The sequence below is a fragment of the Silene latifolia genome, chromosome 9 (assembly GCF_048544455.1).
Source record: "Silene latifolia isolate original U9 population chromosome 9, ASM4854445v1, whole genome shotgun sequence".
In the NCBI taxonomy this organism is placed as follows: Eukaryota; Viridiplantae; Streptophyta; class Magnoliopsida; order Caryophyllales; family Caryophyllaceae; genus Silene; species Silene latifolia.
In genome coordinates this window covers 7,217,257-7,273,908 of record NC_133534.1, presented here as the reverse complement: position 1 = coordinate 7,273,908, position 56,652 = coordinate 7,217,257, and the positions used below count along the sequence as shown (strand labels likewise).

The window sequence follows — 56,652 nt, the reverse complement described above, 5'->3', positions numbered from 1 at the left end:
GGTCAAACCGAGTCCTAGAAGGAGACTACTCACTAATCATGTTGCTAAGAGCAATAGAAACAATAAAGATTGAGTCTTTAAGCATAAACATGGTGGGAGAATAAATTATACTACTAATCATGCAATTAATCAACAAAATTATGAGGAAAGACAAATTAATCTAAGATGGAAAGAGATTAATGCAAAAAGACACAAACTTTAACATAAGCAACTCAAAGATTCAATCTTTGAGAGCAACAACAATGGAAAACAAAGAAAAGATGAACAAGAGAGAAAATAATAACAATCCAACAACAAAGGTAGGAATTCTAACATAAACAATTAAGATAAAACTTGAAAGAAAAGCAAATGTAAACAAATGAAATTATGAAGAGAAATTATACCCACTCAATAGCAAAGAAAAGAACTTGGATTGAAATATGGAAGGATTCTTCAATTCTCCAAATACAACCCAAAATTACTAATTGTAAACTAATGAAAAGAGAAGAACTTGAATGAACAAAAGAAGAATTAAACTAATAATTAAAGAAAGATAACAACTTTTTATTGAATGAAAATAAGAGAGGAATTATGAAGGTTTTACAATATTGAGAGAGAATAGCAATGGAGGGACTAATTTCTAAGGTCTAAGGTAAAGTAATGTGTGGTGTAGTCTCCTAATATACTACTCCTCCTAATTACTACTAATAATTATAATTCTAATAATAATATGTTAATAATAGTTATAATAATAATACTAACTTTACAAAAACACACGACTCAATGGGAAAAGGGGATTTGCTTTTACTGAGAGAACCAAAAGCAAATCAGGCCAAAAGTGAAACAATGAAAAACGCGAAAGTGGGTCCGGGAGCCGATGACCACCACCGGTCAAGTGACCGTCTGGGAATCCCCTGGAAACTTCAAGTGAATTTAATGGTTCTCCCAGCCGGTGGGGGTGTCGGCGGTCGGTGACCCGGGCCGGGATGAATTTTTTGATGCGATTTGAGTTGTGAGCGGTTGACCGCCACCGGTGACAAGGCCGACTGGGAGTTCTCTGGAAAATGGAGTCAATTCTTTGCGTATTCCCAGCCGGTTGGGTAGGCGGCAGCCGGTGACCCGACTCAGAGAACGATTGCTTCTATTCCAATTAACTCGGTTTCAATACCGAGTTCATGCTTGATGATGGCGGGCCGCTTTGGAGCATGGTGGTTGTCGACAATGGCGATGTTGGTGCTCGTGTATTGTTGCTGCTGGTGTCATTGATGTTGGTGGCGGCAAAAATGGTGGTGGTGGTGACGGGAGCGGGACATAGTGAGTGGTGCGGAGAACAGCGGCTATGGTGGTTGATTTGTGGAGGTGATGGTGAGAACACGAGCATGAGACTGGTGATGAACATAAACGATGCATGTGACGGGTTCCGAACCCAAAGTTGCTGGCTCGAGAGGCCATGGTGGTGGTCTAATTGAGGTTGTTGATCGGAGATAATGAGGGCAATTATGGTGGATGATGGGTTTGGGTCAGAGGTGAGGGTGAAGAAGGTCCGTTAATGGTGGACTAATGTTGAGCAAAGGTGAAATGGTGATGATGGTGGATGGTTATGTTGATGATGTGAATGAATGGTGATGATGCATGTTACGGAATATATTGTATTATATGGTAGTCGTAGTAAATGAGTTGGATATCTTGTTTTATGGTAAATATGTTATATGGGTCGATACGGTTTCCTAAACCGATTAGGGTTGTATGAGTATATAATGTATCGTTATGCAGTCAATACAAGGAACACAATAATTCCAAACCCTATCTTTTGTCAAGTATCCTCTTAACTTGGTATCAGAAGACTATCAAGTGTGTCGGCGGTAGAGTTTTTTTCGTTCACAAGTATGACGAAAGACGGAGATACGTCCAAATCAGACAAGAAAACCTCCATTAGTCCTTACTTCCTAGGGCCAGGCGATAAACTCGGTGATAAAGTCGTACAAGTCATGTTGAATGGTGATAATTACGACGAGTGGTCTGTGAAGTTGCGTGGTGCCCTACGTGCCAGGAAGAAGACGGGATTCATTGATGGTACTATCAAGAAGCCCAGTGATACGTCGGAGGAGTGTGAAGATTGGTACATGGTAAACGCAATGATCGTCAATTGGATTTTCAATGTTATCGAACCCGGGTTGGGTTCAACGATAACGTATGTCGATGATGCAAGAGTTTTGTGGGAAGATATTGAACAACGGTTCAGTGAGAGTAATGGACCGAAGCTTCACCGTGTCAAAGGCTCCATCAAGTCGTGTAGGCAGAATGAGAAGGAGCCCGTGTCCGAGTACTATGGTCGCTTGAAGAAATTGTGGGATGAACTCGATAAATACGATCGAAATCCCACATGTGAATGTCGTGGTTGCAAGTGCAACATTAACGGCCAATTGGATAAGAAGCGTGATGAAGGCAAGGTGCACGATTTTCTTATGGGACTCGATCCTCAGTACAATACTGTCCGTTCCAATTTGTTGATGCAGGAACCTCTTCCGTCCCTCAACCGCGCCTATGCTGCTATTGTTCAAGAAGAAGGGGTGCATGGAGTCAACACTGGCAGCAGCTCTGGTTCCCGTGGTGATAGCAGGTCCGAGCCTATTGGCTTTGTCGCGAAAACAGCCAACAATGTCGGCTTTAATTCACGGTCGATGGACTCGGATAATGATGGTCGTCCTCGCTGTGAGAAGTGCAACAGGTGGGGGCATCTCAAAGAGAAGTGTTTTGATATAATTGGGTATCCTAAGGGATGGAAGGAGCGAACCAGGCAGAGCTATGGTGGTGGACGCGGTGGAGGTCGAGGTCGCGGTTATGGTGTTGGTCGTGGTGGAGCAAATCATGCACACGGAAGTGATGAGACGACGGAGAATAAAGAGCAGTTCGTTAGTGTGCCTAAGGAGCAGTGGGATGCATACGTAAATAATGCCAAAGCTAATAATGCGAGTGCCTCGAGTTCTCGGATGTCTGGTAAGAATGATAATGATGTACTTTGGCTATTAGATTCGGGTGCTACCCATCATATGACAGGTAGTAGGCATTTATTGAAGGATGTATGTAAAATTAAGCCATGTCCAGTGACTTTACCAAATGGAAAATCGTCACAGGCCGTCGAAGAAGGCAAAGTCGAATTAGGCGGCAAAATTGTTTTGAATAATGTGCTCTTTGTTCCCGAGTTTGAGTGTAATCTTATTTCGGTTTATCAGTTAAGCAACGATCTTGACTGTACTGTTCAGTTTACTAATTCATCTTGTGTTATACAGGACCGCGCATCGAAGACGAAGATTGGTATGCTTGAGCAATGCGGCCGTTGTATACGCCGTGGTTCAACAAAGACGTGCGTATGGGTCACAAAAGCGGGGTGATGAGGTTGGTATGTGGCATCGTAGATTGGGTCATCCTTCCAAGAAAATAGTGCAGTATTTACCGTTTATTAGTCATAAGAATAATAGTCATGATAGTAAGCTGTGTGAAATTTGTTATCGTGCCAAACAAACGCGTGAGAAATTTGTTGTTAGTAATAATAAAGCTACTGGTAATTTTGAGTTGATTCATTGTGATTTGTGGGGTGATTATCGTACGCCCTCTTCTTGTGGTAGTCGTTACTTTCTGACAATAGTGGATGATTTTTCTCGTGCCGTATGGGTATATCTTATTAAAGCAAAGAGTGAAGTGTCACAGTTGTTGAAAAATTTTGTTGCCATGGTGAGACGTCAATTTAACACTGATGTTAAAATTATTCGTACGGATAATGGAACAGAATTTACTTGTTTAAAGTCATTCTTTGCTGAACAAGGGATAATGCATCAAACCACTTGTGTCGGAACTTCACAACAAAACGGGAGGGTAGAGAGAAAACATCGTCATATTTTGAATGTTGCTCGCGCCCTTCGTTTTGAGTCGGGTTTACCTGTCAGTTTTTGGGGTGAATGCGCGTTAACTGCAGGATATTTAATAAATCGCACCCCGTCTGTTTTGTTAAATGGAAAGACGCCATTTGAAATATTGTTTGGCAAACCGCCAATTTATGATAATATCCGTGTGTTTGGATGTCTCTGTTTTGTGAAGCATTCTCGTCGTGACGGTGATAAATTTGCTTCCCGTAGTCATCGTTGTGTATTTGTAGGGTATCCTTTTGGTAAAAAGGGATGGGAAGTCTATGATATGGAATCTAAAGAATTTTTTGTGTCACGAGATGTAGTTTTTGATGAGACGGAATTTCCGTTTCGTGCCTCTGATTCCTTGATGTCTCGAAATATTGGAAAGAATGACGAGGTGTATGATGATGTGGTGTATGATGAGGAAATATTGTTGGGTGATGGACCGGCTGTTAGTAGGCCCTCGGGTGACGAGTCAGTGACTTCAGGGGGGGTGCCTGGAGGTGACGTGATTGAGACCACGCAGGAACCCGAGCATGGTAGTGGTGATGCGGGTCCGAGTGATGGTGGTGCGGACGAAGTTGAGGGTGAATTGGGTCGGGGCAAGCGGCCTCATGTTCCATGGTCAAAATATGATGAGAGTGAGTATGTTACAGGTGCAGCACGTGTTGTTGAACCCGTTGAAGGTCATGATCGTCTGTCTTGCTCGAATGTCTCATCTTCGTTAGGTATGCCTTATCCTTTAGCACATTATGTGAAGTATGATCAGTTTTCAGTTTTGCATCGTTGTTTTCTGACTAACCTTGATGATAATGTCGAGCCTAAGTCTTTTCGTGAAGCAGTGAGGAGTGAAAAGTGGCGTCAGGCCATGCAGGCCGAGGTGGATGCTCTGGTTCGGAACGGCACGTGGGAGATTGTTGACTCTCCTTCTGGTAAGAAAGTAATTGGTAATAAATGGGTGTATAAGGTGAAGCTACGTGCTGATGGTTCCGTTGAGAGATATAAGGCGCGTTTGGTTATCCTTGGTAACAAACAGAAGTCGGGATTGATTATTATGAAACTTTTGCTCCTCTTTGCTAAGATGGTGACGATTCGTGTTTTTTAGCCCTTGCAAACTGCTGGTCGTTGGGAGCTGCATCAGATGGATGTGCACAACGCTTTTTTACACGGGGATTTGGAGGAGGAAGTATACATGCGTCTCCCTCTTGGATACTCGACCGACACACCAGGTAAAGTGTGTAAGTTAAAGAAATCTTTGTATGGGCTGCGTCAGGCTCCGCGCTGTTGGTTTGCTAAGTTATCCGCTGCTCTTGTCGCGTTTGGTTTTGTGCAATGTCTATCCGATTACTCATTATTTTGCTATGCCAAAGGTAATGCTGTTGTCTACATTCTGGTGTATGTTGATGATTTGGTTCTTGGTGGTAATGATAATTCTCTTGTTGTCCGGGTAAAAGAATATTTGAATACGTGTTTTCATATGAAGGATCTTGGAGCTCTGAAATATTTCTTGGGTATTGAGGTTGCCCGGAATTCGACTGGTATTTTTGTGTGTCAACGAAAATACGCTCTTGATATTTTATCCGAGACGGGTATTATTGGTGGAAAGCCAGAAAACGTTCCAATGGAACAGAATCATCGGTTGGCATTGGCTAATGATGAGTTGCTGACTGAGCCGGAGAAGTATCGTCGTTTGGTTGGTCGTCTTATTTATCTTACTATCACCCGGCCAGAGCTGTCTTACCCTGTTCATATTTTGTCTACTTTTATGCAGCAGCCGCGCTTGTCTCACTGGCATGCTGCTTTGCGAGTCGTTCGTTATTTGAAGAAGTGTCCTGGTCAGGGTCTTTTGTTTCGCACCAACAATAATTTGGAGTTGTCTATTTATTGTGATGCGGATTATGCGAGTTGTCCTCTTTCTCGTCGTTCTTTAACAGCTTATTTTGCGTTTCTGGGTGGCTGTCCGATTTCTTGGAAGACGAAGAAACGACCCTCGATGGCGTGTTCATCTGCTGAGGCTGAGTATCGTGCGATGGCAGCTGCTACTTGTGAGGTTAAGTGGCTGCGTGGTTTATTTCGTTTTCTCCGTATTCCAGTTGCTCGGCCAGCTGTATTGTTTTGTGATAGTCAGTCAGCGTTGTCTATTGCTCGTAATCCAGTGTTTCACGAGCGTACGAAGCATATTGAAGTGGATTGTCATCTTGTACGCGACGCCATTAATGATGGTGTTATTTGCCCCTCGTATGTTCATACGTCTGAACAGGTTGCTGATATTCTCACGAAAGCTCTTGGTGGTCGTCAGTTTGAGTTTTTATTGTCCAAGTCCGGCGTGTTTGATCCCCACGCTCCGACTTGAGGGGGGGTGTTACGGAATATATTGTATTATATGGTAGTCGTAGTAAATGAGTTGGATATCTTGTTTTATGGTAAATATGTTATATGGGTCGATACGGTTTCCTAAACCGATTAGGGTTGTATGAGTATATAATGTATCGTTATGCAGTCAATACAAGGAACACAATAATTCCAAACCCTATCTTTTGTCAAGTATCCTCTTAACTATGCATGGTGGACTACGAAGAATGCTGCTTACGGGTAAAGTTTGTTTGTGAATTGAATTTTCAATGTGAAGAGGCTGACCGTTGACTTCTTGGCAAATTGTCACTTGGCAATGCTCTTTTATTTTGTTACATTTAACCCATATTATTCACTAGCTCGACCCAATTTGTTCCTTAATTTCCGTCTCAAATTACTCTTAACTCGAATCTCCACTTTATTATTCCACCTCTCCTACAAAATATAAACAATAAAATAATATTAATACTAATATTATAAAAACTCGAGTAATTACTAAATATAACTAATACGACTCATCATTATAAACTAGTAAAATAATGGCAATACGAATATTATAATAAAAATACGATTAATTATTAAACCTGACTAGGACGGCTAATTATTATTAATTAGTAAATAAATGAGCTATTTAACCAATTATGCATACAAAATCGAGTCGAAATATGGGGTAAAATGACACTAAAATTATACTTATCAAATCTCCCCACACTTAAACCTTACCCGTCCTCGAGTAAGCTCATTTAAACTAAACTAAGACCCTTAATATAAAAGTACTATCTAAACTACTAATATCCGATGAAAGACAATTAACGGGCCTTCTCCGTCCCTTCAACTCACACCAAAACACAATGAGGTATGCATTCCGATGCAAGACAAGTGGGGGCTTGCGTCCGTCCCTTCTCCGTCCCTTCTCCGTCCTCGATTGCTTCTATATGACGGATACTTTAATCAAAGATAAACAAGTAATTGGTACAAAGGGATAAAATTTCACCTTTTGACATTTACCCAGCAAAAATAACCCTAAAAACCAATCCTTAATAAACAGTAAAAACATTTCAGTCGATAATTTACCGACCAATTGAAAAATAATACTTCAATAATGAAGACAGATGGAGTAATTTCTAAATGGTCTACTTAATACCGAGTATCATTCCTTGTAGTGAATTCGTATGCACAAATATGTTTGGATTGGAGAATCTAGTTAACCAACATTTTAGAAAAGAATTATATTATATGCGCTTTAATTTGTTGCTTTATACGAGTATATAAGAAAATCCTAGTTAACTAATTCCTTGCTTTACATACCTTCTATGTCCACAACAATTCACTAATACTCTACACTTTACTTTTTAATTCCACCCTAAAATAATACCACAAAAATTTTGGAGAGACGGTCTCTCAATAACGTTATTAAAAGACTTCTCACATGATGGGGGTAAGAGACCACTAAATTTCCTTTTTTCCTATTATGTCTCTGATACAAACTTGGAGGGCTTTGATGAGGTTGTGCTAGGCGAGATGGAGAAAGAGCCAAGTCAGGCCATAGCTCGTGCTCAAGTTGCGAAACAGGGAAGTTGGATTGGTGAAGTGGTTAGTCCAATTGTTTGCTTGGTCAGTTGGTGCAATTAGGCTTTTCTAAACATAGGATTCCCAGATTTATTATTTCAGTTTTGCATAATAATGTAGAGCAATTAAGGTGGTGATTTGGTCATAATTCCGTCTTAATTAGCTGGTTTAATTTCCGTCTTAATTAGGTTGTTTAATTCCTATTTTAAGAGCAAATCAATTGCTTGTAACTGTTGTAATGGAGGCTATTTATAGTCGACATTAGCTAGTATTTTTCATTCATCAATCAATCAAATTTCAATCACAAACTTTTGTTTTCTCTAATTGTCGAGCACAATTAACGTGACTTAGCTAGAACGCGATCCTGGCTTTGTTTCTTTGAGTTACGAGTCAATAGGTCTTGTCTCGAACTTACGATTGCTAAGTTATAGGTCTAGCTTACAGTCAAACTATCCGGTTACAATTATTTCCGCTGCTACTCGTATCATAAGTGGTATCAGAGCTTCGGCTCTTGATTTCCTAAAATTAAGACGATCTTGGGATTCTTATTTCCTATAATCGTTCTTTCCAAAATTCACAAAAAAAAAAAAAAAAGAGACTTGTATAACGTTACACTTACTGTTCTGATGGCAGACTTTGATGATGACACGCTTCTCAACCAGGTTCGTGAGATGCTCCGCAATCAACCTACTGGAAGCCGATTTCGCCCAAAACAGGACGAATTCAAAGTTTCAGAGTTGCCGGAGTTCAATGGAGGCACGAATCCAGAGGAGTACCTGGAGTGGGAAAGAAAGATCGAGCGGATGTTCGACTTCAAAGACGTCAGTGACGAGAAGAGGTGCAAATACGCCATTTTGAGGTTGGGACGAGGGGCTTCTTTATGGTTCGAGGGGCTGAAACAAAAGCGGGTTCGCGCTGGAAAAGAAAAGATCGCTTCCTGGGAATCATTGAAACGCAAGCTCCGCAAGAGGTATGTACCATTGACCCATAAGTTAACAACTTATAGGAAAATAGCAGAATTTAAACAAGGGAAATTAAGTGTGGGGGAATATATTGATGAATTTGAGGGTTTGTCTTTAATGGGGGAATTAGAAGAAATAGAGGAACTAAAGATGTCGAGGTTTTTGCGTGGGTTAAATTCTAATATTGCTACTATTGTCGAGCTTTATCCGTATTCTGATTTCGATGGATTGTGTGGCCTTTGTCTAAAACTCGAAACTCAGCTTAAGTCAAAATATGGAGGAGGGTCTGGGTCGTCTGAACCGAAACCCAAGTCTTGGGCAAAACCCGAGTCATCTTACAAATCAAATTTTCCAAATAATGATGCCAGTCCCCTTGTAAACCCAACAGCAGGGAGTTCGTCTGCAACTCCTAAATCGAAAAACACACCCAAAGAAATTAGCCTGTCCAAAGTAAGGTGTTTTAAATGTCAGGGTTTCGGACATTACCAAAGTGCGTGCCCTAATAAACGAATAGTGACCTTGAGGGAGGCCGTGGAATACCGAGATGAGTTGTTGGAGGAGGAGGAGCGTATTGGGGATGTGTTTAATTTGGGGGAAAATGAGGAGGAGGAAGGCAGTGGTGATGTCGAGTCTTATACAGCCCCTAAATACGATTGTTCGCTAGTCCTTCGGACCCTAGCTGTACATTCCACGCCAATTGAGTCGGAACAGCGGGATCAAATTTTTCACACTAAGTGTCAAGTGAAGGATAAGTGGTGTAGTTTGATCATAGATGGTGGTAGTTGTACTAATGCCGCGTCTACTGAGATGGTTAGCAAATTGGGTTTAGTTACGACGCCGCATCCTAGACCATATGCGCTACATTGGCTTGATGACGGAAACAAGGTTAGTGTGACAAAGCAAACTCGGGTGGCTCTGACAATGGGATCTTACAGAGATGAAATTTTATGTGACGTTGTTCCCATGGACGCGTGTCATATTTTATTAGGTCGGCCTTGGCAATTTGATCGTAATGTGATACATTATGGCCGGAGTAATGAGTACGAAGTAGTCGATGGGGGCAGGAAACTTTTACTGAAACCAATGGCTCCGTCAGAAATTCGGTCCATGAATGTCAAGCGTGGTAAATCCACGAAACTTTCCATGTTTGCTGGTGAAAAGGAGGTTGATAATGCTATTATTAATGGCACTTGTGTTTATTGGATGGTTGCTAGGGAGGCAAAAGAAGGAGTTGTTTCTAACTTGCAGGTGGCCGAATTATTGGAAGAATACAAGGATGTTTTTCCCGACGATTTACCACCGGGATTGCCACCTATTCGCGGAATAGAACATCAAATTGATCTCATTCCCGGGGCTCCTTTGCCAAACAAGGCTGCATATCGCTGCAATCCAATTGAAACAAAAGAATTACAGCGACAAATAGAAGAACTGATGGATCGTGGGTATGTTCGTGAAAGTATGAGCCCATGTGCGGTTCCTACTTTATTAGTCCCAAAGAAAGACGGTACTTGGAGAATGTGTATCGATAGTAGGGCGGTCAATAATATCACCATCAAATATCGGTTCCCTATTCCGCGGCTAGACGACATGTTGGACGAATTACATGGTTCGGTGGTATTTTCTAAAATTGATTTGAGAAGTGGATACCATCAGATTCGCATGAGGGAAGGGGATGAATGGAAGACCGCGTTTAAAACTAAACACGGTTTGTATGAATGGACGGTTATGCCATTTGGACTGACCAATGCTCCTAGCACCTTTATGCGGCTTATGAACGAGGTACTCAAACCTTTCTTGGGTCGTTTTGTTGTTGTATATCTTGATGACATTTTGATTTATAGCCGTAATATTGATGAGCATTTCAAGCATCTTCGAAGTGTATTTGATGTCCTTCGTGAGCAAAAACTATATGGCAAGAAAGAAAAATGTTCGTTCCTAGTGGAGCAGGTCACCTTTCTCGGGTATGTAGTGTCCAAAGACGGAGTTTCGGTTGACGAAGCGAAAATAGAAGCAATTAAATCATGGCCCATTCCTAAAATCATTACGAGGTACGTGCCTTTCAAGGATTAGCTTCTTTTTATCGTCGATTTATTCGTAATTTTAGTACTATTACGAGTCCTATTACCGAGTGTTTGAAGAAGGGTCCGTTCGTATGGACCGAAGCTGCCCAACGGGCATTTGGATTGGTTATTAGTAAGCTTTGTGAAGCACCGGTTTTAGCTCTTCCCGATTTCTCTCAACCCTTCGAGGTAGAGTGCGATGCAAGCGGGGTTGGTATAGGGGCTGTACTCGTTCAAGGTCAGCGTCCTATAGCTTTCTTTTCTGAAAAATTGGGTGGTGCTAGACTCAATTATTCTACTTACGATAAGGAATTTTATGCAATCGTAAGGGCTCTTGATCATTGGAGTCATTACCTTCGTCCTAGTCATTTTATTTTGCATTCCGATCATGAGTCATTAAGATATATTAATGGCCAGTCGAAGCTCAATCCGAGGCACGCAAAATGGGTAGAATTTCTCCAATCCTTTAATTTTTCTTCAAAATATAAGGAGGGGAAAAGCAATGTTGTGGCAGACGCTTTGTCGCGTCGTTATGCATTATTATCAGCTCTTGAGGTACGTTTACTTGGCTTTGAGACTCTCAAAGATTATTATGATAATGATTTGGAGTTTGGAGAGGTGTTTGCTATGTGCAAAACCTGTAAGACAGGGGTCAAGGGTGAATTCATGCTGCAGGATGGGTTTTTGTTCAAGGGTAACCGGCTTTGTGTTCCTAAACATTCCGTTCGTGAATTATTGATTCGTGAAGCACATGGTGGCGGTCTTGCCATTTTTGGTGTCTCAAAAACAGAGAGGTATTAAAGGAGCATTTCTTTTGGTCTCGGTTGCGCGTGATGTTCGAATTTGGTTCGTAAATGTGTGACTTGTCATTTGTCGAAAAGTTCATTCAAGCCCGGGGAATATACGCCTCTACCCGTTCCTAATAGGCCTTGGGAAGATGTGTCAATGGATTTTATTGTGGCTTTGCCTCGTACTCAAAGGGGTAAGGATGCGATAATGGTAGTGGTGGATCGTTTTTCTAAGATGGCTCATTTCGTGCCTTGTCACAAAACCGACGATGCAAGCAACGTGGCTGATTTGTATTATCGTGAAGTGGTTCGTTTGCATGGAATTCCAAAGACTATTGTGTCCGATCGTGACTCCAAGTTCTTGAGTTATTTTTGGAACACTTTGTGGAGGAAGGTGGGTACTAAGTTATTGTTTAGTACGTCTCATCATCCTCAAACCGATGGTCAAACGGAGGTGACGAATCGTACCTTGGGTACGCTGCTACGAGGGCTTGTCAACAAGACCCAAAAAGATTGGGATTTAAAACTCGCTCATGCCGAATTTGCTTATAATCGGTCTCCGACTTATGCTACTAGTCACTCGCCTTTTGAGGTCGTTTATGGGCTGAATCCATACTTGCCTTTGGATCTTATTCCTTTGCCAAAAGACGAGTTGGTTCACAAGGATGCCGATGCTAAGCTCAAGTCGATGATGAAATTACATGAAGAAGTTCGGGCTAGAATCCAAGCTATTAACGAGGTGTATAAGAAGAAGTCCAATAAAAATCGTCAAGCTCGGGTGTTTAGTGAGGGCGATTTAGTTTGGGTTCATTTGAGGAAGGAGCGATTCCCGAGTAAGCGCAAGAACAAGTTGATGCCTCGTGCGGAGGGACCATACAAGATAGTTGCTAAGGTTAATGATAATGCTTACAAAGTCGAGCTTCCAGGCGGCTATGGTGTTCACGCCACTTTCAACATTGGTGATCTTACTCCGTATCTTGATGATGATGGTCTCTCGGAATTGAGGTCAATTCCGTTTCAAGGGGGAGGGAATGATACAAACTTGGAGGGCTTTGATGAGGTTGTGCTAGGCGAGATGGAGAAAGAGCCAAGTCAGGCCATAGCTCGTGCTCAAGTTGCGAAACAGGGAAGTTGGATTGGTGAAGTGGTTAGTCCAATTGTTTGCTTGGTCAGTTGGTGCAATTAGGCTTTTCTAAACATAGGATTCCCAGATTTATTATTTCAGTTTCGCATAATAATGTAGAGCAATTAAGGTGGTGATTTGGTCATAATTCCGTCTTAATTAGCTGGTTTAATTTCCGTCTTAATTAAGTTGTTTAATTCCTATTTTAAGAGCAAATCAATTGCTTGTAACTGTTGTAATGGAGGCTATTTATAGTCGACATTAGCTAGTATTTTTCATTCATCAATCAATCAAATTTCAATCACAAACTTTTGTTTTCTCTAATTGTCGAGCACAATTAACGTGACTTAGCTAGAACGCGATCCTGGCTTTGTTTCTTTGAGTTACGAGTCAATAGGTCTTGTCTCGAACTTACGATTGCTAAGTTATAGGTCTAGCTTACAGTCAAACTATCCGGTTACAATTATTTCCGCTGCTACTCGTATCAGTCTCTCACTAAATTAGTGAGAGACGGTCTCTCGTGAAACGTACTGAATATAATACTCTTTCCATTTGGTTGAATTTCATGTGTTTGCCTTTTTTCACAAGATTTAAAAAAAGTGTTAAAAAGTACTATAAAATAATGGAAACTTAGCTAAAATTGGGGGTTGAAAAGTGATTGTACATTTATACTAATTAAATTATGAAAAATACTTGCGTTCACCCCTCCCTACACACAAAAGAGGGGCACTAAAATGGGAATAAAATATTATAAAATCCTTCATTGTAGTATAATTTTCATGGAGCGCTTTTAGTATAGAGTAATTCGAACTTACGTTATTATGTTCCGTATTACTTGAATGATTTGAAGAATAAGAATAAACCTTCAAATCATCACTTGTGGGAGGTTTTTTCACAAAATGGAGAAAGAATCCTTCCAATAATCATCTTGCTTGTAATGACACGCATGAAAGCTAAGTATTGATTTCTTTATTCTTATCTTAACAATTAAATTAAAACGAGCCTTTGTATCGTTTATTTTTGTACTTGACCATAACCATCATAAAACTTTAAATTTTCTTTAATTTAACCCTTTTGGATCGATGGCACACGTAAGTATAAAGACTATATATGATTATTCCGAAACTAATTAGTGGTTAATTATGTAGGATGGTTAGTTGGGATAACAAATTAACAATGCTAGTTATTGCCTTGATTTGTACTCAACTCATTGTTTGTTTTGTTAATACATTATCCTGTGTTGGTTTAATTTGGGAATTTGAGTTTTGAAAATGTTGACGTACTTTGTTGTATTTCCGGTGCTAAACTACGTTATAGGAAAAGGACCACGCAGGCATGGAAAACACTGGAGAGCAAAGTGGAGAAGAAACTCCCATGTACTCGGATTCTTACCTTTTGCCGATACTTCAAGAGTTGGATAAGTCTGGAAGTTATCTTCAATTTGCCGGTTCTTCGTGTTGGAATCATGAGAGTTCTAGTCACAGATAAAGATGAACACATGCCCCCATTATACCATGGTGACACCAAGAGTAAGGTATGGCTTAAATTAATTTGGGCACACAATTAAAAGAGTGGACCCTCACGTAAAAAAATTTTATTTACAAATCAACGATCCTTATTTTTTAGGTTAGCAAAATTACGCGGTTTCGCTTTCGAAGCGGGAAATTGAAGAGGATTTCTTGGCGATGGCGGGAGTTCGACCGGCGAGACGGCCAAAGAAACTGGCGAAATCGGTTCAGAAGCAAGTCGATGTAAGTTTACGGAGTAATTTGATTGTTTCGATTTGTTTTTACTGTTGAATTTGATTAATTTACTGTTACATTGAGTTAGTTTGGGTGTTTTTGATGTGCAGGCAATGTGTCCCGGGTTTTGGTTGACGGAAATTAATGCTGATATGTATAAAGTGAATGAACAGATTCCTGATGATGCAAAGGTTTGATCTTTTCTTCGTTTTTCGATGATAAAAGATCGTAATTTTGATTGCTTCATTTGTTTGTTTTGGAATTAGTGGAAAGAATCTGATGTTTGTTTGTTTGTATTGATTGATTGATTGATTGCAGAGGTCGTGAGGAAGGTGGTAGATTTCGATAGGCGAGAACAGAAGATTGACATTGTTGAACTTTGGTAAATGGTAAATGGTAAATGGTGAATGGTGATTGAAGGGTGGTAATAGATGATTAGAGAGACGGGGTTATAGAGGGAAAGTATTGAAATTTTTCGGTGTTTTTCAATTTGTAAGTAATCTGTTTGTTGCGGTTTTTTGGAAATGCTAAATTGCTAATCTTTTGAGGTTCTTCTTTAAAAGAAGATTTTCTATTCGAATAATGTATTTCTTTTGAAATGTGAATGGAAATGCATTTGCTTTTATGATTTGTGTTCACTTGGACGCGGTTTAATGTGTTTGAATCCGAGAATGAATTTTGTTTGCTGTGCTGATTTGATTCCTGCAATGGTTTTTGATGAGAATATCATGATTAATTGTAAAGTTTGCATCTTTTTCGTCTGTGCTAGCTCCACTGTGGGCATGCCTTGCCCTGGTAAATCAGTAGTTTGAGCTTTTTACAGACGAGCCATTCGTGACTTCTTTTGTGAAATCGTCATGACTGACCTGCTAATTGATGCACTCGCCACTTACAAGCATTTTCTGTTGTCTTGTCTAGTCTGATTAATTCTCCGATTGTTGTTTTATGCGCCCTTTACCATTCATCTGGTAGTGATCAAACTTCCTTCTACAAGTATCTGCTCGTTAAAACTTTATTTTCATGGCTCGAAAACTTGTGTTGTAATCTGTACTGTTTTTGCTGCTCTGAACACGTATTTATTGCGAGTTGGTGGAAAAACTGAAGGCCGATGCTAATCTTACTGTTCTCAGTCTTTGTGCTCTTCTTTTTTTGTCGAACTTTTGATCACTGGAACCTCGTTTTACACTTTTAAGTACTCATTTAAATTCCTGCACGCTTTCTCTGACATTTGTATAGGATGCCGATAAGCGCTTGCAGAGTGCCTTTCGAGTACTGTTGCAATAGATTGGTGTAGGTTGTTCCACATACAACCTGAACAACCTACAGAGTTTTGAAACCTGTTTTATTTTCCGAAGTTCTGAAATTTTTCGTTTTCTTGATCAAAATTCCAAGCCTCCACAGTCATTCAAAGGTAATCTACTTTTTGCCCTTTTCATTTTTAAGCAGATTTGTCTCCCCCGTATATGCGATGTGCCCAGTTCTATAAACAGAGTCGGGTACAGGCGTGCATCCGATACTTGGTTATGGTCTGTTTCGTTGATATCAAACATTGAAGCCGCTGTGCTTCATATAACTCACAAATCAAAACACCAAACTTCCTTCAATACCTGATTGTTCTTTGGTTATCCAATTGACCTATTAACTTCGTAACCCAGTATTTCTTTTCATAAGTACGAAGTAGCTTATAAGCCGGTCATGAGCGGGATTGGCATAGACACATTTCATTGCAAGGTTCACTAATCTCATCTCAGAGGTGCAATTGAAGTATTACTGACAACACAAACTGCCTAGTGTGGATGGGGTCACACTTGAATTTTGATCGTCTTATTTTTTTTATTTTTTTTATTTTTTTGTGAAAATTGTATGATCATTCATTTTTAGTGCTTTTTTTGGTCATTTTAGGTACTTGCCATTAGGGCTTGGTTTATTTTGGGCCATGTCCTTCAGGTTGGTAACTTCCGATTGTAACTACAAGGATTTTCCTTTAAACTACTGTCTTCAGGTCGTTTTGAGTCATATTGGATCATTTTGGATCCAGGTAGTTTGCTTGTTTATCCTAGACTAGATAGAGGTGATCAAATATGGACTTGAGTTGGGTTAACATGATTTTTTTTGGCCCGGACATGCGCGTTAGCGGCCATAGCGGGTTTGGGTGGATTCAAGGGCTGGGCTGTTGTAAATTTTGAAAAATACATTGTTTAAGCCCGCTTTGTTAGCGGGCTGGACAAGATGGGTCCAATGGGTCGTCACGTCCATGACTCTAGTCCTAGACAAATTGCAATTTCTATGGAATTGAAATTATTACCTGCAATTAGACGAGTTATTATTCTCCTGAGAGACGGTCTCTTAATAAGCTTTATTGAGAGACCATTGTATCATTTTAAGAAAATGTGGTACTAAAGGCAATAAAATAGGTACAAATCATGATTAATAATAAAATGGGTACATTTATTATGTAAATAGGTACGAAATTACTATGTTACGATCAACAATAAAAAGGGTACGAAATACAAATAAAAGGGTACGAAAGATTGGTCTCTCAATAACTTAGTGAGAGACCGTCTCTCCTAAGTTTTAGTGTTCTTATTAATACAAAATACAAGATCATGTGCATTAAATCAATATCTATCTATATTAATAAAGGAAGCTTTTTTCGAGCGATTACAGAGAGTCCAGCTTTTACAAACTACCTCAAATTAATTAATTAGTTTAATTAAGATTGGATATTAATTAAAATATCATCCTCTTTATTTATCACGTACAAATAATTGAATTGTTCTCAAACTAAAATTGTATGGAAATAACAACTCTAAGAAAACACAACTATCTAAACGTGCATATATATAATTACTTCTTGCCTCATCGTTTACTAAAACCGTGATTAGTTGCATGTTTTTTTTTTTCTTAATTCTTAATTTTTCCGGTTCCCTAATTACGTGCCATTTATGCATGGATTTTGTTTCTCTTAATTTTTTCCGGTTCTCTAATTGCGTACCATTTGATTTTGTTTTGTAGGTACTATGCAGTGCAATTGATAAATAATTCATGATCCTACTTGAAAATACATAGAGAAAAGTTCACTTGCAAGCGCATTCAGATAAACAATATGGGACGGTGATTATTAGTTTACACCTCCTGCTCTAGAGTTTATTTATTTATTATTTATACTTTTTTGGTTTGTACTCCGTATCACTTTTCGTTCGATTTACTTTTAATTATTGTATGGTGTGTCTAATAATAGATTAATCAAGTTTATTCCTTTAATATTAGGTTATTTTTATACTATTTGAGTATTTCTTATTTATTACTTCTCCTTCTGTTCGCAGTTTTGTAAGTTATACCATTACTCAAAAGTATGGATTTCTAATAAACTTACCAAGTCCTTCATAATATAGTAGGATCCAGGCTATGCATTATATTATGTAGAGTTCAAAATCTTCAGATACATCGGAATGCAATTTGAAAGACAAAGATAATACTTAGGTTTACGTTTTTGTTGAGGGCAAAAAAGGTTCGTAAAGTCACAAACCCGGATCTTTACTTTGAAAAGTAGGACAACTATCAATATGGTAATCGAAATTTTGTGTACTCGCATAAAAAACATTTATTTATTTTCTTCGTAACGAATACCTTCTAAATATAAAAAAATAAACGATTTAAGGAGTACATAATGGAAGCTATTTCAGAAACGGAGGAAATATTATTTTCCCAATAGGGTTAGTAACCCAAGAGTATGATTTAAAACACTTTTACCGTGTGAAATTGGTTAGCGTCGTCCATAATTTTGCGTACCTATACTCCAACTTCTATGTTCTAACCATAATGTTTAATTTGAAGGAGTGTGTTTTTCGTTATTACTATCCAACTTAGCTAGGTAGTTTATTGGTTAAATTAAAGTTAGCTTGATAGACTTGGTTCCGACTAAAATTATTAATTCTTTTAGTTTAAAGTATGATTTTAGTAAAAAAAAAAAAAAAATCACCAGACAATTTTTTTCCGTGATTTGTTAGGAGAATATTACGGTATGTATCGTAATATACAGTAATCGGAATGATATCGCTGTTAGAATAAGTTATATTATATTGCGATATTAGTTGATATTATTTTGATATTTGAAGTATTATAAATATAGTACAGTACTATTCTATTCATTCCGATCACGAACAATAATATATAACAATTCGCCTTATGAATTCTCCCCCTTTCAATTTCTAATATGATTATAACTCTATATTGCTGTCTTTAACGAAAAATTAAATGAGACTAATACTTCTAGGCCTGTTGTAATTAAAACATATCATAACTAGCCGTTAAAGATGATAATAAATTAATAATATAATACGAGTAGTAATTTACATGGAGATTGCATACATGTGAACTCTGAAGGGGTGTGGACTTGTGGGATCATAAGATCATTTTTTTTGAATGAAATTTAATACCCACTAAACATCTTAACTGTAATAGAAATGGTATATAATAGGCGAACAAACATCAACATTTACCTTCGCATATACTCTATCCGCCCCGATTATTTGTTTACCTTTGATTTTGGCACAAAGAGCAAGTAAAGGGAAGGGGACCATTTATGATGATTGTTAATGGATGACAAATGAACATAATTATGTGTATGATCAAATAACCTACAAAAAATTTACCTAATACAGAAAGATAAGCAAATAAATGAGACGCCTTAAAATAAAGGGTTTTTCTAACGTGTGCCCTAAGGGCACACATTAATAACCCATATATTGTAAGATTAACAACAAATTCACATGAGATACTCAAGTATATTCTCATTTTCACCATATTTAATGAGAATATGTTGTTAATCTTACCATATATGGATTATTAATGTGTGCCCTTAGGGCACACGTTAGAAAAACTCTAAAATAAAATAGGTAAACAAATGATTGGAACAGTTGGAGTATATGAATAGATGGAATGGTTCATATTTCTTAATGCATACTTACTAACCTTACAGTATTGAAGTTTGAACATAATAAAATACTGCATTTGATATTGCAATTAATTGATCAGGATACTATTAATATCCTATTATGAATAGAACACCACACGTATAAAGTAGCACATAGTTTCGGTCATACAAATATTTTCAGCTACCGCATTATTTCAATAAAACATTATAAATAGGCCCGTGCATCGCACGGGCATTAAATCTAGTATATATATAAAAGAGGCTTTTTTCAGGCAATTCTAGAGACTCCAACTTTATAAAACTACCTAATTAATTTTTATTTAAAATAATATTAGGTATAATTATCCCAATATTTAAGTATGGTTAGTTATCCCCAATATTTATTTGTGCAAATTCTATCTAATAGATTCCACCAATTGTTAATTAACTGTCGACAGAACAACCCACATACGGGGTATATATAAACAAAAACCCCATAACCTGTTGTATACCGGGATAACAACCAAAAAAAAGAGGGAGAGAGAGTGGCGGCTAGAACGAGTAGGAGCAATATTTAATGGCCTTGCGATATTTAGCTAGCAATATTTCTCGACTCCTATTGCCTTGCGATCCGACTGGTCCATCACTGCAAACATCATCGCTATATAATTAGAGGTAAGTTTTAATCTTTTAATGGCCGTATTGAATCGTTTTCGTCTTCATTAAATATAACGTAGCCTTATACAAAGACTAACTCTACGTTAAAATACATGTGTGCCATCATTTTGGTATGGAATTCACTTTTCATTGCCTCCACTATTTCACGTATCATAGGTCATGGAACTATTAATTACGAGTTATTTATTTTGTTAATTTATCCAATTATAGTTTAACAAAATATATATAAACATGATACCTTCTTGTTTTTGTATGTAGGTGAATCATCCATGGCGATGGATGCTTGGGGTAGCAGCAGTTCCAGCGGCTATCCAATTTGTCTTGATGTTCACCCTCCCTGAATCACCTAGATGGCTTTATCGACAGGTTTAAAATTTCTTATTGTTTCTTATACCTCTAAATGTAAATTTAAATTTGCTATTTGATTAACAACAACAACAATGTTTATATATTATCAGGGAAGGCTAGAGAAGTCAGAGGAAATACTAGGAAGAATCTACTCTCCAAAGAAAGTAGAACAAGAGATGGAAGCTCTGAAACTTTCCATTGAGCACGAGATAGCGGAAAGGAAAGCAGCAGGGGAAGGGAATGCACTGTTTAGGGCGAAAAAGGCATGGGAAAATCACATTGAAGACGGCACGTATCCGTCACTTTGGAGTGACGGATACCATTTCCTCTCACAAATGACCCAAATAGAGGAGAGAGGGAAGCACATGGGGGTGCACATGGGGGTGCCCCCACCTTGTCCCCCCTATTCGTTTTGTGAGTGGCATTATCCGTCACTTGCTCCGACCCGTATTCAGGCAAAACTAACTGTGGGAAAATATAGTTATGAGAAGAGGACTAATTGCAGGAATAACAGCGTGGCTTTTTGAAAATTTATTCTCATTCTTCCAGATTGTTGTACGTTAATCATTGCTCTGCATTACAATTTGTAGAACACATCAATCCTATCTCATGGTGGATCACACTTTTATATGCGTACTATCTTCAGGTGCTTGGAGCCATTATTGGAGTTAGGCTCCTCATTCTACTCATCCTAAAATCGGTCACGGACCAAAGCTCAATGTCAACATCCATCACAGTAGACGGTCTTACATATAATACTCACAATAAAAGGTTCGTGTTAGGCTTATATCAAGCGAAGATTTGAACGTTATAATATCAATCTTAAAAAAGAATCAACACCATCATGTACTACAGCCCTACAATAGTGCAGCTGGCAGGGTTTGCGTCGAACAGCACAGCCATGGCACTGTGGTCTTACATTCCTGTTGGAGGCTCTTTACCCAGTACAGAGCAAAGGTGTTTACATTGTATAACTATTACCTAATTAATTTTTATTTAAAATAATATTATTTATAATTATCCCAATATTTATGCAAATTCTATCTACATACGGTTTTATTAATTTTTATTTAAAATAAATTTATGTATAGTTAGTTATTTCAATATTTGTGCAAATTCTATCTAATATTTGTGCAAATTTTATCTAATAGAGTTTTATAATTACAAGGGATATAGTATGGTATATAAGTATAAATTCCACAAGCTTGCTTGGTTTGTACATTTATTAATTTGATATTGAGATAAACAATGGAGATAAACAACATAGTAAGGTAAACGACTTGCAGTTTTGAGGAGTTTACATTAAGGCGATGACAATCGTTGAGCTAAGTATTTGGGTGATAAGCAAAGTATTCAATGAAAGTTTCATTTACTATAACTATATGATGTTTTACGAACGGATAACTAACTTAATTTACAAATTACTAAATTATATCCCATTAAAAAATTTATCTATAAATTTGAAAAGTGAAAATTTAAAGGATAAAACTTTAAAATAATTTGTAATTATCCTCTTATTCTAACAAATTGTAATTCCTATTCCTAGAATCCTTACATAAACGTACTTCTTAATCTTATATAAAATTAATAAGATAAATTTTTGAAAAGAAAGAAACTTTATTGAAAGGTGTTCAAATTAATAAGATAGGAAGATTTATACGGAGTACCTTATTTTAGTAATTGAAATACAAATTTTACGTATAATTCAAAATGATATTAAAAGGTCTAAACAATTAGAGGAAAGACAAATTTGAAACCCGTGCAACGCACGGGCACAAAATCTAGTATTTTCATAAAAGCACATTTGTGCGTAATTACGTATTGTTAATCCAAAATCAATATGCAATTACGCATCTATGGACACATACAATTGCTAACAAAACCATTTTAACTAAGAGAACCTTTGTGCCTTCATTTTTTCAAATCATGAGGGATATTGTGAAACTACCTCAAAACAATTATATATGACGATTTCCATACCATTGTTTACCCCAAGATCATAGTTGATCTTGGTGAGGTCTACAAAATTATTCTAAGATCATATTTCGGTATTCAATTAATACGGAGTATTGTTAATTGTTAATATTAGGAATGTAAAATTTTCATATTAGTATTATATAAAGACCATTTTCCCGTTCCCCTCCTATAAAAAAAACAATTAAAGAAAAAAATCTATGCCCATTTCAAACATAGACAACAAGGTAAAAGTGTAAGACGGTTAAATTTGATTTTATGACGGTGATCACAACACGATTGTTCAATAAAACTCGTTCTTAATCCGTTTTGTTATACACAAACATTTCGATGATTAATACTCTTAAAACAATGAGAATTTTTGTTATTAATTCTACAAATCTTTCCTCTCCTATACCAAAAATTCTAATGGTTTAACCCTCAAAATGATTCACTCAAGACTCTCCAAACTCACCTATGCACCGCGCAAATATAACTCGGAATGAAAGAATGAAAGAGTACATTGAAATGTCTTTTGCTCGAATGAGGTACTTTCCAATATTGAATTTATTATTGCAGGATTGAGGGTTACAATTTTCGTAGCTCTTTTGATTCCGTCTCTAAGGGATTTAAGGGGTTTTGATAGTACTACGAGGGTGTTATCGATTTAATCTCGTAGGGAGATGATGCGGTCGTTTTGTAACTTATTTCATCCTACCTACAATAAGACGGGGTCATTTGACCTAATCCATCTACTCTCCTTCAACCCTAAACACAACCATTATAATTATTGCAGTAGCTTGGAGGGTAAGACGGTATATTCTAAGAGTATCCTAAGATATTATAACATTATTTTCTGATAATTATCTCTAAAACACCAAAGATAATACTCCCTCCCATCCACTATTTTCTTCCCTATTATACCCATACTTCTCTCCACTCAGCAAACCCCACTATATCCTTTATTAATATTTAATTCTAATTATTCCTACCTCTCTCCAATAACTAAACCCCACTCATCACCTTTATTAATATTTAATCCTAATCATTTATACCTCTCTCCAATTACCAAACCCCACTCATATCTTTATCAATATTATACTCCACCCTTAATCTCCGTGCCCACCTTAAATGGGAAGAAAAGAGTGGATAGGAGGGAGTATAAAATATATAATTGGGACAGAGGGAATATTTTGAAGTTTCGAACCTTTGCTTCTCATGAGAGGTTATGCTCAAAATTAGAGTAAGAATCCTTCCAATCTTGTTTGTAGTTTGCAATTGTAGAAAGCATAAGTGTCTGTAGAGAACGTAACGCATCAAAGCAAAGTTTTCTATTCTTTTATTCTTACCTTCACTCTTAAATCAAAACATTAAGCGTATAACATTCAATAACCTGAAAAGTTCCTTAACTTTTGACGGTATAAAAATACTAAAGAGTGTAAGTTTAAGCCACAAACAAACATGGAAAACATTCGAGAGCACGGTCGGCAAAGAGCTCCGATGTACTCGGATGACGACCTTATGCCGCTACTTCAAGAATTGCACATTCCTACTTATTCCTCTGACGATTATATACTTGATATGTTCTCAATTGTTGAGAAGTTAATCAACCGTGCCACAGACACCATAGACGAAGGTACAAAGGTAAGTTTCCTTTAATTGTTTGCCCACATTTTATTTGACACGGAGTACTTTACTCAGTACTCTGTATTATGGCTCATTTGACGCCAAAAAAAAAAAAAAACTATATAGTCAGTCTAGCTCCTTCAGAAGTTAAGAAAAATTGTTTCTTTTTAATGCGTAACATTGAGTTGAGCCAATTGAGAATATAATGAGGTACGAGTATGTTTTAATATAAGATTGACCTATATGTTGTACCATTATCGTAACATTGAGTTAAACTCTTACAGTATTATATAAAAATTATTAACGCATAAATGATGGTCTTCTCACCAAAAAAAAAATCTCAATTTCTTCTCTTTATTACGAGTATTATTTTTAGATAAATATTATAACATCTCGTATTATTGTTAAAGTAAATAACCTCTGTTTATGCAAAATTCTTGATAGTTGATACAGGAAGCCTTATCGGAGGACGACGAAATAAGAAAAACTCAAAAAAGAATTGGAAGCAAAACTCAAGAAATAATTGGAAGCGTATCGTGCCAGGTCATTCATTATCAACCAATAATTTGTCATGAATTCAAATTGATGTGCGACGTACAAGGGCCTATACTAACTTATGAACCTCAATAACCCGCTATTATTAAATGAGATCAAAAAGCTATTATAACACCGTTGTACATTAGAAAACAGTCTTAAAAGGAAACTAAATGTGCATTTTGTAAATTATTGTCAGAATTCTTTCATAATTTTGAACATTTAGTAATAGTGTTTTGAAAAATATATTGTGAAAAAGGTGATGATTGCAGGTTACAAGAGAGATTTTGAATGGTAACGATGCACACACGGTCACAATTGGGGTGCTCAAGTATTTAAGATCCTTTTCTTGGCAAGAAAAATTGATGTTCACTTTAACAGCATTTGGTATCACCTTTGGGGATTTTTGGCTCCTTGTCCGAAATTATGCCAACAATGCTATTAACGAACCCATGACAGCCGATCACAGGGAACTGACATCGTCTGCAAACAAAGACGCTTATAAATTTCAAATTGAAGCTAATAATGATTTTATCAAAACCCTGCTTAATACAACCGAACACCTTCTCTATGTTATTTATCTACTTCTTAGTTGTTATGTCCAAGAATTTTTCGTGGTCGGAGAAGGACCAACAAAGTCTAATCGATTTCCCATATATGTGTACTGGATAATGAGAGGTGCAATTGTTGCTGCAACCCAGATCATTATTTTATCTAGCAGGGGACTTGATCAGTAAGCCAGCCTATTTAAAATTATAATATTTTTTTTAATTTGTCAAATATATTCATAATAAAACTCGGATTTGTCTACGAAAGCTATAATTCAAGGAGTTAGTTGATGGAATTTCCTTTTGAGTTTATTTTATATTTATATATTGTGATGTACAGATATTTGGTAGGGATTTCATATCCAAAGGAATTTGATAAGCTCAAATCACTCAACCAAGAGTTGATGCTCAAATTCTCTGAATTTGAAGATCGAGCAAGTAAGTAAATGTGTTCCTAATACTTCATCTAATACTTCACTCAACCAATAATTTTAAATTATACGATTTTATTTAAGCAGGCAAGTGGCGTAACTTTCCACGACTTGACACCCATTCGGATGTTGTCGAAATGATGAAGACAGTTATCAAACCAGAAAAAGACTTGCATCCATTGTACCATAGTCTGACCAACAGAAAGGTATGTCCTTGGATTGATCAAGTGGGATAATGCTAGCTAGTCTAACTACCTAACCCTCTCGAGTGTAGGTAGTTTCTTGGGTCGGTAAAGGTCTCACTCTCGTGAATAACCCCAACCGAGTCCAAGGCATTTAAGGTCAACATTTTAGTCCCAACTAAGGTCTTTCCCACTCTCACGGATGAAATCCCCTAGCCAAATGGTAGAGCCACTTCCCAAGCCCAACTCTTGTTGATTGCCTAATTAAGTTGCCCAAAATCGGCCCAACTCCCGTTGATAACACCAAATAGTAGGACAAAATTCAAACATGAACTTTGAATTAGCTCAGAAAAAATACATATAAGCTCGGATTCTTATACCTTAGTTGTACAATGCTTATGGTACAACTGGATCTATAATCCTATTTGTGCAAATTCGCAATAATTTTTAATTTGGCGTGTTGACTATTTGTTACTCTACGGTCTTTTAAAGCTCGAAACCTCAATGCTTTATGTAATGTGTATGGCAGGACAATCTCGACGTGTTGAATGGGAAACGTGTGCTCCTACTCATCTCAGGGCTAAAGATTGCTTCTGAAGATATAGCAAATCTTAAGCATGTTACCATTGACTCTGAAACAGATGTAATTGTGTGGATACCCATCATAAAGCACTCGATCTCAGACGATGTCAAAAATCAATTAGAGACCTTGCAAAATTCGATGCCATGGTACTCTATTCATCAACCTTCACTAATTGAAGACGGCGCAATAGAGGCCTTCAGAGTTAGTTGGGAATTCAAAGATAGGCCTATTCTTGTTGTTTTAAGTCCCTGGGCAACAGCGCTCAACAAAAATGCAATTTTCATGGTGAGGATTTGGCAAAATCTACCTGTTGATAGCCTTTCGAGTGAGATGGAGCAACAACTATGGGAGAAACAAACATGGAACCTCAAATTTCTTATAAATGATATTGATCCAATCATTCAAAAATGGGTAAGGTCCATCTATTATGAGCCTTCATACATATTTCCATTCTTCAAATAACATGCGTATATTTGAACTTTGATGAAACTTTGAATCCGAATGTTGCTAAACTTAAATGAAGTTGGAGATTAGAAGTAAAATAAATTGTTGTTTTCCGGTATAATGAGCTATTCCACTTGTTACGAGTTTGGTTTATTATGAAATCTCCGTGAACTCATTCTAGGGTTCGATACTTATCTATGACACTTTAAGAAGTAAAATAAAGTCTTATTAAAACGGTATATATAAAAATTTGATGACCATTTGTCTCAATTATTTGTTTATTTTTGATTAAAATACCTCTCACAAATAATATAAAGGTAAATAAATGATTGTGACCAAAGAAATATTAAAATTGAACTATTTCTACCGAGATGTGCATTTAATTTTAGCTCTTGTCAAACAGATTCGAGATGGAAGTTACATTTTAATGTATGGAGGCGATGACATAGACTGGATACGAAATTTCATAAAGCAGTCACAGTCTGTATCATGTAATCTGTTTGTCCATGTAGAGATGGTTTATGTCGGAAATAGCCACGACAAAGACCATGGTTGCAAGGTGGAGGATGTGATCATGACGGAAAAATTGAGCCATTGTTTACCTGAATCAAGTAGGGCATATTTTTGGTTACGAATTAATAGCATGATAGCGTCCAAAGAGAACAAAAAAATGAACGATCCAATTGATACACTATTCCAAGGTGGGTTTCAACCCCTCGTCATCAAAAAAAAAAAAAAAACAAGTGATAAACTATTACAAGAGATTTTAAGATTAATCGGTCATGAAGAATGGGCTTTGCTTGCAAAAGGATCAACTATCATAGGCCAAGGGCTAGGCCAAATTGCCATGACTGCCCTTGAAGATATAGAGAAATGGAGGACAATGTCTTTAAAATAGCAAGTCTACTTTAATTTGGATTAAGACAATAATTTGTTTGGATTAACTTTGTAAATATGGATTATGTGATTATGAGATTGTACAAAGGAAAAATCCCCCCTACTACTAAGAGAATAAAAATTCTCTTAGTTTCCCGCCTAAAGAAACTTCTTCTTAATTGGGCCTATTTTTCTGGATACTACTAACACAATAATATTTGATGGATTTTAAATTGTGGACCTTATACGTAGCCCACTTTTTCTATCTCATCTATCAAAGTAAAAGTTATTAATAGCCCATAATTTTGGACTCTACATATCATATTATAAGCTAGATGAGTGAACTTGATTTCGTATAAATTTAAATTTATATTATATTTATATGTTACCTCTTTTGTAAGAAATCATCAGTTATTTATTATGTAAATTTTTGTCTTAGTAATATGGACTATTTTTTGAAGGATGTAAACACACTTATGTATTTTCTATTAGAAATAAAAAAATAAAAACATTATTTTAATAATTCGTAAATTGTCTTTTTTCGACGCGAGGAATAGTTTTACTGCTTTTCGTTTTAAGGTCAATACGCGTTTTAATAAAACTATACAACTAACTTAATAATTTTACTATTAATGTCATAAATTAGTTGCATGTAACGGTATAAAATTATTGTGTTATTTTTAATAGTAAAAAAATAACTTAACTTAAAATGTCTTCTTATGGTAGTAAACTTTTTTTTTCAACCTCTTATTAATATTATATTTAGTAGATTATAACATTAAATTAAAAGTATACTTTATTTATGCAAATAATTTAATTGATAATATTTCTTTATAAAATAAATCTAAAAAGTACCGTGCTATAGCACGGGAACTACACTAGTTACAAATAATCACCTCGTATTTCCGTGTTTTTACAAATAACTACCATGTATTTGAACTTTTACAAATAACCCCCAAACTTTCATTTAAACTCCCCAATCACAACCGTATATCTGCCCCGACACTTTGTTTTTCTTATTTCCCGACTCGCTAAGTAACATTTTACATGAAATGCCAATAATACCCTTCCCTCTATTTTACTCCCAAACATACCCATGTTATTCACTTCTTTGTAAAGGCCATCAGCAATACCCAAATTTATGAAACCCTAAATCCCCAATTTGTTGAACCCTTAATCATTTCACAAAGATCCATCAATCATTAGTTGAAACCCAGTTGATTTAACCAACAATTCAATGATAAAACCTAATAATCTAAACTGCTCATCATCAATTTCTTCCTCTTCATTGATTCTAAACTTATTTCTTCCATTGTAAAAACAGAATTATCCGCAAATGCACTCGATACATCATTGATTGTTGATGTTGATTCGGCTAATATGTCCAAAACTAAGGATTTTCCGTTGATAATTTCGCGATTTTGTGTTTAATTCATGAAAAGGTAAACTCTTTGTGTCTATCAACAAAGTGCGGGAGACTCCGGTTCTGGCTAACTGTCTACTAACATAAAAGTTTACTCTACCCTTTGTTTATACTTTGTATGTCCAAATCCAAGGATTTTCCGTTGATAATCCGCAAATTATCGTCTTCGTCGCCTGATTGATTGATGGATCTTTTTGAATTAATTAAGGATTAACAGTTTGCGGATTTAGGGTTTCATAAGTTTGGGAGTGAATGACGGGGGTATGTTTGAGAGTAATAGAGGGAAGGGTATTATGGGCATTTTACGTAAAATGTTACTTAATGAGTCGGGAAATAAGAAAAACAAGTGCCGGGGCAGATATACGGTGGTGATTGGGGACTTTAGATGAAAGTTTGGGGGTTATTTGTAAAATGCAAATACATGGTAGTTGTTTGTAAAAATACGCAAATACTAGGTGATTATTTGTAATTTTTCCTTGTACAAATTAAAAACTTCTCTAAAATATTTCCCTTCTTTCTAAAAAAAAACCTAATCAGCCTTGCTCCACCGCCTCCCCTTTCTAAAAAAAAACCTAAAAAAAACTAGAATTCAGAGAAGGTTTTGTCTCTTGCAAGACTGCAAAGCAGCTATGGGGTGAAGTTCTTGAGTGATATGGCCAGATGAATGGTCCATTGCTGTTTCAGCTCAAGAAAGATCTAAGGAATGTTGAGCAAGACAAAAGTTCTGTTGCTGAGTACTTCAACAAACTCAAGAGATATTGGGATCAGATTGATGAAATTGAAGGTTTTCCTGATTGCACTTGTGGTGTCCTTGCTAAGTGCACCTGCAATCTTCTGAAGAAAATGCTTGAAAGAGCATCCACTGAGAAAGTTCTTACTTTCTTAATGGGATTAAGTGATTCTGATGGTATCAAGCTATACCTCGCAAGTGCACGATTTTATCGTTGTACACTATTAAGGGTCGATCCCACAAGGAGTTGAAAAGATTACTAATTGTTCTAATCCTATCGTTTAGCTAAGTCGACAATAAGGGAGGAATTTGTTATACTAAAGCTACCCGAGACAAAATGAAAATCAAACTAAACAAGAAAGAGGAATCACTACTACAAAAATCATCATAGACATCCGACATTTTCATCAATAGGCATCGGATTTTCAACTGTTGCACAGTTGACACATGTATATTCTCTAAGCTTATACATCAGTCTTAAGTCTGATGTCTATTCGAGAATAGACATCGGTTTTAATTTTATCTGATGCCCATTCTATGAATACGCATCAGAGTTTTACTAAAACCCGATGTCTATTGCATAAATAGACATCGGTTTTTAGTAAAGTCTGATGCATATTGTTTTATTTTATTTTAAAAAAAAAATTATTACCGAATAAACTACATTCCTTTCATCAATGAGACAAACATAACTGACTAGTTTGCAAAATATTGTATACATACAATTGTTGTTTATATACAACCAAACCCATCATCTACACAAACTATTGAAGTACATTACATTATACTGAACATTCAGAAAAACATGGAATAGATAATTTGTTGATGATCAATGTACCACGTCAAAAAAAGAGCACAACTTTGTTAGCTCAATAGCTCTTTCAAACTCACGAACTCCACCCCCTACAATAACAACAACAAATCCATTAGCTAGGTCCCTCAAGGTCTCCCACAAATAATGAGGTATAGGGTTAGTCAGACACAATATTATGCAGCTCTACCTATGTCGGAAGGTTGTTTACGATCCAAGACGAAGGTTGCATCGAATGACTCCTCTAGCCCTGTCGCATACAAAATGGCACATGAGAATTCACAGCTACTCACAAATATTTATGGCCTTTAAATTTGTCTAACAACAACGTCTTCTTCCATCATAAAACTCTTGAATGAGATCGAATAACCAGTTCAGTTTTTCACATTTTATTTACTGTCAGAAGTTAGAACATAACCAAGATTTTAGCTAGTACAACTAACCATTTAATAATTGAAGTATGAGCCTCCACTGTGAATAAAACGCGCTACAGCAAAGGCTAAGTCTTCAACTGTTGGCCAGACATGAAATGGACCACCAAATGTTGTAAACCTTCAATCCACAGAAAAAAAAAATGTTATCAAAAACGACTGGTGAATGAAAAAAAAAGAAATTATCAAGAAAACTTATATGAGACAGTCTCGGACTGGAGACAAACCCTCCCTCTAATCCCGTGAAATAACTGAACAAAACACCAAGGTAATTAACCCTTCAATGTTCCATTTTCTATTCAGTGTTCCTGAAAAGACCAAGAAAGGAGAGGCAACGTACCCATTTAAACAGTTATCCATGGCGTTCCTTCCATGTGTATGGAATGTTCATGCCAAATATTGCCCCTATCAACGAGTACACTGATAAAGAGATAGTTCCAGAGCTAAGGAAAAGCTCAATCTGTGTCCATTAGAAGCGATGAGGAGATAGATAAAGATTGAATTTAAGTAGTTTGGCAATAACGAAGTCATAAAATACATTACATACGTGAATTTTATCAGAAATGACTAAATTGTTGCATACCATCTGACACCCTTATCCTGCTTACCTGTTAACCCACCGAAAAATGAATTAAGGATCAAATCAAACCAATGTAATGTAACTCAATTAACTAAAAGTATCTGCCTGGTACTTGTTAACCCAATGAAAACTAAAATTAACGAATAACTACATCAAAATATGATTTAGACATATGATAATCTTACCATTACACCTTTCATAGAAAAACTTGGGTGATTATATCAAGTACTTAAGGAAATGGTTTAAGAGTTTTGCCTAAGAGAACCATCTTCAGCATAACTTGGGACCAATTAATTTAGTATTTTATCAGTCAAGCCGCGAAAAGTTAGTTGGAATATCACAGGACTTCTAAAAACCTGACTATGTTGTTGGAATATCACAGGACTCCTAAAAACCATCACACGGAGAATAAGATTAACAATAATTAACGTCCTTTAGAGGTCCTTATTTACTTGTCATCAAAAATATTCAAAAAGCCTAAAACTAAGGAAGACATTATGCACACAAGGCATAGAAAGACCCTAAACATGGAAAAAGTATAACATATTACTCGTATCAAATAATGAAACCAAGGCTCGTTAATTTAAACATGATCACTGACTTGATAGAAGCACAACAAAAGAAAGCTCTGAACCATGTGAGCTAGTGTCAACTGCCAAGCACACAAGTGAAAGCGCAACAATGCAGTCTTGACTAGCTTTAGCGAGAAAGGATTTCCTGAACTTGATCTCATATTTTCTGTTTGTTACAGTGGTGACTCAACCTATTTTGATCACGCAATTCGTATCCACTTATCTTTAAGGTTTATTGATTACACTTGTTACTCCACTACTTATATTAGATAAAATAATGCAGGTAGATGCCAATATAAAGAATTGAGATTAGAAGCCAATGACACTAATACAAGCTAATGAATAACGGAGTAAATTTCAAGCTAACATGATACTCACAATAACTGGTTTATCAAGTCTCGTAACTGAGTTCTTTCAATAAATGAGCATCAATCTCACTTCAGTATCTTCTCACACCTTGTCAAAAGTTCATACCATCTACAAACCAACCATTCAAGACCGTTTTTCACTCAGTCATATATAGTGGAGCAAGAATCGGTCACACAAATTGTCCATATTCTTTGTGAGGAATATTTTAATAAAAGGTAAACAAATGATTGGGACAGAGGGAGTACTTTGTAGTTCGTATGTATCGTGTTGACGCACTTAACATCATAATATACCCTAAATATCGTAATATGGGTCTCATAATTCCAGTATAGCCAACTTAGAAATTTGCCCAAATGGAACCTAAGTTATCCTCTACCTCAATTAATCAAAACGTCTAAAGGAACTGGGTTTATAAAGGTGTATTATTTATATCCTCTACCTCAATTAATCAAAACGTCTAAAGGAACAGAAAAACGAAATGAATCGTACCTTAGTCGGCCTTTGGACAAAACCTAGTAACATCGCCTAAAATGCGAAATGAATACGAACGGCGATGACAACTGTGAAACGATGCGCAACAAGTTTAGCCCAATAAAGCAACAACATCATACAACAAACAAATTTAAATTGAATAAAAACCCCCAATTTTATTAACCCTAAAAATCAAGTAATATTAATTTGATCCTAATACTACAAATACAGCAGCAATTGATTATCAAACAAGAACAGTAACAGCATACAACAAACTAATATAGTCGATTTAGCATGAAAATGGATCAAAAATATACATATAAACCTTAACTAAAATGAAATTATTGAAATGGTAGATTATACATACTGTGTTCAGAAATTTTTCAAATGTTAGAATGGAAAAAAAGGAAGAGTGGATGAATCGCCAAGTGAAAGATTGCGTGGGTCGAATGATGAGAGATCGACTGGTTTTCGAGGGATTGTAATGGTGGAACCCGATAGTAGAAAGATGGAAGGGAGGATGTAATGTGAGAGTGAGAAAGACGGTATGCTGAGATAGTGAGTGCGAGAGGTTTGGTCATTTTTGACCTATTTTGGGTGAATTTAATATACATGAGATATTATAAATGTCTAATGTCTATTCAATAGGCATTCGTTTTTTAAAAAATCCGATGCATATTGAATTGTATAGACATCGGTTTTTTTAAAATATCTGATGCATAAACTTATGCATGTGATTTTTTGAAATATCTGATGTCTATTGAGCGATGTCTATTATGATTTTTGTAGTAGTGAATGTAAATGACAAGAAGAAAGGATAAGTTGTAAATCAAATGATTAAAAAGCCTAAGACTCTGTTCTTCCCAAGCAATTCGTAACTCCACACAATCAAATCTCTAAGCCAATCATAAGGGTAGCTAGGTGAGGAGGTGACAGCTCTAATTCGCCTAAGACCCCCCTCTCGGGTTCGAAATAGGACACTAGTACTACCCACCAACCCCCCTCTCGGGTTCGAAGGTCGGAATCCCTAACTCAATACCCGACTACCCCAAAAACATGCATTTTCCCAAGGTAGTCCAATATTTGCTAAGGTCATTAAGCCCCATCAATTTCCGGGTCATCCCACTCCCTCTCTCGAGGGTCGATTTCAAACGCTAGTTTAGAGGTGTCCTACCCCGGTTCTACCTTTCGGTCTCAACCAAGGTTAACAATAGGGTCAAATCTCGGGTATCCAAATCACAACCTAACCAACTCTCGTTGGTGGTCAAGGGTCGTAAGTCAACACTACCCAAGAGTCAACCCATACCCCAAGTCAATCCTCTAAACTACCCTCACCAATTTCCCCAAATAATTAGCCTTTATGAGATTCAATTAGTGAAATTACTCATGTTGGGTCAAACCGAGCCCTAGTGGAAGACTACTCACTAATCATGGTCCTAATTGCAAAATAAACAATAAAGATGGAAACTTTGGTCATAAACATGGTGAGAAGATAAATCTTACTACTAAACATGCAACAATCCAACAATGGTTGTAAAGGAAGATAATTTAATCTAATAACAAGGTTGATTAAACTAAAAGACACAATCTTTAACCCAATCAACTCAAAGATTAAATCTTTGAGGACAACTATCCAAGGATGAACAAATGAAAGAGAAACAAAGGAAAGATGAACAATGAAAAGATGAACAATGATGACACTACTACAAATTAAGCTTATTGCAACATTTTGTGTGCAACACTTCGTAATTGTGTTGCAATTTAAGAGAGAGATATTAAGCATGTAACAGTTTGCTAAAAAATGTTGCAATTACTAATATCATGCAACATTTTTATTGAAGTGTTACACTCTAGAGTCATAAATGCAACATTTTTATGTAGTGTTGCTTTTATTATTTCTATATATTATAATTATAATATATATTACGCTATTTATAATAATAAAATATTGTTTACCTAAAACTTTAACCTTTTATGTGCTCATAAAGTAAGATTATTATTACGTAACATTATTTGGCAGATTAAATTATCTGACGAGAATCCAATTACTTACCTAATTGAATATCGACCTGACTCAATGAGTACGCAAATCAAAATTACAAAAATTAACCCGACTTAATCAAAATAACACAATATGCTTTACATTTGACGTAACTACTCGAATTAAGTCTTAGGTGAATATATAAAACATGTACGACCCGTTCACCGGTTATTTTATTCGGAGTACTCCATAATTCTTTCGCTCCATTGAATTGTATACGCTTGATTTTGTAAGGAGAATCTCCATTATAACTTCTAATATATACGAGTAACATAAAAGATAGTAAACGTATACAACTCGGGAGGAAGTATAATTTTACAAAAATAATGAAATTGGAGTAGGCGGAACTCTAAACTTTCATTTTGCGCCCAATTGATATCCAAAATTTTCATTTTACGGCTAAAGTCAATGCGCCTCCCTATAACCAAATTCAAAAAAAAGACAAAAAAAAAAACCTAATGTCACTATTCAATTCCAGTATTCCACCATTGTGCGTCTATCCTTAATTGATTTCCTTCAATAAGTTCTTGTTAACTGCTATTCAATCAATTTTGTAGGTGCATTTGTTCAATCTATTTTCCGCGACAATCAAAGCGTAAACGCTTCAACTCCTCCGCTCATTCTCCGTCTTTTAGGCCCGATTCACTTCTTCTTTACCTTGCGTTAATCATTTTTTTTTCGATTTTCCAGGTATAATTCAATTTTTTCTTCATATTTTTGTCAATTTCTTTTGTAATTTGTCGAATGATTTGAGACCATTTTCTCCTTTGTGTACAATTCACGTATTATCGACATGCTTGCATTGGTGCACTTCCTATCTATTAACTGTGTAATACTCGATTACACTATATCGCTGCGTAGGTTAGGTTTTTGAATGTTGGATATCGGGAAAAATGGGTGTAAAATGATAGTGAGTATATATTTGCTATTGTGCTTGTTAGACTTAAGTCAGGGTGACGATTTTTGCCCTTTGGGTCTAGGGGATTGACTTTTCTTTATGTGGTGTATGTGATTTAACAAGTATAAGTAGACTTTGCTGAAAACACCAATTCTTGGACTATAACTTTTTTATATAGATGTTGGTTCTCCATCAGGAAGTTCTTGAAGGAGCCTCGAAATCTTTAGCTACCGGATTGACCTTTGTAATTCTGGGACACTTGACAGGTACTCGTATAATTTTTTACTGCTTAACGAATGATCACTTGGTGTGGTTCATGACTTCATCTCGGGCAGGGTATTTCGATTGTGAATGCTTGTGTGCTTTGTAAAGCATTGATTGTACTGGTGAAGAGTGAGTTATGTCACTCACATAAGATGTACAAGAACTCTCCGGTGGATCACAAGACATGAAAAAAACAAAAAGATTTGTTAAGCCTTGTTGTTCAATTTTACTCATCAACGATAAGCCTTGTTTGTTTGATTTAAGTTAATTTTTTATTAATCTATTACTTATGTATTGTTTTATTTCCAATTGTTTGTTCTCTTAGGGTGGGTTTGGATTGAAGGATTTGGAGAGAAAGGAAAGGGAGGGAGAATAGGAGATTTAAAATCTCTTATTTGGATAGCAAATGAGGGTGGAGGGAAATGAAGGGTAAACGATTTGGAGTGATCCATTTTCCCTCCTCCAAGGCAAATTAAAATTTCTCCACAATAGGCAAGAGTTAGAGGGAATTGTATCCAAACACCCACACCCCATTTCCCCTCCCCTTCCCTTCCCTCTCTTTCTCTTCCCTCCTTCCCCCTCCTCTCTCTTTCCCTTCATTTTTCCTATCCAAACACACCCATTGGAAGGATGAGAAATCCATTGTTTGGTTAGCAAAATGAAGGTAAAGGGATTTGGAGGGGAGGGAAAATGGATCCCTCCATTTCCCTCCTACAAGACAAATTATTTCCCCACCAACATAGGCAAGATTTGGAGGGAAAATCATCTCCTCCATTCTCCCTTCCCTTCCTTTCTCTTCCCTCCTCCTCCCTCCCCTTCTTTTCCCTCCTTTTTTTCTATCCAAACAAGGCCTTAGTCTCTTACTCTGCTTCTGATTTGGTACTTAGGTTGTATGTTCATTGATTTCATTAAGAATCAATACATTCCGATTTATATAATTGCTTAGCCATGAACACACTCATACCCAAACAGGTTAAATAATATTGCCCCCTTCCATTTTCAGTACATCTTCCTTAGGACGGGCTTAACTTAAGACAAGAAATTGTCAACATTTTATAAGTAAAAGTGACCATTTAGTGATAAAATGTTATAATTAAAATTGTCACTTCTTAACAAAAAATTGATAGTAACATTTTATCAAGAAATATTTATGTTTTATCGTAAAATGGTCACATTTTGGTTGTCTTAATTTCAGACGGAAAAAGGCCCAAGGCAGTCTGAAATGAGAATTTCCCTTCCATTTACTGAAATATGAGTAAAGTGCTTCTCATGTACAGGTTGTTAGTAGTACTAGTTTTTACTTACGGACTTTGAACAATCAAGGGAACTACCTGATTCACTCGACTCCTCAACAACTTGAGGTAAGCGAACTTGATGGCATACGACGATCTTGGACTAGAGTATTACGTACTACTTTTAAAATGTGTTTCTTTTCCTTTAGATTTTTTGTGGGGCAATGATAATATTTGTTTGTTAGATACTCCTTTTAATTCATCCTTCAAGTATATGTTTACTTGTAGTAGACATAATGTTATATTCTGAAGAAGAAGTCGATAAGGTTCATGATTTATGGACGAACTATTCTCTTCATATTTGTCACGCACACTATTTAGATTTTTGGTTGATGAGATGGTTGAATAAATATTTGGCACCGCTATTTACCGATTTTAAGTCGTTATGCGTGTAATCGAGCAACAAGTAAATGCGAAGATGCATGTAGATTTGTTTGAACATCCTAGAGAAATGCAGTTGTAATTCTTCAGGTTCTTGTGGATTGCTAACTTCATTTATCTTTTTTTTCATGTTTTTTTACCATTCATTCCCATCTGCACATTTCTTTGATGTAAGACTACACTGGTTTTAAACTATCTTAACGCTTGTGTTTCAGCAATATTTCCCACACCTGGATAAAGAGTCAGAGGAGCAGAGTCGACTACAAAAGCATGTTCTTAATGATATGTCAATCAGCTGCCAAATTGAGAAATCATATTGTTTTGAGTGATTTAGATTGGCTTTAGGTTCAGAAATTGTATTACTAAGTTTGTTGGAGGTGTTTAAGGTTTTAATTTTGTATTAGGATTAGTGATGTAAAACACTTGTGTATTTGGGTTTGGATTAAAGCTTTTAATACAATGCTTACATTTTATTTAAAAGCTAAAACAGTATAATTACGTTTATTTATGAAATTATTGGTCTCTTACAAATGATGCACTACAAAAGTAAAATGTTGCATTCTCGATTTTAAAGTATTGCATTTATTTCGAAAGTGTTGCTTCATTAACATGAAAAATGCTGCGTTTGTTTATATAAGTGTTGCCTTTTCAACAACAAAAGTGTTGCAAAAGCATATAAAAGTGTTGCTGAAAAAAAGTGTTGCAGATTAAAAATAGATGCAACACTTTTAAAAAATGTTGCCTTAACTCATAAAGTGTTGCACTAAATGTTGCATTGAGTTATTGCAACGGAGCTTTAAGCAGCACATCTAAAAGTGTTGCCTCAAGTATAAGGCAACATTTATAAGACATTTTGCAACATTTACATGGTGTTACCATAGCCTCATTTTGTAGTAGTGTGAAAACAACAACAACAAACAAACAACAACAACAATTTTAACATAAACAATCAAACAAACATGAAAGAAGAACAAAATGTAAACAAATGAAAATAGGGAGAGAATTAATACCAACTCAATAGCAAAAGAGGAATTTGGATAGAAATAATAAAGAAGGAGAACCTTCAATCTTCTTACAAACCCAAATTCTATCACTAATTAATTGAAGAACTTCTCTAATTAAGGAAAGATTAACAAAGAGATTAAATAAGTTTTAACCTTGAAAGGGTAAATATTCTGGATCTAGGGTTGTGTGTACAAAAGTGTTTAAGAGGGGGTATTTATAGGCTTGTACAAGATTAGGAAGAAAAGAGGAAGAAAAGAGAGAAAAGCCCAAATCTCGCTGCTGCTGCGTTTTGCCGGTGCACCGGCTGCCGGTGCTCCTACCGGCAAAACCGCGCAAGGAATTAAAATATCTGGTATTTGTGTTTTGCCGGTGGGCCGGCTGCCGGCCTTCCGGCAAAACACCTTCTTCAGGACTTCTTCTTCTTCTTAGGGGTGTGTAATACCGGTTGACCGGCTGCCGGTCCTCCTACCGGCAGCGAGGTCAAGCTTGTTTTTCACCAAATTCTTCAATTAAATCCTCTAGCTGTGTTCTACCGGTGGGCCGGCTGCCGGCCTGCCGGCAAAACACAGTCTTCAGCTTTTCTTCAACTTCTTAAGTAATTCTCTGGGGTGTGTTCTGCCGGTGGCTAGACCGGCTGCCGGTCTGCCGGCAGAACACAATGTTTACCATTTCTTCACCTCTTCTTCATGTAAAGGCAATGGGGTGCCTTTCTTGCCCCAATTTCTCTATACTTGGATCGTTTCCTACAAAGGATACACAAGGTAACAAGTACGGGCATTGGGCACAAAATGCAAGGAAAAACACCCGAAACCGATTCGATACGAGTCGGTATGCATGAAAGAAAGAGGGGAATTAGAAGTAAATTAATCGTATATCAAACCTCCCCACACTTAAACCTTACTCGTCCCCGAGTAAGTCCCAAAACCAAATGTACAAAGCATTATTATGATAGATATGGAGAGTGGATGCACAATATAAGCATCACTCAACTAAACTACTCCTTAAGCCGATCGAGTATTAGCGCACTCAACGCCCCCTTCAACTCACAATTTGACACCCATGAGGGGAGAGTGTCCTATTACAAGGCAAGTTGGGTCTTGCTACAAAACTTCCGACACATTCATCACGATAGCACGTAATCAACAAATAGAATGCATCTAACAAAATGATCCACTTTCCTCATCTAAGTGGCCGAATTTTTCAAATAACAAAACACGGTCTTGGTCGGGAGTACCGTCTCAGAAGTTCCAATTGAGGTGCCAACCCCCTAAACGTGACTAAAGCAACCCTCGCGTGACCAATGCTCAAGAAACAAATTCGAGAGCGGGGAAAGGGGAGAAAGGGCAAGTCCGCCGAGAATTACAAAACCGACACAAGATTCAACCGAAGGACCCATGACTAAGGGGACCAAGGCAACGACATCCTCACGGTTTTCACTCGTCACTCAATGAAAGAACAAGGTGATTTTTGTGACAAAAAGTAACCAAAATCACTCAACTAACTCAACTAGCGAATTCGTGCCCGCAATCTAATGTGTAAAACCGTCCTATGTCCAATGAAATGCAAACAATGGTAAAATGCACACAAAAATGAAGCAAGGGTTACAACGGGGCTAAGGAGTAGGTCGAAACGAGATTGGTGCAAGCACCGTTTGGACATGTGGGGCTCAAATCAAGAATTCGACACATCACATCCCATCTCTTATTGCAACACATGAGACACATCTATGCCCTAACATAGCATTGATGACCAAAACTATGCGAAAATTGCATAAACCCAACTCAAGTAGGAAAAATTCGATAAAGCTCCTTTTATTTCAACAAATGGTAACGTCTACACCGTAACAACGACTCGATTTCCCAAGCCATGCAAAAAATGTGTAAACCCGACTCATCTTTGGAAAAACATCAATTTGCCCTTTTATTTAGCAACGGCTTTTTCTACCCCTTTAAATGATGAGTAGGGGTGTTGCTTGCCTTTTTCTTTTTTTTCTTGACAACAAACAAATATATACAACACAACTCATTTCTTTTTTTGATTTTTCATGACTTTTTCACTTTTCTATTTTGCTTTTCATTTCTTTCTCAAAACCTCTTATTTATATACAAAACCAAATTTACATCGAAATCCGACCCAAGTGGACGTGCAAGCCATCCACCGTCACGACCCAAATCACCTCCTACAACACAACTACAAAAACCGACCAATTCTTGATTAAGGAAGGGTGGTTATGGGAATGTAGCTATTTAGGTGGGTTTGTCAAATGAAAAGGCTAAGCTCAAAGGGGGTGAATCAAAAAAGGGGGACAATGTAGGGGAGAAAACAAGGCTATTTGGCTATGTGAGGCTCATAAAAACTGATTTTTTGCTTCATATCATATGCACAAAAATGTAATGCAATTTCATGGTCTAAGGACGATGCGACACACTTATGCGTAATGATGTGACACGTCTCGCGAGGAGACCTACTCTCGAACCTAGATGAGGGCGGGGTATGAATGTACCCACCCTAGGAGGCTCTACCCTTACCTTTGAGTAGCTAAGTCGAGCCAAAGGTCTAGTCTACGGCCCTAGGTCTCACAAGATCGGCCCAAACTCATTGGTCAAGCCCTCCTTCCTCGGCTAACTAAGAGGCCACGGGTGCGAGTCACGAGGAGGGGAAAGGCACAATTGGGCACATTGGTTCATCATGGGGGTACTTGGTTCCCTTCCTTGACCATGTTCTTCCTTAAAAATTTATATACAAACTCAATGCAAAATGAAGGAAATACAACATATATTTACATGTGGACAAATGCATGCGGAATTTTAAACTAACAAACATGAAACGAAACGTGCAACAAGTTGGCTAATCCTAGCAGCACATCAACACCAACAATCCAAACGGTCTCCCAAGGAGACACCCAAGGCATCAAAATTCCCATTCTCCTTCAAAATATCCAAGATACCAAAAAGAAAGAATAGTAAAAGGAGTAAGAGATAGGAAGGATTATACCAAGCGGCCTTCTAGCTCCTTTTGCCTCAAGTGGTCAATGCGCCATGCCAAAGGTTAGACAAAACATATATATACAATGCAAATTTTTTGTATTTTTCAATTTTTAGGCATTTTCTTGAAATTTTATCAAATTTACAAGTATATAATGATATGAACAAATATAAACAATATTCACAAAGTGGATATTTCCCTCCCCACACTTGAAATGTACATTGTCCTCAATGGACAAAAGCATAGGGAGTGAATAAGAAAAAGAAAGGAACATATTTTTGTATTTTTAATTTTTGAAATGAAAATAACATATTTTTGGTATTTTTTGTTTTCGAAAAATTAAAAAGACATATTTTTGTGGTTTTTTTTTTTGATATAAGAACTCCCTCCCCACACTTATTTATTTACATTACTCCCAAATGGAAATAAATGTGTGGAGGAAATTTAATTTAAAAGACATGTTTTTGTTTTTTTTTTAGGCCCTCCCCACACTTATTTATAGACACGGGAGGGCAATTTAGTCAAAAAAAAAGTAACATATTTTTGGTGGTTTTTGTAATTTTTTTCATTTTTTAGTTGTTTTTTTTTTTTTTTTTGAAAATGCAATGCATGCTCTATTCTATGTGCAAAATTTAAATGACAATGCAAGTTATGCTAAGTGAATGCAATTACTAAATGTGACAATATATTACAAAATTGAAATCTAATGCAATCCTATATGAATGCAACTAGATGAATTATCAACTAAATGCATGCGAAAAATTAAACGTGAATGAGAGAGTTTGGATAAAAGGGAGAGATCGTACTTGTCATTTTGGATTGAATATGAGGAGCATACCAAAGGCATTGGATTGAAAAGGGAGGATAATAGGCCGCCAACTAGGCCTCTCGGGACTAGGAGTCCATCTCATCATCATCAATATCATCATCATTTTCTCCGGTATTTAACTCGGAGCCTTGAATTAAATCATCGGCGTTGAAGGTGAAATTACCTCCATCAACGCCGCTCATGAAACCGCCCGTGAAATCACAACTCATATTCATAACACCGCCATCACCTCCCGTGAAACCACCACCGGAACCCGACGCACCCACATCACTAGTAAAGTAGGGCCGAACCCCTAACCATTAGGCATCATGCCCCTCCGGTCGATACTCGGGCCTAGGGGGGAAGATAGGGGCGGAAAAGTAGTCCGGTTGGAGGTTAAGACCTCCGTGGACCATACTCCCGTCCGCTCTCGGGTAGTTCCCGTCAGGCCAAGTGAAGTAGGAGGGGTGAGGGTCCTCATAGCCCACGTAATCCCGTCGACAAAAATCATCGTAGATGGGATAAGTACCGGTAGCTTGATCATAGTATATCCGGTCCAACTTTCTCCCCAAAATGTCCCTCTCACTAGAGGCTTTCGCCGTGGCAATGTCCATCCTCTCCATCCACTTGGTGAGGGAAGGTGGCAAGGGAGGATAGGAAGGAGGGTTCGAGGAGGACCCCTCACCTTGTTGAAATTGCCACGGTGGAGGTTGATGAGTTTGTGGCATTTGGTATTGGAGGGTAGAAGGAGTGTCCACTCGACGGACTCGCGAATAAACACGAGTAGGGTTTGGGGGAGGTTGGTCGGTGGGTGCCCCCGCTTGAATCGGGAGGAGGTAATCATCCTTATCTTTCTCAATCTTAACGGCGGTGACATTGGGAAGCCGGATAAAGTTCTTATAATTAATTTGCCAATACTCATGGCCATCGTCGGGGTTCTCTTTGAGCCACTCAAGCTTCGTGGTCAAGTAATGCTTTGTTAAGTAAGTGTCCCCGGGTATCCAATTCATGGTAGAAAGGTCTACCGGACGGTCTAAATTTCGGGCAATTCGGGTGATCATGCCACCCACATGAATCGGGACTTTGTGCCCCGGAGAACTTGCAATCTTTGATAGGTTAAGGGCTAGGTAGTGAGCCACATTAATTCGAAAGGGGGTGGGTTTTGTGAACAAGTAGGACCCCAATATTTCAAGTTCGTGGGTCCTAAACACCCATGGCTCATCTACCGCAAGAACGGTGCAACCCATACATCTATGCCACACCCGAATGACGGGGTTGTGGCAACTAATCGCGGGGCTTTTCACCCCAACTTTATCATCAAGGCCCGAAATTGCTTTCCACGCTCGGGAATAATGAAAATCAGCGGGTGGGTTATGTGACGGTGCATTCTCTAACCCAAACATGCTAGCCAACCGACCCAAAGTAATATTGTGCTCCCGGTTCATGAGACGAAAGCTAAGGGTAGCCACCATATTCGATTGCCGGTGCTTTTTAATTTGTAGACTACTCAAAAATTCCCAAGTAATCCGGGGGTAAGTATACTCATGCATTGTAAATATTCCCCTCATACCACACCCCGCAAAGAGAGCTTCTGTCTCCCTAGCTATCCCAAGGGTCGACAAGGAGGGATGATGTAAAAACTTAGTTGGGGTGAGGGGACGATTTTTGAGTAGAATAAACTTACCCTTCTGAGTTTGTGTGGCAAACTCAACCGTAGGAAAGTCCGGATCGGGATTTGTATCAGTCGCGGCGCGAGCCATCAACTCCGCTTGATCCCTTGCTACATCCGCTCTTGTTCTTCTTCCGGCCATCTTGTTGATTAGAGGAGATTGGTGAAGGTTGGAGGAAGTTTGATTGAGTTTTGATGGAGTTAGGGTTGAAAAGGGGGAAAATAATGGAGGAGTGAAGGAGGAAGAAAGAAGAAATGAAATGAGGAAAAAGGGGTTTTCGTGGTTTTAATTGTGTTCTGCGGGTGCGTTTTGCCGGTTGGCAAACCGGCAGCCGGTCTGCCGGTAAAACGCACTCCCCAATTTTCCAAATTTTCGAATTTCTCTCCTCAGATTTTGACCTCGCTGCCGGTGGACCAACCGGCTGCCGGTCCACCGGAAAATCACTCTTCTCAATAAATTTTCCAAATACCAGGTGTGTTATGCGGTGGGTGGTAGCGGCTCTTGACCTCCTACCAAAACACACTCCTTACTCAAATTTCAACTTCCCAGCTTCAAGGCATGAATGTCTTGCCGGTGAGCCGGCTGCCGGCCTACCGGCAAAACACTCCTCTTCACCAATTTTCCAAATTCTTCTAAGTCAGCATGCGTGTTTTGCGGTGGTGGCTTGCTCTCCACGCAAAAACACACTCCTCATCATCAATTCTTCGTGTTTTCTGTTTGCCCGTGTGTGTTATGCGGTGAGCGAGTGTCGCCTACAAAAACACACCATTACTTCAATTTTTCAGCAAATAAGTTTGGCCTCTCGCCGGTGGACCAACCGGCCGGTCCACTCAACAAAAACACAACACACAGCTATTTTTCGTTGTGTTCTTCCAATTTGCTCAATTTTTCTTCAACTCGGGATTCGAGCTTTTTCGTTGACCCCGGGATTCTTGTTTTCCACAACTACACCGACGCATGATGTCGGGATTTCAGGTCAACGAAAATAATACTTGTGTTCTTCAAAAGTGACCTCCGTCACTAATCCAAATAGACAAAATACGATTCCAAATCTCTCACTACTAGTCTAAAATGCAAGCTATATACAAAGATGCATGGGTTGCCTCCCATGAAGCGCCCTTGTTTTATGTCGTAGGCTCGACGGAGTTATGAATCACAATCAATAATTTGGAATATAGGTAGCGATGGAGCTCACATTCTTGATGATAGGGGTTCCGGCAACGTAGTGCTTGAGCCTTTGCCCGTTCACCTTGAAGGATTGATCTCCATCGGATATTTCAATCGCGCCATGGGGAAAGACTCGGACCACGGTGAAGGGTCCCGACCACTTAGACTTGAGCTTCCCCGCAAACAACTTGAACCTTGAGTTAAAGAGGAGAACCAACTCTCCCTCCTTGAAATCTCTCCGAATTATGACCTTGTCATGAAATCTTTTGGTCCTCTCCTTATACAATCTAGAGCTCTCATAAGCCTCTAGCCTAAACTCTTCTAGCTCATTGATGTCAAGTAGTCGCTTCTCTCCGGCACTCTTCAAGTCAAAGTTAAGGAGTCGGATTGCCCAATGCGCCTTGTGCTCCAACTCTACCGGCAAGTGACAAGGCTTCCCGTACACCAACCGGAACGGTGAAGTTCCTATCGGTGTTTTGAAAGCGGTCCGGTAAGCCCACAATGCATCATTTAGCTTGGTTGACCAATCTTTCCTTGACCGGCTCACGGTCTTCTCAAGGATCATCTTGATCTCGCGGTTAGAGATTTCGGCTTGGCCGTTAGCTTGTGGGTGGTAGGAAAGAATCCGCCTATGTTGCACCCCATGTTTCTTAAGTAGAGCATCAAGAGTCCTTTCCCGAAAATGAGTTCCACGATCACTAATCACAATTCGTGGAACCCCAAACCTTGGGAATATGATCGTCTCCATAAGTTTGGTCACCGATTTTGCGTCACAAGTCTTTGTTGGGATTGCTTCAACCCATTTGCTCACGTAGTCCACCGCAACAAGGATATACTCATTCCCATTTGATGAGGGGAAAGGGCCTTGATAGTCAATGCCCCATACATCGAATACCTCCACTTCAAGTATGTAGTTCATTGGCATTTCATGCCTCTTTGAAATGTTACCGCTTCTTTGGCATTTGTCACACCCCTTGATATATCTTGCCACATCATGGAATAGAGAAGGCCAATAAAAACCACATTAAAGTACCCTTGCGGCGGTTTTTCGTGAACTACCATGCCCTCCACTTGGCATGTCATGGAAATGAGAGATTATGGGTTTTACCTCTTCATTCGGGATGCATCTTCTAATTATCCCATCCGCACACGACTTGTAAAGACATGGTTCCTCCCAAAAATATTGCTTAAGATCGTGAAAGAATTTCTTCTTCTTATGGGAGTCATAACCATGTGGGATGACCCCGGATACCAAGTAATTGACATAATCCGCGTACCAAGGGACATCCATCAAAGCAAGTGCGAATAATTGATCATCCGGCAAGGAGTCATCAATTGGCAATTCATCCTTACCCTTGTCATGGAATAGCCGAGAAAGATGATCGGCTACCACGTTTTCCACACCCTTCTTGTCTCTAATTTCAATATCAAACTCTTGTAGCAAAAGTATCCACCGAATCAAGCGTGGTTTTGATTCCTTCTTGATTAGCAAGTGCCTCAATGCCGTGTGATCGGTGTGCACAATTACTTTAGAGCCCACCAAGTAAGAACGAAACTTGTTCATGGCATATATGACCGCCAAAAGCTCCTTCTCGGTGGTGGTGTAGTGTGATTGAGCTTCATCCAAGGTTTTGCTTGCATAATATATGGCATGAAGTTTACCATTCTTCTTTTGTCCAAGCACCGCTCCCACCGCTACATCACTAGCATCGCACATCAACTCAAAAGGTTCTCCCCAAGTGGGAGGTTGCATAATTGGAGCGGTGATGAGAGCTTCCTTCAACCTATTGAAAGCATCCAAACACTCATTATTAAATTCGAAAGGCACATCTTTTCCAAGCAACAATGTTAAAGGTCGGGCAATCAAAGAAAAATCGTTGATAAATCTCCGGTAAAAACCGGCATGCCCAAGAAAACTTCAAATTCCTTTAACATTAGTGGGAGGGGGTAAAGTTTTAATCACTTCTATCTTGGCTTGATCAACTTCCAAGCCTTTACTTGACACTACATGACCCAAAACAACCCCGGATGTCACCATGAAGTGACATTTCTCCCAATTCAAGACTAGACCGCTCTCTTGACATCTTTTCAAGACCTTACCCAAATTAGCTAGACATCCATCAAATGAGGTGCCTACGACGGAGAAATCGTCCATAAACACCTCCATGATATTCTCAACATATTCGGAAAATATAGCTAGCATGCATCTTTGAAATGTGGCCGACGCATTGCAAAGACCAAAGGGCATGCGCCTATAAGCAAAGGTGCCAAACGGGCACGTGAAGGTGGTCTTTTCTTGGTCATTAGGGTGAATCGGGATTTGGAAAAATCCCGAAAACCCATCAAGGTAGCAAAAATGAGAGTGTTGGGCAAGTCTTTCCAACATTTGGTCAAGGAAAGGGAGGGGGAAATGGTCTTTCCTAGTTGCCTTGTTAAGGCGTCTATAGTCTATACACATTCTCCACCCGGTTGTGACTCTTGTTGGAATGAGTTCGTTCTTATCATTGGTGACTACCGTGACCTCGCCCTTCTTTGGCACAACATGCACCGGGCTCACCCATGCACTATCGGAGATAGGGTAAATTATGCTTGCATCATAGAGCTTCAACACCTCCTTCCTAACCACTTCTTTCATAGCGGGGTTAAGGCGGCGTTGAGGCTCAATGGAAGATGCACTCTCATCCTCCAAGTGAATGCGATGGGTGCAAAAAGAAGGGCTAATCCCCTTGATATCATCAATTGAGTACCCAATGACATCTTTGTATTTTCTCACAACATCAAGTAACTTTTGAAGTTCGGTGTCATTGAGTGCACTATTGACAATAATAGGGTAAGTGTCATTAGGGCCAAGGAAAGCATGTTTAAGAGTAGAGGGAAGAGGTTTCAACTCCACTTGAGGAGGCGTAGATCTCTCCTCCTTTTTACCATCTCCTCTCAAGCTTTCAAATTCTTTATCCGGGTCTTCTTCAACCGTTGCTTCCATAGCTAAAGCATACTCCCGGTGCTCCTTGCAATCTTTTACCTTGCCCTCAAGGAACCCTTGTAAACCCTTGTCTTCATCAAATTTCTTCATATCAACCCATTCTTCTACCACATCAATCATATAACAAGACTTTTCTTCCGAAGGCTCTTTCATAGCCTTGTTCAAGGAGAATTCAACCTTATCTTCACCCACTTGCAAAGAAAGCTTCCCGTTCTTCACATCAATCATGGCACCCCCCGTAGCAAGGCATGGTCGCCCCAATATGATGGGAATATTCGAGTCTTCGGGGATGTCCATAACATAGAAATCACATGGGAATGCAAGTTTCCCCACCTTGAGTGGGACATCCTCCACAAGACCAATTGGGTATCTTACCGACCTATCTGCAAGTTGGAGAGAAACCCTTGTTGGTGAAAGCTCATAACCTTTCAATTTCTTGAAAATTTTGAGGGGCATAAGACTAATGCTTGCCCCCAAATCACACAAGGCCCTCTCAATATGCACGGTCCCAATCTTACAAGGTATGGAAAAGCTCCTCGGGTCTTCAAGCTTTTGAGGAGCCTCATTCATGAGAATTGCACTACACTCCTTGGATAAGTTCACCGTAGTTGTCGGGCTCAAGGAGTTTTTGTTTGAGATGAGCTCCTTCAAGAACTTTCCATAGCTTGGAATCTCCTTTACGGCATCAATGAAAGGCATGGTAATGTTGATACCCTTCATCATGTCCATGAACTTTCCATACTTTTGTTCAAGTTTGGCTCTTGCCAACCTTTGTGGAAAAGGAATCGGTGGCACATAAGTTCTTACAACTTGTTGTTGAGGCTCTTCAACCACCCTAGTTGGTTCATCCATCACTCTTGGTGTTTCCACAACAACTTCCACGAGCTCATCTTCTCCCTCCTTTTCTTCAATTACCTTAGGTGGTTCACCCACAACTTGAGGTTCAATGACATCACCCGGTCTACTACTCTTCCTCTTCTTGACAAATTCCCGGTCTTCCAAATATCTACCACTCCTCAAGTGGATAGCATTCATGGTTTTCGGATTTTCCTCGGTTTTACCCGGGAATTTCCCTTGGGAGGCTTGTAGTTGGCTCATTTGGGTAGCCAATTGGGAGATTTGGTTGTCCGTCATCCGTTGAGAAGCTTGCATTTGGGTCCTAAGTTGGTTGATGGATGAGGTTGTCTCGTCATGTTTTTGAGTGGAATGGTTGATGAATTGTGTTTGAGTATTGACAAGTTGGTTTTGGGAAGTCATCAATTGTTCCATCATGAGTTCCAAGCTTGACTTTGGTTGGGTGTTTTGTTGGAAAGGTTGGGTGTTTTGTTGGAAAGGTTGGGTGGTTGGTGGGTTAAGTGGTTGAAATTGTTGTTGTCTTGGTTGGAAGGTTCTCCCTTGGAAACCCGGTGGAGCTTGATTGAATGTTGTGTTTTGTTTTGGAGCTTGAAAGTTTGGTTGTTGTGATTTTTGTTGGAAGGTTGGGTTTTGGACATTTTGAGAGCCATAGGAGAAGTTTGGGTGGGCTCTCATTCCGGGGTGATATTGGTTGTTGTTAAATGCTTGCTTGGCCGGACTAGACTCCCATATCCCGTTCACTTGCTCCATACAATTGCCATCTCCAACCACCAAAGGACACTCATTGGGTGGGTGCCCTTGGTCTCCACAAAGCTCACAATTATAGACTTGGTTCCTCATAGAATAATTGCTAGATGTTTTGCTTGAGCTCATCAAGGCAACTTGTTGCTTAAGCTCTTCTGTCATCTCTTTCACTTCCACATTGTTGGCCGATTCGACCGTTGACTTCCCTTTCCTCTTGTGCCTATCATTGTTCCAATGAAAGGTACGAGAAGCCATTTCTTCAATAAGCTCTTTCGCCGTCTTGTGATCTATCTTATCCAATGCTCCCTTCCCCGAGCCGGAATCAAGGTTCATCTTCATCTCATTGTTTAACCCTTCATAGAAATTGTTGATGAGCTCATCATCCCCAATACCGTGGTGAGGACATAGCCTTTGGAGGCCCTTGTACCTCTCCCATGCTTCATAAAGGGTCTCATCTTCTTGTTGGGTGAAGCCTTGGAGCTCACTCTTGATTCTTGCGGTTCGTTGGGGTGGGAAATACTTGTTTAGGAAAGCCTTAGAGACATCGTCCCAAGTCCGAAGAGAGTCGGGTTCACAACTTTTAAGCCACTCCTTGGCACTTCCCCTCAAGGAGTAAGGGAAAAGCCTAAGGCGCACGGCATCCTCCGTCACTCCATTGGCCTTGAACATGTCACAACTATCCAAGAACTCGTTGAGATGCTCGTTGGGGTTTTCGGTGGCTCCCCCTCCGAATTGGTTCCCTTGGACAAGTTGAAGCAAGGTGGCTTTCACATCAAAATTGTTGGCTTGGATGGGTGGCTTGACGATACTCGGATTCACCACCTTTTTCGGAGCCAAGTTATCTCTCATAGGAACCGCGGCCATTGTTACTTCCGTTTCCGGTGTTGCAAAAGGATTTTCGAAAGTTTCAAAGACCCGTGGTTCTTCTCGAAGGTTCTCAATTACTGAATTTTCTTGAGGAATCGGTGTTTCTATAAGCCCTCTTCTACGGAGTGAATTTAGTCTTCTCGCGGTTGCTTCGATCTCGTGGTCAATCGGGCGAATTGGAGGACCTCTACGAGCTCTCCTAACCATGCAAAAAGTCCTACACACTTAAGAGAGGGATTAGTAACAAAAGACTTAGTCTAAACAAGAACGAAAACAATTAATATCTAGCCGAACTCCCCGAACAATCGCGCAAAAACTTGATGGTATCAAGCTATACCTCGCAAGTGCACGATTTTATCGTTGTACACTATTAAGGGTCGATCCCACAAGGAGTTGAAAAGATTACTAATTGTTCTAATCCTATCGTTTAGCTAAGTCGACAATAAGGGAGGAATTTGTTATACTAAAGCTACCCGAGACAAAATGAAAATCAAACTAAACAAGAAAGAGGAATGTAAATGACAAGAAGAAAGGATAAGTTGTAAATCAAATGATTAAAAAGCCTAAGACTCGGTTCTTCCCAAGCAATTCGTAACTCCACACAATCAAATCTCTAAGCCAATCATAAGGGTAGCTAGGTGAGGAGGTGACGGCTCTAATTCGCCTAAGACCCCCCTCTCGGGTTCGAAATAGGACACTAGTACTACCCACCAACCCCCCTCTCGGGTTCGAAGGTCGGAATCCCTAACTCAATACCCGACTACCCCAAAAACATGCATTTTCCCAAGGTAGTCCAATATTTGCTAAGGTCATTAAGCCCCATCAATTTCCGGGTCATCCCACTCCCTCTCTCGAGGGTCGATTTCAAACGCTAGTTTAGAGGTGTCCTACCCCGGTTCTCCCTTTCGGTCTCAACCAAGGTTAACAATAGGGTCAAATCTCGGGTATCCAAATCACAACCTAACCAACTCTCGTTGGTGGTCAAGGGTCGTAAGTCAACACTACCCAAGAGTCAACCCATACCCCAAGTCAATCCTCTAAACTACCCTCACCAATTTCCCCAAATAATTAGCCTTTATGAGATTCAATTAGTGAAATTACTCATGTTGGATCAAACCGAGCCCTAGTGGAAGACTACTCACTAATCATGGTCCTAATTGCAAAATAAACAATAAAGATGGAAACTTTGGTCATAAACATGGTGAGAAGATAAATCTTACTACTAAACATGCAACAATCCAACAATGGTTGTAAAGGAAGATAATTTAATCTAATAACAAGGTTGATTAAACTAAAAGACACAATCTTTAACCCAATCAACTCAAAGATTAAGTCTTTGAGGACAACTATCCAAGGATGAACAAATGAAAGAGAAACAAAGGAAAGATGAACAATGAAAAGATGAACAATGATGAAAACAACAACAACAAACAAACAACAACAACAATTTTAACATAAACAATCAAACAAACATGAAAGAAGAACAAAATGTAAACAAATGAAAATAGGGAGAGAATTAATACCAACTCAATAGCAAAAGAGGAATTTGGATAGAAATAATAAAGAAGGAGAACCTTCAATCTTCTTACAAACCCAAATTCTATCACTAATTAATTGAAGAACTTCTCTAATTAAGGAAAGATTAACAAAGAGATTAACAAAGTTTTAAACTTGAAAGGGTAAATATTCTGAATCTAGGGTTGTGTGTACAAAAGGGTTTAAGAGGGGGTATTTATAGGCTTGTACAAGATTAGGAAGAAAAGAGGAAGAAAAGAGAGAAAAGCCCAAATCTCGCTGCTGCTGCGCGTTTTGCAGTGCACCGGCTTCTTAGTGCTCCTACCGGTAAAACCGCGCAAGGAATTAAAATATCCGGCATTTGTGTTTTGCCGGTGGGCCGACTAGCCGGCCTGCCGGCAAAAACACCTTCTTCAGACTTCTTCTTCTTCTTAGGGGTGTGTATACAGGTTGACCGGCACGGTCCTCCTACCTAGCAATGAGGTCAAGCTTGTTTTTCACCAAATTCTTCAATTAAATCCTCTAGCTGTGTTCTACCGGTGGGCAGCTGCCCATCGCGGCAAAACACACGATCTTCACTTTTCTTCAACTTCTTAAGTAATTCTTTGGGGTGTGTTCTGCCGGTGGCTAGACCGGCTGCCGGTCTGCCGGCAGAACACAATGTTTACCATTTCTTCACCTCTTCTTCATGTAAAGGCAATGGGGTGCCTTTCTTACCCCAATTTCTCTATACTTGGATCGTTTCCTACAAAGGATACACAAGGTAACAAGTACGGGCATTGGGCACAAAATGCAAGGAAAAACACCCGAAACCGATTCGATACGAGTCGGTATGCATGAAAGAAAGAGGGGAATTAGAAGTAAATTAATCGTATATCAGATTCCTATGATAATCTAAAGTTACAGATTCTCTCTATGGAGTGATAGCGGGGTAGAGGTCGTCGTACCCGATCAAACAATTTAACTCAACTAGTAATGGTAGTCGAGGTCGAACCACAAGGAGATCAAGTTTGAGTACTAATTTTGTCTTAGATTACAAGCTAGCTACGCGTATCATGAGATTGATTGATATTAAACTAATTAACTAAATTAAACTAACTAAGACTACTAAACTAAATAAACAAGTAATGAAATAAAGATGTAAGCAATAAGGAAAGCCTAGGGTCCGATTTATCCACTAACATGCTCATCTACCATCATAAATCCCGTTAATTATTAATCGTTAGGGTAATAGTCAAGGGGAAAACGCCTCTAACTCGCCTATTAACTCCCTCCCGGGCTCATAATAGGACACTAGTAGTATCGACTCAACTCCCTCCCGGGCTCATGACTCGATTTCCCCAACTCAAATATTGGTCAAGGTCATTAAGACTACGATAGATTCCCGGTCATCCCACTCCCTCTTCCAAGGGTCGATTTCAAACCGAAAATTAAAGGCACCTTCCTCAAGTTCTCCCTCCCGGGTTCAACTCGAGTTGGAAACTAGTTTAAGTGAGGTGAGCCGACTCCCAACCTAGCCAACTCCCGTTGACGGTCAAAGGTCAAAAGTCAACAACAATCCCAAATAAAACATTACAAGTCAAATCCTTTAATTATCCCAAACTAATTACCCAACAACTAATCAAAATGAGATTTAATTATGTAAACTTGGCATGTTAGGGATTAATCAAACCCTAGTGAAAAATACTACTCACTAAACATACTTAAACTAACACAAGACATATTTATAATTACTTTAAACATGATAATAAACAAAGTAAAGTGATAAAGATTGAAACTTTAACAACTAATCTTAAGACTAAACATGAATAAATTAACACTAATCATGGTAAGAGTAATAAAGACTACAACTTGACTAATTAAAGTGACTAAATTAATTAAAACACAATAATAATAGAAATGACAATGAAAAAGAAAAGGGGGAGAAATAATTCATACCAACTTGAAGGAAATTGCATAAGAAAGCTAGAAAATTGTCTTACAAACCCAAAAGATTGAATCTTGGAGTATAATTAATCTAATCTAAACTAATTTTAGGGAAGGAATTTGGGAGAAAAATAAGACTAGAACCCTAATTAAATTCTGAAAAATGGGGCTCCCCTTAATTGTTGGGGTTTACATTATTTATATAAGAAGAATTAGTAATGGCAACTTTGTAAATTTAGGCCTAAAATAAAATATTTACTAATAAGACAAAATAGAGGAAACAATACAAAATGCAAAAATAAGGCTCTCTTCAGCCAAAGTCACACGTGACAAAAGGTAGGACCAAGCAACTTTTTCTTTGCTTCTCCTCTTCCTGTCAAAGGCAACGACTCACAGAAGTCAACAACACTTTCACCCGACGAAAACATCAAGATGCCCGGCCGGGTATAATTCCGCCTCTCGGCAACATTGATTTCAGTCGATGGTTTCATCAAAAAAATAATTGGTGGCTGAACTCGGTTGAAGACGGCAGAGAACGGTGGCGTTGGAGGTCAAATGAGATGCAGGGGTCGATTTCGGCACCAATCGAAATCGAACAAGTAATGGCCGCCACAGTTGGGTTCATTTCTGGGTTGCTCGATCAAATTGAGAGGCGGATTGGAGTCGGGTGCTCGAGCCAAGGTTGAAGGAGCAGCTGCGAAGTCGAGCTGTGACAGCGATTGTTATGGTACGATGAATGGCTGAGAAAGAGCGGCACATGTGACAGAAATGGAGGCTTGATGGTGGTGATGTATGATGATGATGCTTTGATGGATGAATGAATGGTGAATTGGTGATGGTGTTGGTGTTGGTGTAGATAAATGAATATGATGTTGATGATGAATGATGATGGCTATGTAAATGAATGGGGATGGCAACTAATGAAAGTAGCAGGGGTTTGTAATTTGGTGAATTGATTTCTCAAGATCAGGGGTTGACCTTGCCTTTGTTTCTCCCTTTGACCCATCTTGCTTTGCTCTATTCAATACGATTCCGCTCTTCTCAGCACCTACATGACAAAATATAACCAAGTAGTACCAAATATTCGAGATCCACCAATTATTCGAGCTAAAAGTAATAAAACTAATTACTTTCAATTAATTAACAAAATGAGCTTTTTAACATTTAAAGCACACAAAATCAAGTCAAATATAAGATAAAATCATGGGTAAAATGACGCTAAATAACTACTTATCAAATCTCCCCACACTTATCTCTTACTCGTCCTCGAGTAAGCTCATAAATTAAACTAAGACCCTTAATATAAAAAGACTAGCTAAACTACTACTATCCGATGAAAGACAATTAACGGGCCTTCTCCGTCCCTTCAACTCACACCGAAACACAATGAGGTATGCATTCCGATGCAAGGCAAGTGGGGGCTTGCGAAAAATTTTGAAACATCCAACATTTAAGCACGAATCGACATAAGATGCATCACAAAAAAGTCAAACCGCTTTCCTCATCTAAGCGGCCGTTTTGCTTTCAAAAATCAACTTTGCGTAACTAGATACTACGGCCACCCTTTGTTCTTTATAGCTCAAAACCTCGATCAATGTCGTGTGTGTAATGGGTCTGGCAGGATCATCTTGACGTCTTGAGGGAGAAACGTGTGTTGTTACTCATCTCTGGGATAGACATTCCTTCTGAAGATATAGAAAGTGTTAAGTGTGTCACTGTTGACACTGCAAAAGATGAAATTGTATGGATACCCGTTATAAACCGCTCAATTGCAGGGTTAGACCGCGTCAAGAATGAGCTAGAGACCTTGCAAAATTCCATGTCATGGTACTCAGTCCAACCTTCAATGGTGACAAACGATGCAATTTACTTCTTCGAATATAAATGGGGTTTCAAAGGTACACCTATCCTTGTTCTTTTAAGTCCCTCGGGAAAAGTACTCAAAGATGATGCAATCCATATGGTGCGGATTTGGCAAAACCTCTCCGTTGATAAGCTTACATATGATATGGAGGGACAAATGTCGAAGAAGGAAACATGGAACCTAAAGCTTCTTGTAAATGACATTATTATTGATCCAATCATGCAACAATGGGTAAGTTCCACTCATTTCGTATTAGTAACATTAATGATCAATTGATTCAATAGTTGAGCTTCACTTTTTAAATAAGAGCACCAGGGTTCAAATCCCACCAAATGCAAAACCAACATTCAACAGTCTTTCAGTAAAAAAAAATTTGCAGTGCCCTTCCTTAAGTAAAATCAT

At 38.3% G+C, this 56,652-nt stretch overlaps 2 protein-coding genes, 2 long non-coding RNA genes and 1 other non-coding gene across 10 annotated transcripts; 4 read left to right on the top strand and 1 right to left on the bottom strand.

Moving 5' to 3' along the window:
- The first annotated feature begins 13,336 nt into the window (after positions 1–13,336).
- LOC141598938 (uncharacterized) lies at positions 13,337–16,292 on the top strand. Of its 4 annotated transcripts, XR_012523677.1 has the most exons (5): positions 13,337–14,272; positions 14,365–14,489; positions 14,569–14,671; positions 14,799–14,972; positions 15,717–16,292. XR_012523677.1 is itself a non-coding variant. In XM_074418777.1 (4 exons), exons 1-4 carry the CDS (start codon positions 14,204–14,206, stop codon positions 14,805–14,807), a joined length of 306 nt encoding a protein of 101 aa, XP_074274878.1. In that variant the 5' UTR covers positions 13,337–14,203; the 3' UTR covers positions 14,808–15,054. The 4 variants fall into 4 exon arrangements, 1 of the variants encoding a protein (XP_074274878.1); XM_074418777.1 differs by lacking the exon at positions 15,717–16,292 and having other exon boundaries at positions 14,799–15,054; XR_012523678.1 differs by lacking the exon at positions 15,717–16,292 and having other exon boundaries at positions 13,709–14,272; positions 14,591–14,671; positions 14,799–15,054.
- Positions 16,293–19,706: 3,414 nt separating this feature from the next.
- LOC141602380 (uncharacterized) lies at positions 19,707–21,525 on the top strand. Its single transcript, XR_012524419.1, has 3 exons — positions 19,707–20,070; positions 20,332–20,439; positions 20,532–21,525. It is a non-coding gene; the product is annotated as an uncharacterized LOC141602380 (long non-coding RNA).
- A 2,219-nt stretch (positions 21,526–23,744) lies between these two features.
- LOC141598937 (protein SIEVE ELEMENT OCCLUSION B-like) lies at positions 23,745–27,708 on the top strand. 3 transcript variants are annotated; one of them, XM_074418776.1, is made up of 8 exons: positions 23,745–24,018; positions 24,445–24,543; positions 24,807–25,267; positions 25,423–25,520; positions 25,601–25,719; positions 26,225–26,689; positions 27,126–27,423; positions 27,484–27,708. In XM_074418776.1, the coding sequence occupies exons 1-8, from the start codon at positions 23,836–23,838 to the stop codon at positions 27,618–27,620; spliced, it is 1,860 nt and encodes a 619-aa protein (XP_074274877.1). In that variant the 5' UTR covers positions 23,745–23,835; the 3' UTR covers positions 27,621–27,708. The 3 variants fall into 3 exon arrangements, with proteins under 3 accessions (XP_074274877.1, XP_074274876.1, XP_074274874.1); XM_074418775.1 differs by having other exon boundaries at positions 23,781–24,018; positions 24,454–24,543; positions 27,126–27,708; XM_074418773.1 differs by having other exon boundaries at positions 23,781–24,018; positions 27,126–27,708.
- A 2,741-nt stretch (positions 27,709–30,449) lies between these two features.
- Positions 30,450–31,903, bottom strand: LOC141602379 (uncharacterized). Its single transcript, XR_012524418.1, has 4 exons — positions 31,541–31,903; positions 31,006–31,453; positions 30,753–30,812; positions 30,450–30,654 (listed from the first exon to the last, which is right to left on the bottom strand). It is a non-coding gene; the product is annotated as an uncharacterized LOC141602379 (long non-coding RNA).
- Positions 31,904–50,466: 18,563 nt separating this feature from the next.
- LOC141603136 (small nucleolar RNA R71) lies at positions 50,467–50,573 on the top strand. The gene has a single exon (XR_012525032.1). It is a non-coding gene; the product is annotated as a small nucleolar RNA R71 (small nucleolar RNA).
- Positions 50,574–56,652: the final 6,079 nt, after the last annotated feature.

Coding starts and splice junctions, on each gene's coding strand:
- LOC141598938 (XM_074418777.1), top strand. CDS start 14,204: ATGAGAGTTCTAGTCACAGATAAAGATGAACACATGCCCCCATTATAC. Junction 14,273..14,364: donor ATGGTGACACCAAGAGTAAG/GTATGGCTTAAA, acceptor CTTATTTTTTAG/GTTAGCAAAATTACGCGGTT. Junction 14,490..14,568: donor CGGTTCAGAAGCAAGTCGAT/GTAAGTTTACGG, acceptor ACATTGAGTTAG/TTTGGGTGTTTTTGATGTGC.
- LOC141598937 (XM_074418773.1), top strand. CDS start 23,836: ATGGAAAACATTCGAGAGCACGGTCGGCAAAGAGCTCCGATGTACTCG. Junction 24,019..24,444: donor CCATAGACGAAGGTACAAAG/GTAAGTTTCCTT, acceptor AATTCTTGATAG/TTGATACAGGAAGCCTTATC. Junction 25,521..25,600: donor TGAATTTGAAGATCGAGCAA/GTAAGTAAATGT, acceptor TTATTTAAGCAG/GCAAGTGGCGTAACTTTCCA.